Source organism: Adelges cooleyi, unplaced genomic scaffold, assembly GCF_023614345.1.
Source record: "Adelges cooleyi isolate 19-005CV unplaced genomic scaffold, UGA_ACOO_1.1 ACOO_flye_CR_arks_rails_tigmint_CR_PRNA_651, whole genome shotgun sequence".
NCBI lineage: Eukaryota > Metazoa > Arthropoda > Insecta > Hemiptera > Adelgidae > Adelges > Adelges cooleyi.
Genome location: NW_026096352.1, coordinates 3,821,103 through 3,882,050, shown reverse-complemented (window position 1 = coordinate 3,882,050; position 60,948 = coordinate 3,821,103). Strand labels below are relative to the sequence as shown.

The following is a 60,948-nucleotide window of genomic DNA, read 5'->3' as shown; positions in this document are numbered from 1 at the left end:
TCGATTGTGAAATGAAAATTAGTTTTACTCAATAGTAAAAACAAATACACCCGAGTCCAATATGTAGAGCATAATAATATTTTATATTGTGCATTCATACCATACCTACCTATTAAGTAATAAATTGCAATTTGTATTAAGTGTTGGTACCTACCCTCAATATTTTTATACGTCTGTACAAAGCTAGTATTACCTTACGTGTGCGGTACAAGTTACAACAATATTTAATATTGTTATCTGTTCAAAATTTCCCATCGCGTTCAAACGATTCCCATATTTCAATCGACCTATTATTATTATTATTTATTACAGTTTGCCATTCTATAGAGTTTAGTAGTTAAAATCGTATTTATAGCATAGTACGCGATCGGTAAACGGGATTTTACTATCATCAAAACAATAATGCTTAGCGAATAGCGGTTGTCTGTTGATTGGAGATTATTTAGGTAGACCAGTTGGAATAAATGGTATAGAGTAAACGGTGACGGGTAACATTAATTCAGTTACAGTCTTCGCCGAGCGTGTTTATTGTCGTGACAGTTCCCGTTAACCGCCAAATGTGACGTTGAAAATATTTCTCCCTTAAAGAAAACACGTGAGTTCTCAAATCGGGTTTCAGATATTAAAATTTTCGTATATAGGTACATTTATACAATATACACTGCCACCGCGATGGCACCAAATTCGCCTTGTTTCAATTACCATCTGGACAACCATGCTGTTTATTTGCAACAGCAGAATTCATGCAGCCAACAAATAAATAGCAGTCACCAGCGTAGTCCGTATGGCTCATGGATGTCAGTTTTGGCAGAAAATCATTTGAAATTGGTGAAAGAGAAATTCGCCGCCGTCAATAGTTATTATTTTAAAGAGAACTATGTCGAGCCGGTCGACAACTTCTCTTCAAATTTGAGCGCCGTTGGCGTAGAAGCTGCTGGACAAAATAAATGGTTGAGAGAAATGCGATGGTTCGCCCGTTTGCGATTAGAGTCAATGCGCCAGGCAATGGTTCAACAAATAATGAACAAGAAGGTAGAAATATGGCAGAAGAAGAAGACTGAAATGTTACGTAATAAGAAGCACAATGTTTCGTTCAAGCCTAAGTTTCAACGCAGTGAAATCTTAATCAAGAAAGAAAACTACAAACTCATTCTGGAGCAAATCCAGAAACATTCTCAAACCGAGCAAACTGTCACAGTAAACCCTGAACAACGTTGCAGAGAAATCTGTTATAATGCAACTATGAAGAAAGCTATATCACTGTTCGAAAACGTGAGTAATGAAGTAAAAAATAAACAATTTCAATTATCAATTGACACTTATAAATCGTTAGAGTCTAGGATAAATATTCTAAAAAATGTTCAAGTTATTGAAGAATCGTCTTTAATAGCTACTTACAGCCTATTAAATGATCTCACATTGTTTAATAATAATGTGGTAAAAACAAATCAAACAAAAACGGAAGTAACTTCCACCAAAATTGACAATAAAAGAAATCCGTTAAGAAAGTTTTCTATTAATATTCCCGATAAGAGCGTTATAAAAAATGTGAAACGACAGTTTGTTGCTTTAGTCAAAAACAATGATGCATTAATAAAAAATTTAATTGTAATAGAAAATGTACCATTTGCAACTGATCCAACTACAAAATTACAACGACATAATATAATTAAGGTCATCAACACTCTAGTCAATACTATTTCATCTTCTTCGCCTGCTCACCTGACAGAAAAGTATACCAAGTTGAATGCATTACTAAGTGGAAGGTTCATATGTGTGGCTAACACAAATGTTATGGTTGGCCAAAATAAAGAAGCACAACTGTTTTGTATGGATACTTTGGCAAAAAAATTCATCAGTCATGCGGAGGAGGTATTAAGTGTTAAAGCGCAGGCCGCTTTTGAAATGGCAGCTGTAGCTGTTAAACTTTGGTCTAATCACTCAGATTTTGGCAAAATTCTTTTCTCAAAAATTAAACAAAAATGCCCAATATTGGTACCATTTTGTTGCCGTGCAATGAAAATCGCTAATTTCGAACAGTTAAACTATCAATTACTTGGGTACAAAGTTGATTTGGCCGGAAATATTGAAAATCAAGAAAAATATCTGAAGCGTATGACTGGCATAATACGACTGTACGCAGCTCTAATAATTTCTTCATTGAGGTGTGACCAACCAGTACTAGGTCTAGCCCATGCATGGACTCTAGTAGCGGGTGTATTAAACAAAAATCCGATAGTTGACATTACACCTACACTATTAGTTGAATTTTTACAAATCGCTGGATTTGCAATGCACCAAACATACAAAAACCAGTTTATGAAATTGTTACAGTATATGAACAACAACTACATAAACAAAATCCAACTTATTACACCTCCTGGCTGCGGCGGTCCTGTTACTCGCTTAAAAAACATGGTAATGAAATGTTTAGAGTCTAGATCTATTTCTGAACCAATTGGTCTGCTACCTTCAGAGTTTTGGTAAGTTTGGTTCATATGTAACTAATTTATTTTGATACTAACAGTTTTTTATAAAAAAAAAAAAAAAAAATAATAAAAAAAAGTTGTTTTAAAATTATTTATTTGTAAATTGTTGCTCAGATTTATTATTGTTGTATAGTAAAAACTTATTTTTTGAGATGAAATTATTGTATGCTTTTTTGATATAGCGCTAAATTATTTATATATTTATTATAATTATTGTTTGATTTTTAACTTATTTTTTGTCATGTTTGATTTTTTAAATTTTAAAATTATTTATTGATTTATTTATGATTGATTCATTCATTTATTTAACTGTTATAAATTTATTGTTTATTGCATAGTAATTATTCATGTGATTATAGCTTATACCTATTCATTTTTAAACATTTGTTTTTGAATTATCTATCACTATTATTTTATAAATTTTAAAACAAAACTTAACTTTGAAAATCAAAAAGAATTATGAAAAGTTATAATGTTAACATAACTAAAAACAACGGGTAATATTTATAATGTTACAACAGAATATTTATATAAATATATTGATTTAAAGTTTAGCCATGTATATTTTTATTATTAATTTCTATTATTATTTTCTATTAATTTACTTAAGATCTATTATTCACCTATTAGTGCAAAATACATAACTCATAATGATATAGGCAGGCCAGTAGTGTAACTGGAGACAAAAGCGTCCATGTGCAAGACATTTTTTTAGCGCCCTATATTACATGTTAACTTTTATAGTAAAGTGTAAACCGTAAAATACCGTATGCCCTAAAATAGAATGTGTCTGGAAGCAGCTGCCCCCCTGCACCGATGTCCGATAGTAGTTAGGCCACAGAGACAGCCTACATGAGTTACAACTACAAAATTATTAAATGTGATTGAATGAAATTTTGTATAAAAAAAGGAAATAAGGTATAACTTTATTTTTATAAGTACTTAGTAATATTAAAATTAATTTAGGTTAAATAAATTTAGAATAGTACAATTTTTCAATAATTTAAAAGAAATTCATACGAGTAAGATCATTTGATATATATAAAGATATAGCCACATTAAAATTAATGAAATTCATTTGGAGTTAGGATATAAGTTAAGTAAATAAAACTTTACAAAATAATTAAATAAGTATTCAAACAAATAGATAAATTTAAAACATGTTGTTTGTTATTCATATCATTTACCTATGATACTGGCTGTTAAAAGATCGTTTTAATTACCAAATAGTGAAACTTTTCACAAGTCACAACAAACTTGGTTATTTGAGTCCTTAGCTGATAATGGTACATTAGCATGAAGATGATGAATAATTGTCTTATGATCGTTAAAGCAACCTGTACTGAAAGAATCTAAGGTATACGACTCGAAAATTCCCTTCTGGTTATTCTGTGTTTTGATGATTGGTATGTTATCATCGGTAATGTGATTGACTTCTGTGATAACACCGTTTTATCACTACCAAATGTAAATATCACGATTCACGTGTTTCATTATTGAGTATTGAATACTAAATAGTGGGTACTGAGTAGTTACTAGTTACTACTCATTCGAGGCATATTCAGTATTCACCTGCACTGTAATTACCTATTTAATTACCAGGAAATTGGTTCAAATAATTATAGTTTACAATGCCTAAAGTAAAGAAAGAAAAAGGGCCAAGCGAATATGGCAAACAAGGTAAAATCTAACTTGTTTTTATTATTATATAGTGAATGAGTCAAAAGAAAAATATGTTTTATACCTAATTGCATTATTTAATAAATGTTTAGGAATTATGTTTAAAAAAGACTTCGGACAACACATATTGAAAAATCCGTTGATTGTTCAAGGAATGGTAGACAAGTCAGGTTTATTACCTACTGATACTGTACTTGAGATAGGTCCTGGAACTGGAAATTTAACTATCAAGTTATTGGAACGTGTCAAAACAGTTATTTCTTGTGAAATTGATGTTCGGTATGATATTTGTCACTTAATAATTAGCTAAACTTACTAGATTTCAATGGTTATTTGTTTTTTAATGACAATATTTATTTGTATGTGTATTCTACAGGTTAGGTATTAATGGGTTTGTACATTTTGGTCACTTTTGTTGATTATAATCCGCTATCATACTATTATGTGCTGTTTTATCACTTAGTCAAAAGAAATTAATACTAATTCTACCCAAAAAAAAAAAATCGAAAATAGGAGTAGTTTGGTTGAATATAGGGAATTGCTCTCACTCTTACCTCTTACCAAAAAAATATTAAGATGCCTCTAGATTAGCATTTATTACGACACATTGTATAGGTAATTTTTCTCTAAAACTTAACATTATGCTAACATTTGTAAGTGGTTAATAAAATTATAACAACCTTGAAAGAATATCTTACCACTCGACTAATGAGGGTTTAACAGCCTGTTTTGACCATTTTTCGTAATTTTTTATTAACGAATATAAATCACTTTACAGTGATAAGAAATAAAAAGTCTGCTCACTCTAATTGAAGGTTTAATAAAAATAAATATAGAGGAACATATTTTTTTTGTTAAAAGAGCTTTGCAAGTTTAAATTTGGTAGAACACAACAATGTGAGATTAACATTTTTGCATTTTCTCAAAGCTTATGGAAAACTTCATACAGTCTTAGGTATTTCAAATATAAATATATTAGAAACTAATAGTCATGTGAATTAATATCCAAAAATAATGTAATCTTGAACAATCAACTATAATTTACTTATACTGACCGTTATTTTTTATAGTTTAGTGGCAGAGTTGAAAAAACGTGTTATGAACACTCCTTATCAAAATAAATTGCAAATACGTGTTGGAGATGTACTCAAATCTGAATTGCCGTTTTTCAATGTTTGTGTTGCTAACATACCGTATCAAATATCTTCACCTCTGGTCTTCAAATTACTTTTACATAGGTAATAAATTTAGTACCTCTTAACAATTTTATAAAATACATATAGTCTAAAATTTAGTCTAGTAAAATTTGAATTAATTATTAACCTTCATGTGCTCGCGCCTCCTAAAGTTACACTGCTGCTCGCTGCACCGCCGTCCTTATTTTTTTATCATTTTCGTGAGTTATTCTTTATTTAAGGTGGATGTTTCGAAATATTTAGAGTCAATTACCTCTAACACAACATTAGAACATAAAAAATGTTGACCAAAAATGTTTATTTCAAAAATAATAGAAATATCCTTCATCCACTCGCATGGACGGCAAATTGGCCGTCCTTTTAAATTTTCGAGAAAAATTTTCTTCAGAGCATCAAGGGAGTGGTAAAAGGTTCTTGTAATTTCTATTGACACTTGCCTTTCCTATATGGCTCCTTTTTCATAATATAAATCCAGATCGTAAGTATAAAAAATACAGGCAAAAATTCTCGTTTTCGCTCGCGTGGACGGCAAGTTGGCCGTCATACTGACACTACTGAGTTTGTGGCTATACTGAACTGCTGGAGTGGACTGGTTTGACCAAGTTCGATCATATTCTATCGGAGAGATGTATAACTAGAGAATACATACCCTTCTTACCGTTTCCTTGGCACTTTGCACAATAATATTTGAAAAAATTTATAAGGACGGCCAGTTTGCCGTCCGCGCGAGCGCATGAAGGTTAATTAATAATTTTAAATAACTATTATTTGTATGTAGGCCATTTTTTCGATGTGCTGTTTTAATGTTTCAAAGAGAATTTGCATACCGATTAGTTGCAAAACCTGGAGATAAATTGTACTGTCGACTATCAATTAATACACAATTATTGGCTAGGGTTGATCTTCTTATGAAAGTATGTAAAATAATGTTGTAAAGTTTTAACTTTAATATTAATTTTGATTATGTTATTATTATTTTAGGTTGGTAAAAATAATTTTAGACCTCCGCCAAAAGTGGAATCAAATGTTGTACGAATTGAACCTCGTAATCCTCCGCCGCCAATCAACTTTAAAGAATGGGACGGCTTAACTAGGATAGCATTTTCCAGAAAAAACAAGACTCTAGGAGCGATTTTTAAACAAAATGCTGTTGCTGTGACTTTAGAGAAAAACTACAGAATTTATTGTTCCTTGAAAAATATGGTTAGTTTATTTTAGTCTTGTTTTTATCTTGAGACCGGTTAGGGTAGATAGCAAAAAAACAGCTTGCGTACTTATGTCCCGCCTAGTGTATACGTGAATTGGAAGGATTTCTTATAAAAGAGCGCTATAGTAAAAAAAACACAGTTTTATCTAATATTTGTATATTAAATATTTGATAAGTATAAAGAAATATGTAATACTGAATTTTCAAAATTATAAATTTTTCAGTTCTTTCTTATGGAAAAAATAACTAGCTGGCTATAGTTCATCAAAGTGTCATGAATACTACTGTCATAATAAAAATATAAAACATATTTAATAGGAAATAAAATAAATTATTTTTTATTTTAGGAAATACCAACAGATTTTGATATTAAACAAAAGTTAGATGAAGTTTTGAACACTAATGATTTTTGTGAAAAAAGAGCAAGGAAAATGGACATTGATGAGTTTATAGAGTAAGTACAACTCTTATTTTATCTTAAAAAAAATATTTTTTTTTTGGAATTATATTTAAATATAATTTGTGTATTTTAGATTGCTTCTTGCATTCAACAAGGAAGGAATACATTTTCAGTAACAATAAGTTAAGATAAATTTTGTTAAGTTAAATAAAATATATATAATTTCTTAAATATGTTGAATAAAGATGACTTGTACATTTGCATTTCATTGAAATTTATGACAATATTGTGTAGTAAAACATTAAGTGTATTACTATGCAAATTAAAAGTAAAATGAAATATTTTATGTAGGAAAACAAAAAATTAATTAACTTTTGTAGTAATTAAAAAATGATGTGTTTAATATTAAATTAAAAAAGAGGCATATCTGATATGTACTGAAAAATATTCCCTTCATTTCTGATGTCAACTATAGAAATAATTAGCTTTTTTTTTGGTTGATATTTAGGAATTACTAGTTTGACAGCACAGTTAGTGAATAGATATTTCCATTTGATTTCAGTCTTTTGTGTTGAACTCATACTCAGGAAATCTTCTACCTAGTAGTTAAAGTTAATTTTAATTAACATAATTGAACGAATCGTACTGCCGCTTATCATATTAATTATGGGAAAATGTAACAACTTACTGATCCTAGTAATTTTGTTGCAGTATGATCGCTTACTTGACAATTTTCTAAAGTACCAGAGGAGTCTGTTAATGACATTCGGATGTTTAACACACATCGAAGGTCTTCTACACCGTGCCCCACTGGCATATTAGAAATACATTCAAAATTTAAACATGTTTTGAAATCATTGTTTACTCGTGAGCCACATAAATTACTGTTTAATTTAATTAAGGTACAGCTTTAGTATTCTATTAGCTAAATTAAATTATTTTCCCATTTTGTTTTACCATTTTGTATAGACAAAAGAGGTTAATCCATCGATATCAAATTTGCTTATAACTGCATATACAAGAGCGGTGAATTCTTGCATACCTTGTATATTGCACGTTTTCTTGATATTTTTGCAAGACATTATGTTCACTATAGTCTCCACTATTTTTATAAATAATTAATGTTATACAGATTTTTATGTGTTCTTGAACCAACGTTAATTTTAGATTTTTATGTGATATCTATTTTGTTTTCGTTGCAAATCTGATGCTTTGGGCAAGTTTTATTGCCAATGTTAAACACTAGAATTTGCCGTTCAACAAAATAACATGGATAATTATCACTGAAAAACCTGCAAGGAATATTAATGTTAAGTTTGATATTGCTAATATTACCATCAGGAACTACAAATGTAGTATTAATAGTTGTTATTGGACCGATCGAACATAATTCAGAAAAATTTCTGAGAGCCTCTGCCTCTTTTGTGCATGGGTTTTCGGTAATTATTGTCTTGCCAGTCACTATGGCTATCATATTTTCTTTAAATTCACTCCAGTCCAGACGCACATCAGCTAAAAATAGAACTATAAGAAAAAAATAATTACCAATATTTGTTTTAATAAATGTTTTATATAAAAAATTAAAAAAACAGCGAGGTTAGAGAATAGTGGAATCTGGAAGGTCACAAGTTTTTAGAAATAATTATAACTGACAGTGGTCATCGATAAAATTACTATGAAATAAAAGCTTCGATGCGAAAATCTAGATGGTAAAAATAATTAAGTATAAATAGGTGTATTACCAATGCATATGCTTATAATCGCTGAATTTAATTTTTTTTTTTGTTTCACTTCTAAAAAAAAAAGCTTTGACTAACATTTTTTAATTTTTATTAAATTTAAAAATATGAGATAAAGAAAAAGTTTCTACCCCTTCTGCAAGTAAGTGCTAACGATATTTTTTTGGTTCACAGTTTTCACTGCATATTGGTATTGTACCTCAAGAAAATACTCTACAAATTTGGAAGTAATTCGACTATTTTTTTAAAAAGTTACAGTTAAATTTGGAGTTGAAAAAACACCTTCCTTTCCACTTATAACTAATACATTCTGAGCTCCGCATCGAGGCTAAAGATCGAAGTTAACTGCAATTCTATATTAAAACCAAAGCATAGCCATTTATTATTTGGTAAATAACAAAAAAAAAAAAATGTTTAAAAAGAGAAATTTGTTAAAACAATAATTAACTAGTCTCCCTGGGAATCCATTGGCTAGCACTTTTCACCAGTTCGTCGTTCCAAATCAGCAAAATTAAAGATGAGTGCGTTTTGTCCATTACTGTGATTTCTCTCAAATTACATTCCACGCCAGTTTTGCTCTTTATACATTTAGCATTGTTCACCTTAAACATAAAGACCATTTTTAACTATTAAGGTAATTGAGTAGTAGTTAATAGTATGTGCAATGTAGCTTGTAGGAACAGTACATTATAGGTAGTCTTTACAGTAGGTATACAGTGAATAAATTTGCAACGGATTTATACTTACTTGTCTTACTGCTACCATTAGACAGCAGTATTTTCCGCACAAAATCTTGCCATGGGAATGAATGTCGGCAATAACTAAACAGCTATTAGGCGAGCGCGTGGGCAGTCTCAAAAGATATTGATACAGTTTGCAATCGTTTTGGTCATGTTTAGATATTTGAGATCCATTTTGATAGAGCGTTAAACCTAAACAGCTAGAAAACATACCAAAAGGAAGATACCGCCATTCTCTAAAACTTTATCGTAGCTACAGACTGGGTATTACCTACCCTGCGGTGTTACGAGGGAAATCACTTGCATCGGTTCTTAGCTAAATATATCCTGACTAGAGATGTTTAGGTACTAAACTATTAAACGGTTTTTGTGAAAAAGTTATCAATTCAAAAATATAGAATTTTTAGGAATATCAAAAACGTGTCTATTTTTTATTTAAGTTTGGTTTTAATTTATTTGATTTTATATTCATAGTGGGGTATTGTATTTACACTATTTACATATCTTGCGGTTACTTCCACTTGAATAGATTGACTGGTTTCGTAAAACTTGCACATTGCATCCTCAAGGCTGTGCAAGTACTTATTCCGAAACGTTGACAGACTAGTCAATCAGCAATCTATTCAAGTGGGAGTGTAAATAGTGTACATTTTCAAATTTATTTTTTTAATTTTAATACTAAAATCATACTTAATGCTATAACTGTATTTTATAGGCGTATAATTTTCCAACAATCATTTGAGAGAAACTAGCAAAATGCTGTAGGTATGCTTTTGATTACAATACTGTCCATAAGTACGATGCCGTTATTTTCTTTTAATGCATTTTATTATTTTGACGATATTTTTTTGTATTTACGATAACTAAGTTTAAGTTTAAAAAAGATTTCAAACAAAAATTCATGGCTTCACCTACCTATTTAAAATATTATGGGCATATTTTAATCACTCACCTTGTTACTGATGGTGTAAATTGATTAATTGCACCTTCGTTTTTTCTAAAAGAAATTTTTGCATTAACTATGTCAACTAAAAAAAACATAAGACCTATTACAATAATTTTTTTATAAAAAAAAACAGTTTGATTGATTAATCTAGTAAAGTTTAGAAAATTATTCACAGGGTTCTCGAGTCCATCTCTATCTATTTTATTTATAATTTATTAGTGTAACTATGTACATGCTTATTGTTATACAATTCATTATGAGTGACAAAGGTAATGAACTAAATGACTAAATGACTTATATAAAAGTACCTACCGACATCTCCGATTTTGAATGTCGCATTTATTTTATTAATGTATTCAAAAGAACCCCACGCAGTCACATTTAGGAAACCTTCAGGAGAATCTCGCAAGGTAAATGTAAAAACGTACCAAGTTGTATTATCTATAAAGAAAAATTAAAATAATTAAGTTAATGAAAAACTTTAATAAATTGCACGTGTTTTTTCCTGTTACATGACGTTGCTTCTCATTTGTGTAGGTAGGTACACCGGCTGATAGGAGACAATAAGTACCTATTTTAGGACTATTTAAATTTGTTTTTAACAACTTCCTAAAGCGAATAATAAAAGGTGTAAGTTTTGTCATTTGCAAGCTGCTGTTTGTATCTAATTCATTTATTATTAGAGGGGGGGGGGGTGTGTTAAATTTATTGATATGAATAATGGCTTAATAAAATTGTTGATTAGTTATATAAAGTTGAAACCATTTAAAACTAGTCTAAAAAAATGACTTAAGTACTGATTATGAGTTAAGTTGGCTCACCTTTTTTGGAAATTACAAGCCTCGGATTCTGTTTTGCAATAATAATACCAATTAGGATAAAATTGGTTGTTCCTACGCTAATTGAATTTATTTTAAGTCGCATGATACCAGTAGCCATATTAGCTAAAATAAAATGATGTACACTATATTATTATAGAACTAAAAATGTAAATAATAGTTTTAGAAGATGCTTAGACTTATAAGTTATAACCCTTCATATTATTAGAGTCGGATAATCACAAAACATTATTCTAGTAGAGACATACTAGGTGTTATTTTAAACTTTTCTTAAATTTTGAATTTTTCATTTGTTATTGTTAAAAGTTCTATAACTAATAAGTACATAACAAAAATTAATTAAATAAAACTGTAACAGAATTTATAGAACAATAACTTACGTTAAATTCGCACAGATGCACTTAAAATTAAACGTCAAATAAATTATTAGAATTAGTGTAATACTATATAACATTATAGCTATAATTTTATTTAAAATTTATTTATTATAGGTATAATATGGTATATACATTATGGTATGTCAGGTTACTCTCAAAATGAGTTACTAAAACCATGGTAGTGATAACATTAAAAGTCTTTTAATTATAACTTATACCTTATATTGTATCAGTTGGTGTCTAATTGTACTTATTAAATTTGTATTATAACATTCTATATTTCTATTTCATATCGGATATAGGACGAGACTATTTTGCTTAATTTTTGTTCAAAGTAAACTGACAAACTGTATAGTTTATTGGTTAAGTTATGCAGTTTTACAAAGAGTTCAGTTAACAACACTTGAAGCAATTAATTTTTTTAAAGTGGTTTTTTTAATCTTAAATGTCTAATTTATTGGTAATATAGTAACTATAATTAACGAAAAATCCACAATGTCTACAGCCGCTATTTCAGTAGGTACGTAGAATATTGTTATTGTAATTCAGAGCATTGTTATTTATGTATGTCTTTACTGAATTTTAACTTTTGACCCTTTGTGTAACTACTTTAACTCTTTCATGCACAAGAGATTTCAAAATGTCTATACCCAAGATGCACGGATACTTAAATTTTAAATTTAAATTTTTTTTATCGTTGATTTGTACTTACATATGCTTTTCTTGAATGTTGCATAAAATGTAATATAATTTTTTATCGCTACAATTTGAGAACGAGTAGCTAAGAGTTAAGACGAAGGAGACAGTGTGTTTGTTCTCACTGTCTATGGAGACGACTGACTTAAGAAAGAACTTCCATCCCCTTTTAGGACGACCGAACTTGAGCCTTTTATGTCTACTCCCGATCAAAATAAGCCATACGATGATTCATAAAAGTAATAAAAAATAATAATAATCGATACACAGTGTTAAGGAAAAATAAGTTTTGTGCATACCGTTTTTCTTATGTAACTTCCCACTAATACTTGGTGTTATTGTCGACAACGGTTTACTTATAAAGTATAAATTTATGAGGTTAAGCGTTTAAAGTGTCAGAAACACGAAACATTTAAAGGTGCTAAAGAAACATTATAAGCACTCCCCCCTCCGCTTTGCCTATAACACACATAATAAAGTGGTTTGTAATCACTATTATCAAATGTCAAATAATATTAAAATTATACAAATTTAACAACAATTAATTATTTATAGGCGTTTAATAAGCAAAAAGTACAAGGACGTATTTGAATAATATTAAAAATTATTATTGTATTATTTTCATAGTTTTTAATTTTTTAAATTAAGATATAGTATTAAATTATAAAAAGCAAGACAAAGGAAATTAGTATACCTATGTAACGTTAATGATATTTAATTAAAGTGCCTTCATATTCTTGTTTTCTTCTAAAAATTAATAGTTTCATCGCCATATCGGCCAATTAGAGGCCACATTTCTTTTTTAATAAAATGCGGTGTACTGACTAGTTAATATGATTATGTGGTTCTTCAATATCGTGAAAAGCTCTTGTACCGAATTTTATTGCCGCGATCACCGGGAAATTCATGTTAATCCAAACAGATATCCTTAAAAGATAGTTTAGAATAGGTCTGCATGCCCACGCTAACCATTGCTTGGTAAGAAGCGTGTTGTGTATTAATTCTTGAACATTGTAAAGCCATCTACTTTTATAGCTGGTCAACGGTTTTGTTGGTAGATAACATAATTCTCTCGTATATCTCATGATTGCTTTTAAGTCGATTATTGGCAAAACTGGTTTAAAACCTTCGATCATTGCTTCAACTATACAATCAAAATCCTTGGGTGGTAGCGATAGACTAGGTGTGTACACGTCACTCAATACTACTGCACAAAGGTCCCGTACTTCTTCCAGAGTGCCTTGGCAAAGGTTGAATCTAAACCGATAGTAGGAACTAGGAAATTATTAAAGCAAAAAATAAAGAGTAGTATTATCATTACCTACTTACTTGTCATCAATGCCTAAAAAGTATCCAAGAGTTCGCCATAAGTGCACGATGGCCATTTCATCGTTTTCTGTGCAGGAAAAACCCAGTTCTTTTTTCTTTAACAAAATCAAGCCCATAAAAATGAATTGCGATATTGCCATGTCTGTTTGTGTTACCCTTTTACCGAGTCCGCATTTGTTAGATGCTTGGCTAGCGGCGCAATGAAGTCCGTGGACTACAGATATCGATTTTTGACATCTATAAACGGGCACGACTTATTTAAAGGTATATTTAATATTTATAACGTATTTAAGTCAATAGATAACTTTACTTAAATAATATTCTTGGTCACTTAAATTTTCAATCTTGTTTTATAAAAAACAGGGTTTATTTTCCACTAACTAGATCTTATTCCTAATTATACATTACATTAAAAACAAACTGTTTTTTCTTTCTAAAATAGTATAGTTACGTATACTTTTAAGTTTTAACCAATCTTTATATGAGACAACAGTAAGTTAAGTAGCTATAGTTTCAATTTGTATATAGAATTTTGTTGCTACTTCAGGAGTTAATAAAAACGATTGTTTACCTATTTAATTATGTTAATAATCTTATTGTAAATTAATACTAAAAACTATGGTTAGGTACTAAGTAAAATCTGAAAATATACGGTTACTGCAATTTTCATGTTAACTTAAGGAACTTAACTTGACTTAAGCTTAACTTAAGGATCTTGAATGGATTTTTTAGTACTTACTTTGATTTCATATCTTTCACGTCATAAGTGTACCAGTTTAAAACATGTTGAAGTGTATCTGTATATCGTTTATATGCCTTAAAAGGGGTATTTGATTTGTTTGTGAGCACCACTACATCAATAACCGTAGGTATTGATGCCACCAATATTAAACCAATGACATTAACTATGAACGCTGTATAAATATTCGACAAGTAACATTTTTGTCCACTATAAAAACAACAAAATAGCGTAATAATTGGGTTTGTTTTCTAAACATTTTGTTGTGATTTTCTATCAATTTATTTGTAATTTAAAGACGATATTCAAACTAAGTATTATTATTACTTTATTATACTATCAATAATATGACTGATGTTTATTGTTTACGTAACCGAACAATATATACAAGCTAAGTTAGGTAACTGAAAGCTATCGTCCGTAAACGTGTAATGGATTCTATAAAAAAGGTATCGAAATTGGTTAAGTCGTTTTGGCTTGTTTGTGTGACACCCAGCAATTTACAATATTTCATCAGGTATACAAAAATATTGACTAGAAAAAGTTTATTATTTAATATAAGATGCCATTATAATTTAAATAAATAATTGATTTTTGAGAAAAGCTTTTAGAATTTGCTACATCAGTAAAGGAGTTATTTGAATTCAACTAAAAACTCGCATGGCGCCTATGAATGAAAGTAGATATGTTTTGGTCTATTTCAGATTCATTATTAATTTTCACAACTTAGGCCGTCTGTGGTCGAATTCTAGTCGCAGACACTGCCGCCTTAATCTACTCGTCAACTTCATCCCGCATATATGTATGGCACATATAAGTAAATTATTTGTTTTTAAACTTTATAAAATCACACTAGTTGCTATCACTTTACATGTAAATTCAGAAACATGCGAAAGATCCTTATTTACTAAGAAAATTAATATTTACCCCAAAGCATATATTATTATGTCACAATATCGTTTTAGTGCGTTACCAACTTTTTTTAAATATTGAAAAAAATGATAAATCCAAATTTACCAAGTTTAAAATGATAATTGCACCTATGTTACCTCAAACAAATACAATACATATTTTAAGAAACGAAATTTATTATTTAGGGAGACTTCATGTGACAATTTTTTTAACAATAGAATTAAACTTCAAGCTTTGCCGCTTATGCTTTAAGTGGACGCCAGTGCCCAGTCGCCAAACCACGTCAAAATTACAGAAATATAGAAGGAATAAAAATGATTTTGTTCTGTCTATCTAGTATTTTACTGTCTAATTTGTATACTTTAGTCATTGAATTTTAATTCATTTTAGTCTTAATGTTACCTTATAAACAATTCTTCGTCAAACCATTCAGGTAAATGTCTGGCTCGAGTTTTGTCAACCATGATATCACAACCTTCTTCCAAAATGAATTTTAATCTTTTTCTTGCTGCAGATATGTTCAACTTGTTTTTTTCTTCTTTAAACACTGTTGAATTACATTTTCTTTAGTTGGACATCGTAATTTACTTTTAATTTATTATAGCGTTGATGCGAAGCTGAGATATAAATAGTGTAAAATGATAGTAGTCAAAATTGAAAAGGTAGCCAAGTTAGTAAAAATTAGTTTCTATAAAGTTACCTAATAGTGGAAAAAGATCAGAGTATATTGGGCAATATTAGGTGATTCATTTGACGTAATATCGACTTGCAGTATTATTATGAACCAAATGAAACCATTTGTTTTAACCCCACAAAAATCAATTTCCTTTAAAGATCTCCTAATTATTTATTTTAAAAACTATGCAGAATGCGTTTTACTCGTTTCACGGAGGATTTACTTAAAAACACAAAAATGGAAATTGAAATGTTGAAAATAATAAAGTATGTAGACTTTGAAAATGCCAATGTTTTTGTTATTTTTATGTTAAATATTAAGGTGAATATTAGGTTTTGGTAAAAAAAATTGTTTTGTTATTTTTTGGTTTCAATAAAGTATAAACCATCATGATGGACAATAGATTTTCCAAAAACAAGTTATATTTTTAAAGGTATTAATAAATATACACTTTTTTTAGCATCAGATTAAATTTTATTTGGAAAATATTCTAACGCCCTCTTATAAGTATCTGTTGCAAGTGTAACAGAATATAAAATAATGCATTTACATAATACCTACATTTATCATACTCGTGACGAATGGTCATTTATGAATTTTACATAAAAAAATATATGATAACTTACTTGTAAATTAATAAGTGTCAATTTGAAAAATAAGAACTGCGAAAACAATTTGGCGTCTATCTAATTTTATTTGGTAAGTACTAAGCGAGCAACTACTAGGTAAGTCGTTCCCTATTATAAACGTACATATAAAACGATAACACTGCTAGACATGTTTTATCGACAGATCAAAGGTTTAGTAGATAAATCATTTCTTTATTATATTTGTATAGTAATAAAACAAGTTTACGGACCATGTCTTCGTTATATTATACTTAACATAAATTTGTACTATCAAAGCGTATTTATTTTTGCAGATATTGCAGTTATGAAAAATATCAATTGTAAATAATAATAATTGATAGTGGACGCTAGCTACAAGTAGAATACCTTTTACATTTTTTGTGATCGCCGTAATATTATTTTCATACATAAAAGTGTTTGGGCTTGTTTTTAAAATTTAGAAATAATACGGTACGGTAAATATCGAATTCTTACAAACGCGGAACGCCACATCGGCACTTACTCTAACTATATCATGCTCAAGGTACACTAAATAAGATAAATTACAGATAAACTACAATGCCTACACAAACCGGTTATATTGCATTGTGACTTGTGAGGAACTGCTGAAAATGTTTATTATAATCGATAGCACAATATCAACATTATTATATGTATTTCATTTTAAAACAGATTTGGTGATTTTTATAGGTTGAACATTTTAGTGTAGTGGAATTATTCACTGTGAACAATATTGAATAGGTACTTGTATTTACTTTTTATACATAGTAAGACGAATAACACACCCTAATAACACTAGGAAGTTCTTGGGTACATCCCAAGTATCTATGGTTATTTCACATACGTGAAGTAGTCCTATTGGCTTCTTATTTGAATTATTTTTCTCCTTATTTGTATGCCATTATCTTTACAACTCTCGGTGCCAATGAATATTGAGCATATATTTTACAGACTACATTAATATCATATCACAATTTTACTAGGTTTATTGAAATAGATATTTCAATACACGGTGGGGTTGGGGCATAGTAGAGACAGGGGAGGTTAGAGGCAGCGCCGGCGCTAGGTTTTACGGGATCGGGGCCAATCATTCTGAGAAGTACCCTAAAATGCAAAATCCTGTGAGCAGAACCCTTGATTAGAAAATGCCTAACCTATACATCTATAAAGTAAATTTGTCTATTATAATTAATTTCAAAAATAATAAAATAATGACATAATTTAATTTAGTCTCAAAAAGAAAAAAACAAGCCGGAACTTATTTATTTAAAAATTGTGAATCAACAAATTAAAATGACTGCTTTATTGATTACGTTGTAAAAATTACAATGGGTCAGGAGATCGAAGAGTTAATATATTTTTTTTCTAACTTTTTTGGAAGCAAATTCATTTATTATTTCTTCATAGTACAGTTGTTCTGAGAGTTCTTTTTCGATACAAATTGTAGCCAGACATGTGAGCCGTTGTTGGGACACAGTACTGCGTAAATAGGTTTTATGAATTTCAGTTTTGAAAAAGTTCTCTCCGCTCCAGCTGATGTTAGTGGAATAGTCAACAATATTTTCAAAATTATGCTTAAATTAGGAAAGGCATTTGTTTTTTTTTACTTCAAAAAGTACTTGAAGCAGATGTCAATTTTCATCTATTGGACGGAAAATGATATAATAATAAATATATTATATATATATATTAATAAAAAAATAATATAATTAAAATATAAGAATTTTAATATTATATAATTACAAATGTGCTACTAAATCTAGATATAGTTAGTATATGCTCAAAAAGTTAAAAATATGCAAAATAAGTTTGCAGATTTGAAATCTAGACTTTGTGAATCGAATTTATGTCATACTTAAATATTATTCTGATTGTGCTAAAAAAATATGCATAGTCATAAACATTATAACACCCGAGCTCTACTCATAACTGTTTGGTAGTCAGTGGTAAAATTACGGAATAAATAAGTTGTATTTTGCATAAAAAATCACTTACACATAAACGCTTTAATGCGAAACTGTAGATGGTAGAATAACAAAGGTCTATTAAAGCTTAAATGTGATCGAAAAAATGTTTGAGTATTAAGGATGATACGATTAGGGTTGGTCGTCTGTCTATAGTACATTTTTCGGTTATTTCCCATTACCCATCTCTATCGTAATTAACAACATTCTTATAAAACAAAAAAATCATAATGTGTATTATTTTTAAACCTCAACGTGTATGCTCGTTTGTTACCATTTTCCACTATAATAGATTTTGAACCGATTGTGATTACATAAGCTGTGAATTCCGGGAGCGATTTTAGCTAGGTTTAACAATCAAGGAATTAAGTATAGTTACACAAATACAAAAAAAACTCTTATTTTTTAATTTAGGGAACTACAACATAATAAAATATGTTGTAGTTAAAAAATTGTCAAATTCAGTCGTGAATCTGGAAATCAAATTCAGAGGAAATCCATCATCATTTCATTCATACTCTTCTCTTGGATTCGTTACTAAATTCTAGCTCTATTAGACTAATTGTATTACTCTTTATATACTTACATATGAAATATAATTATTTTTGACACCCTAAATAACTATTAAATAACATTTTTTTATTTTATTTTAAGCGTCAGTAAATTGTTTCCAGTAATTTGGATCTTCAAACATTTTCCCTAGCGCTCTTAGTTTTAACCACCATAAATCTGCTGTTTCGTCCGGCCTACTAAAATAAAAACAAATAAAAACGTATTTTATTTATAAGTGATTATATATATATAAATAGAAATTATTTTACACTTATTTACCTTGTTGGAAAATCATTTTTTATGTCATCGAGTAAGGTAAACTTATAACTGCTCTTTTTTAGGCCAATCATCACTGCTGAACCGGGTGACATAACTTTCCCTGAACATTGACTTTGTAAATTTCTTATCCACTCACAGGCCATTTGGCCTAACTTTAAAGCAAACGATCGATCAAATGGACTAGGCACTCCGCCGGTTGCAATATTCCCTTAAATATCAGTTAAAAACAATAATAATTATTACTGAATTATTATTTACTGACTATAAATTAAAATATATTAACCTAGAGTTATTGCCCTAGTAGTAAACCAATCCTTTCCTTCTTCACTCAACACTCTACTGATTAGGTCTGTCGTGTAGTTTTCGTTTGCTAATTGACTTCTATTAGCACCATAATAATAGCTTTTTTTTAAAATAGGTAAAATTGATAAGCACTTTTGTTTTTTTTGCACCTGAGTACTAGTCCTCTAGTTATTTTTTTGGTAGAAAACTTTTCCGCTAAAATTTTAATACAGTGTAATATGTCTAATAGGTTGAATTTTTCTTCCTTGATATATGATGCGTCGGCTCCACATGATAGTGCTACGAAAAAAATCGTATTCTATTTTTTTAATGATTAATATTTAACAAAAATTACCTGCCATGGTAGTTAAGTAGCCACAGTTACCTCCCAGTACCTCAACAACAAATACTCGAGGTCTATGCCCTTCTGCAGATTGTCTGATTATGTCGCATAACTGCAAAAGAAATACAAAATAAGGTACTTGTAAGTTATCTCGAATACAATTAATGAGTAGTACCTAATTAATAAGTGCTTTTATATTATCAAACTCAGCAGTTATCATCATGGCTAAAAGTCACTTTATGTTTTCTACATAACATGTCTAGCAATAATTAATGAATACTTATGATTACTTATGGTGGGAAACAAAATGTCTTTCTTCGAGATCAAAAAATGTTGTATAATTATATAAGTATGTTGCAGAAGATTCCAAATTATCTAAAAATAATATTTTTTACACCCCTAAATAAGTTTAATTTAACACGTGTGTGCGTTTCACACAAGAAAAAAAGGTTGAATATATGACAACCAACAATTTTACAGTTGACTCTACCGAACTTTACTTGACTCTAACTGAAGTTGGTAAACAAATTTTAAGTTGACTTCGCTAAATTTTTAGTCGAAAATACTCTGTACTTAGTCAACTATTTACAAACATTTTGTAGTCCCTATTTTTGTCAGTACATAAATATTTTTAAGTACGCCTTATTAAACTATTAATAAGACACGTTGACGTTGGTGGCAAATTGCAGTGTAGATATTATATTACTGTGATTGAGAAAACGTGTTTACGACTTTTAGAAAGAACAGTATAATTTAAGAACAGTGATAAATACAATTTTAGACTGAAAGATCAAACAAATAAAGGATTTAGCGTGACGCAAAAAATATTAACTAGTTTTCGGGTGATCCTTAGCCTAAAAAACATTATCATATTAAATGTATTGTACAACCAAGTGAATCAATAAAAATCATCACTTTTCTCACTAAGAAATAATATTGTATACTATATATTATTGAATATTATTAACTTATGTTTATATATTTTTATTTCTTATTAAAATTTTTATATGAATACATATTTTATATTATGTTATACATTATTTTATGCACGCTATGGTTTGTTGGTTATGAAAATTACTTCGTGAACATAAAGTATTATTCCTTTACAGAGCATTTTAATATACAATTACCTGACCTAAGAAAATATCGGTGGTGGCGTAATGCATATAACAATCCTATTTACATTAAAAATAATTTTATGAATTTTAATAATTTATTTTAGCTTTGATGCGAAGCTGAGATGATGTTTTAATAACATCTTGATTTTATTAAAATTATTTAAACAGTTAAGGTGAATTTAAAAGGGCTAAATTTAGAATATTTCATAAGTCATAACTTCTAGGTAAACAAGAATAATTGCAGTAAAAATGGACGATGATATAAGGATTCCAAGAGTAACAAAAACACAATGTAATCGTGCAAACGCTCAGCCGCAATCAACTGACTTATCTGAATTCTACCACGTTAACTATTTTTTACCTTTTTTGGATTATCTTATATCAGAATTAAATTCACATTTTCATGAAAATAATGATTCAGATATTTCTAATTTGAAATTATTCATTCCTAAATATTTTTTTGCCTATGAAACTCCAGACGATAAAATACTGAATGCGGCTCAGACATATGAAGCAGATTTACCTCGTAGCATTGAAGCACTATGCGGAGAGTTAAATTTATAGAAAGAATTTTGGAAAATAAGTCAGAAAATGTTGATTCTTCAACGGAAGCTTTTAAATAGATGTTCCCTAACATCAAATTCCTTTTAACAATTCTTAGTGTCATACGTATCACAACAGCAAGTGCTAAAAAGTCATTCAGTTCTTTTAAAAGGATTAAAACTTACCTACCATCGACAATGGGCCAGGAAAGACTTAACGGCTTAGCAATGTTACTTATAAATAAATATATTCAAGTAAAACCAGAAGAAGTACTAGACATGTTTGCTAAAAAAAACATAAACGAAGACTTCAATTCGATCTATAATAGACTATAAAGTATGAGAATCTATAAACATATTTTTTCTTATTAATGACCACATGTATAATAACTTACCTAGGTATAAATTATTATTTTGGTGTGTGATATTATGTAATCAACATTATATTAAATATATTACCAATATTGTTTAAAAAAGATGGCATGTATTATTAATTATAATTCAAATTATACAATTTATATGTGCCCCTCCTATCAAAATATCCAAGATCCGCCCTTGTCAGCACACCTATATTTATCCCCTCGAATGCACGTCAACTCTTGCAGTTTTTAACAATATGCTGGCTTTACTGTATAATTTAAAATCAAACATAATGATGCGTATAGATGTTTCATTGTAAAGCTGGCTAGTAAAACTATTGTAATCTGAAACATGTTTATAATATTATACGTATACCTTAATAACTTGATTTAGAGCTGTGTCTGCTCCTAACGAAAAATCAGTCCCAGGTAAATTATTACTATAAGTAACTGGTATGACTACAATTGGTATACAAAATGCGTCATACTTCGATCGGTTTTCATACATTGCTATTGCTGTATGTAGAGCCTGCAGATTGACAAAAAATATAAAATAATATTATGATGTCTATATTCAAGTAGAAATAATTAGTATTTACAGAAAGAAATAAAATATTTAAATAAGCCCTTAACCACAAAAATAATACTCTATATCGTGTTGGGCGTGATGTAGCTATGTTGTAAATAGGAACAATTTGTTAAAACTGGGACTTGAGTCCATTACAAAATCTTTTTTATAAATTCATAAAAACACTTGTTCATGATGATAATTTCCGGTATGGCTACGTTGTATAGCTATACGTTGTATAGGTTGTGTAGGTATATACAACGATGTATAAGGATATATATGATATATATCCTTAGGTAGGATAGGTAGATAGGTGTTTGCCCGTAATCGGTCTCAGTCTGTTGTATGCACTGATGATGGTAACATTGCTGCCGAAATACGTAAAGTGTTATTAAAACACTACAGAGTATTATTTTTCTGGTAACGGGTTTATTTAAATATTTCATCATTGTATTTCTTGAGTATATAAAATCATAAGTAATGCTTAAGTTTTTTTTAGAGTATTTATAATATTTGCCTAATTTTGTTTTAACTTATTATGATGGCAATGCTGCTATCATGAGATGTTTAATTAATAATTAATATAATATAAACAAATTATTTACATTTATCAATTATAAAAAGTATGATTTACTGAATTATAGTCTATATAAAATATATGAAGGCTATAGGATTAAAATAAGATTAAATTATTATGGAAATATAATCACTTCATGTCCTCCAGCAAGAATACATGAACCTATTTTGAAGAGTGCCATTTTCTCCGCCATTATTTCCAACATACGGTCGTCTGGTATTATTCTAGTTATTCCCAATTTAACACCTCCGCGGTCTAACCATCCAATTACACTGGCCCAAAATAACTCAACAACCTATTATTTTTCGCATTGTTTAAAAATATATGTTTGTTATACATACTTGTATAATATTATCAGTTACCTCTCCTTCGATAAATCCTTCGATACCAAATTTGGATCCAAATACTCGATTACCAGACGCTATTGTGTTGCGGACTATGGAATAGGTCAATGCGTTAATTCCGTTACTAGAACCTCCTACGTTCAATATGAGAGTGATTTTTCCCTGTAAAAATATCGTAACTGTTAGAGTTTAGCATAAGTGTGCCTAACAATTTTACATACATTGGCATTTTCTTGACAGAAAGATATTCCTATTATATTTTTGTACGTATCGAGATTTTGTTTGAATCCTCTAAGTGCATAACATCATTAAATTAATTATGTAAACTATTAATTAGAGTAAATAAAGTATAATATTATCTATAATCTATTGATGAAGATAAAAAAAGCTTCTGATTCATTTTCAGCTCTTATGTCCTAAAACAGTCCTAGAAATTAACAAAATTTAGGTTTAATAATATTATTGGATAAAGACCTCCTAATAAATATTCGAAAACAATTTCGACTCGATCCGACCATTTTTCTCAACTCAATGGTAATACATGAAACAACATCAATTTTTTTTGTTTTGGCTGATAATAAGGGTGAAGGAGAGACATTTTTTTACATTTATCCTCATAAGTATAAAGACCAATCACATACGTTTTGTGGTCGATAAGGAATTACTCGAAGAAATCGGTCTAGTTCTAAAATTATTGTAAAATGTAATATACTTTTCAGTTTTAGTTCAAAGCTAAAATATTAAGTATACGAAGTGAACAATTTACCAATCATTTTATTGCACATTATAGCACATTTTATTTAAAATGTCAATTACTTTGAAAACAACCCAAAATTAACTACAATTTTAAATAAAGTTAAACATTTTTAATTTTTGTCTAAAAGGAAAAGCGTGGGACCTCCTTTTATATTGTAAGTTCTTTTGTAATTTAAATTTGGTTCAATATTTGTGTGTGATATAAACATTTCATAATGAATTTGGACTTTGTTGAACAGGGCCCACGCTTTTCTTTTTAGTCAAAAATTGAATATGTTTAACATTATATAAAACTGTAGTTAATTTTCGGTTGTTTTCAAAGTAATTGATATTTTAAATAAAATGTCATATAATTGATTGGTAAATTGTTCTTGTAGTAAAATGTTTTTTTAATTTTTAGTTAACTTTTTTACAATTTTTTAAAAAATTTGTTTTTAAAAAGTTTTTTTTAATTTATTTATTTAATTTTTTAATTTTTAGTCCTATTGTAGATACTTAATAATTGATCAATTCACTAAATTCATTTTGGACGATTTAAAAAAAAACATGAAATTTTAGTGAAATGACCCACATTTTGTAGTTTGTACCTACCTCCCATTTGTGACCTGTATGTTCGGGTCTCATTATTATTAAAGGATATTGTGTTGTCAATTGTCATCCAAAATGAGTGTCTGGGTAAAATTTCAGCCTTCTACGATATCAGGAAGTGGGCTAAATTCATTTTAGGAGATTTGAAAAAACATGAAATTATAGTGAAATGACCCCCACATATGACCCTGTGTAGGGCGACCTAGATGTCCGAGTCCCAATATGATTACAGGATATTGTATTGTCGCCCAAGATGAGTATCTGTGCCAAGTTTCAGCCCTCTACGACATCGGGAAGTGGGTTAAATTAATTTTGCAAGATTGGAAAAATACCAGTACAAACGTACGTACGTACTTGTTAGCGAGTTAAAGAATAGCATGTAAAAATAACGTTGAAAACATTAAAATATGGAAAATTCGAATAAGAATGTCGATATAAATATATAACGAAAAATGTAATTTAATGTAATTTACGATAATTGTGCAAAATATTAAGGGTACCACAATAAACTAAGGTCTAGGATAAATTTAATATTATTCCTATTTTCTTACCGACCACGGAGCTCTAAAGCAGTTTTAAAATCCTTTCGTTCAATTGCCTTGCCTACTTCTAACGTATTCTCAACGCATTCCATTAATGATAGCTTGACAATTTTATTAGATCTAAGACACACAACTACTGATTCTGAAGTATTTGTGGCTTCCAATATGTAAAATACAGCATGTGCGCCCATTCGCGTAGCCTTAATAATTAAAACATTGAAACGTACTTAAATGTATCTAACTAAATAGAAATTATACCAAAACTCGATCAAATGCCGAAGGATTTCCTCCTCTTTGCACGTGTCCCAAAACGGTCACTTTGGCATCCTGTTGTAGTCGATCTACTAAAACCGTCTTAACGTCTTCCGAAGTTATAGCATTACCCTTTTCATCAATTGCTCCTTCGGAAACTATAATTATGTTCAGTCTTTTACCCAAATTCCTTGCCTATAGACAATGAAACCAAATTTACTCTTTATATCACACACCTAGTTTAAAACTTTTATAACTCGAAAAGAAAGTTTTTTCAGAAGTATCGAAAACTATTGTTATGTCATGTTATGTGATAAAACAAAAAATACCTAAATGCCATTTATTGAAGAGTAGTAAAGAAATGATAAATAGTTTATGCAGCTTTGTTTGTAGAATCTGGTTTGATAAACGATCAACTAAAATAACTTACTTACTGAGTATATATTTTTGATTAAGGGGTGCGAACTACAGTTAATCCAATTATTGTTAAAAGATAATTCTTAAACGCTAATCAATTTTAACGCTTACAATTTCAATATATAAGGAAATTGCCTAACTAGGATTTATCCAATTTGTATAAAAAGTCTGTTTAATTGATTTCCTTTTGTTGAATTCATGATATAAAGTGGCTTAAAATTATAAAAAATTACACTAAAAACATTTTTTCCGATACTGTTATTATCATTTGATTTTCAATCAAACAATCAACCTACATAACACTTAACCGGAAAATACTAAGTTAGCATCTCCGGTTGTTAGGGAAAAATGTGTTTTAATGTTGTATTTGATAACTAAATTTTAAAAGTGCGTATTATGTTTTATGTCTCAATTGTTTTTTTAAATTAGGGTACTTTTACCAATTTTTGAATTATTTATAAAATAAAATTACTGCGATGCTTCTAAGTACGGAATGTATGCCATTCCGTACTTAGAAGACAAATGAATTTCAAACTTTTACTTACCTCGTTTACGGAATTACAAAGTCTTTCTGGCCAATCCATAGTTTGTGGCCATTCTCTGATGAACAAGTAGTCAGCTTCACACATTAGTGCGCTTTTAATAGCCAAATATCTAAAATATAAACACGTTTCCGAACAGATTTAGTTCTAGTAGATATGGATTTCTAAAATGATGAGAGAATGAGAGAATATAGTACTGACTTATATTTAATGACTAGAGAATATAGTATACACATATATGCCGGGTTACGCAATCGTCCATAAAAGGTTTAATGAACGGTTAGACATTAATAGGTTTCTATTAAACTAATATCTGAATCAGCATAAAATATTATAATAGTCACATTTATTAATCTGTGAGCTTTACCCACAAGTTCGGCCCATAACTTCCATAATGAAAGTCCTTTTGTGGGACGAAGCGGTGGATGTAATGGCGTCCACGGCTTCGAGGATCCGGTGCAGAGCTGTATCAGCACCGATGGTCATATCGGTGCCGGAAAAATCGTTATCGATGGATCCTACTATACCGACTAAATTCAAATGGCTATATTTCACTGATGACTCTTGGCTGATTTCATCTAAAGGCATTTCGATAACAAACAAATGATTGCGCAATAATATAATATGGTACTGTAGGTACTTTTTTCGCGTAGTTCCTTGATAATATTTGGCCATTCCTGTCGAAAAATATGAGCACCTGTTAAAGAACCGTCGCCTCCGATTACTACCAAATTGGAGATACCCAGAGTTATCATGTTTTTCACCGCCTTTAGTCTTCCTTCTTTTGTTTTGAATTCCATGCATCTTTTAGTGCCGATCGAAGTTCCACCCTGTGATTACACCGAGTAACATAAGTCACGGCAATATCAAATGTGTTATGTTAATTTATCAATCCCTGAAATATTTTTTCATACCGTACCTGTCCAAGTATGAATGACACGTCATACCACGTAGCTTTTTGTATTAGCTCTTCGCCTTTGATTAGTCCAGAATATCCTTCTTTCACAAGATAAACATTAATTCCGAACTGTAAACATACTCTTACAACAGCTCTGACGGCGGCGTTCATTCCTACAAGTTATACATTAAAAAAGAATCGCCGCTGTGATAAATTATATTTAATTTATTGTCAGCAATGCTGTACCTTGTGAATCACCCCCACTAGTCAAAACGGCTAATGCTTTGTCAATGTAATTCTTTCGAGGATACATTTTAAAAATGTCTTTTAACTTATTCAACGACCTGTAAATCAAATCAAGTACTCCAATAAAGTTGATTTAACACATACTAATGTAAGTTGTATGAACGAATCATACTTACGACATGATTAAACTTAAACTTTTAATTAAATCTTGAATGAAATTTAGGTAGAATTTTTAACTGAAGTTTGTGTGGTATTTGTTTAAAATCATTAACTACAGCTTTTGTTTATTAAAAAATAAATTTTGACCAGTCATTTTTATTTTATTATTTCAAATGTTATTTTGTAAGAAATTTCATTCAGTTTTTTAGGTATTACTTAAGACATACGAAAGGTTATATTTGTGTGCTTTTTCGAACGGATATAGTAGTGGGATTTTTTTTAATTGTAATTTTCATGGAATATACTACTATTGTGTAATCATAACCAGTTATTACCTCTAATCTGGTGGTATGGGCTTTTCGGCACTGGGTGCTCGTTATAACCGTACGTACATTTATCCAGCTATCTTCACGCGGACTATACAATTTTTTTTATAAATATTTAGTATGGAATTATTATAAGTACAAATGAATATTTTAAAAACTTCTATGGTTTTATTTACGAAGGAGAACAAATTTTAAAGTATACTTTGTATAGACAGAACACATAATTTATTTTTTAAATATTTAATTATCCTAAAAGAGTATATCAACTATCGTTAAAATAAATATCCTTATAATACATTTTTTTGATCTTAAAATATGTTATCGTATAAAATTATATTCTTAAGCTACGTATCCGTAAAAAACCAAGATATACGAGTATAATTTAACCACAAAAAAAGCATCATTGTTAAACCAGCAGTATTGTATCCTTAATATTCTTTTAAATCTATAATTTTATATCATTAAAGACAAAATATATATTTTGAATTTTAATACAAAAAAATGTCTCAAAAATATTCTTTTAAAAATCCTTTAAATGTTATCCAGCCATAGATATATTTAAAATCCTATTAAATATGTTTTGATTGTCCAATGATGTATGAATTTATATGAATTCACCATCAAACCAGGGTTTTAGAATACCTAATTAGTAGTTAGTATTCTAAAACTCAATTCATATTTTTTTTCTACCCATAAAATAGTTAAAAAATTCATACTAATCCTATACAAAATATTTACATTGAAAAAGTTTTAATAAATGGTTATTTTATAATAAGGTATGCCGGCTTTAAATTTCTTTAATCCCCTTTTCTACACAAACATTTGTTTTGCCCTTAGTAATTAAATTAGTTAAAACAACTTACCGAGTTGGTTTGCCAAAATGTCCTAGCCCATAATTCGAGCTTTTAAAACTTCTAAAGCTTTATAAAATCTTACATTACATGATTTTTATAAGATTTTATCAGTTTTTTGTTTATATAATATCATTTTATTCAATTGCGCAGTTTTTGGTCTAATGACTGTTGTTGAGTGATTATTGACTTCTAGTTCTCAAGGTTATTTACCTATATTACTTACCTATTGTTTTTTTATAATTCATGAATAATAATACTATTGTCTGATAATTACCCTTCTACATCCTTATCAATGTTCAAGTATTATATAAGTATTATTAACATTTAAAAAATGATTAAATTTATAATTGTATAAACTCGTCCATCAATTGCCTTTGTTCCGAGGCTTAATATTCAGTAATAAAAAAAAAAAAAGACTGCCATGTAACTGTAAAACGACATGAAATACCCCTAATTTTATTTGTTTAATTTGAAAGAAGAGTTATAACACATTAACTTATCTTTTTTTTTTTTTACAATGTCCTTGTTCCTATGGTAAAATGTATACACAAGAGTAAAGAAAACGTATATACTCTTAATGACGTAAACTTCTTGAACAGCAAAGGTCGGAGTTGAGATAGTAAGGACGGACTACCTAGAACATTTTTTATTTTTATTATTAGAATCGATTGAGAGACTTGCAAAATTATTATTCGAACATCACTCAATAAATAACTACTATGTGAAGTGCCAAAGACCTTTATTAAAAGTTTTATCCAACTAATCATTTTTAAAAAATTTTTGCATCCAACACACAATTTTGTATAGTTAAATATAAGTATAAATATAATAACTATCATACTTATATCATGATTCATGAATTTTACCTAAGCATATAGTGACAAATTTACTTAGCTAATAATAAATATAATTTTATACTTTTCGAAGTTATATGTGTAATGATTATAAATTTTATACGTGGATTTTGTTATACCAGTTCTTGCACATATACTCGTAACTACAACTCTGTCTAAGACTAGAGTAAGCATCGTCGATACACACGATATAATGGTGACGATAAAGTATAAGTATTTGTTTTAAGTTTTGTTATATTGTTTTTGGATATGTCAGTTGACTGATGGACACATACACGTGGTCGAATGGCACGCGTTCAACCACGGTCAATGCCATCGGATGGGGCAGACGTTGCACGTTTGCCACACCGCGCACTAGCCACTATTCAGATATTGTCAGTTTGCTAGTTTGTGCTCCGTCAGTAGCGTGCTCGGTAGATTTGCAGCCGGTTGTGGAAAACGACTCGACTACAAGTAAGCATTATTATTATTAACGTAAAGTAAGTTACAATTAGATTGAACTATACTGTGTGTATTTTATTTTTCGGGGCCACCTAAAAGGAATTCTCTTACAATAGAAAATAATTTATAACCAAATTGAAGTGACCAGTGAAAAATATGCATACTGGACTACCTAGATATGATTTGTTACTGTTAAAATTCAAAATTATCTACAGTTATTGTAGTATACTTATTAGGCGGTTTAATTTGCCATGTGAAATTCACAAATCACAATCATTACTAAAAATAGAGAGTTGTAAATATATTATACATACAATATTGAGGTAGGCTAAACAGTATAAATGTTTTATTTCACTGTCCGAGTTAGGCAATGCAAAAAAAACTTATAATTTTATTATAAAACTATGCTGTTTTATGCATTTAATATAAACAATTTTGTTTACACTTGTTTAAGTTTTGACTAGTAAAAGTATATTTTCACTTTAAAAGTATGTACTAATAATTATTGCTGTATGATTTTTTTCAACACAGTGCGAAATTAAGAAAGTATTTTTTTTAAATTAATTAGTAAAAGTTTAATTTGTTCTACATCTATTTTAACATCAATGCCAAAACGATAATTTATAGTACTTGCCTTACGAATCGAGCCGTTATTTCATTTATTAGTGGATATTCCACCATTCATCATTGATTACAGTGATATAGACAATAATAACAAAAACTTGTTTAGTTTGAAATTACATTACACTGTACACATTTTCTATATTTGACTTATAGAAAATGTTTATAAATTGTATTTTATTTCTTACTGTCTTCGGTGTCGGTCCTTATCAATAAATCCTAATATTTTAAAAATATTTACCGATAATATTATTGTTGATGGTAACATTATTATATAGGTAGCGTAGTGTTAAAAGTAAGCATACAAATTGCATACACAGCATCAGCATTTGGTGACCTGCTAAAAAAATAAAAGGGTCATTCCATGCCAAATCACCTGATGTGTGTGCGAGTGGATTTTCTAATTGCCTCAAACTTATATATCCTATGCAAATAGTTCCATAAAATCGAAAAAGTGAAGAAAAAAATTTAAAAAAAATGTTTGGCCTTAGGCGATGCTATTATTTTGTAAATTTATTGTAAAAACACCTTAAGTTCACGACCACGGTACTTAATGAATATTTATGATATCAAAATGTAATTTTTACTGAATTATTGTAATTTAAGTGTTTTTTCACATAATCTCCTTAAACTATTTTTTTCTAAATTTTAAAATAGCTAAAAATTGAAAAACAATTTCAATATTTTATAAATTTTATTAAATTGTTATGCTTACTCAAGTTCAAAATTATATATTTTTTTTTATTCTGACACACCTAACTACACTCTTTTTGATTCATAATATTTTTTGGAAAAATATAGGATGGAAGGTGAAGTGCGTTTGGGTAATACATGCAAATACAAGTATTTATACACTTAACCCTTCCTCCCGTCCTAAAAATTGAATTCTCTGAACTCAGTCAATATTGAATTTAGAGAAAAGTGTTCGAACATAATAATTATTTTCATATCCAGTTTTAATAAGCGGAATTTCCTTTTAAGAATAATGTAGGTACAAAATTTTCTTTTTAATTATATGTATTTGAATGTCCTTGATTCCATGAAAAAAACAATTTTTAATTTACTTGTTCGAAATATTCCGTATTACCTTTAACTTCAAAAATACTCTATACATACTTCTTACTGCTACATAATATACTTTAAAATCTAGTCACAAATCAAAAAATGAAAAAAACTGATGAAAAATACCAAAATAATAAAATTATGTTTGCATTACTGCACTGATAACAACTATTGTTTACCTAGAGTAGATTCTATCAAAGTCCTTGGTATTATTTTTACAAGTTCTCTCTTTTTTTCAACACATATTCAAGCCATGTTACAGAAAGCATCACGGCTTCTCGGTTTTATAATTAGAAACACACAAGATTTTAGTAACATTTTGTCATTAAAAACTCTATACTTTTCTCTAGTTCACCCAATTATGGAATATGGTTCAATTTTATAGAATCCGTATCAATTGTTTGAGTCGTACATACTTAGATGTGATTTTTATTCATTAATCTTAAATGGATCAATCAGCGATAGTTTCCTTCTTGGCCTAATTGGTGTATCAGTTCCTTCATTTAATTCCAGAACCCGGCAAACATTTGCTATAGCAAAACACAGGTCACTATATGACTTTTTTTATCCATTATCAGAGCTTTGGTCTCTTGCAACCATCTAGATAATATCATGGACATTTTTTATTCCTGTCAGGCAAGGTTGCGAACCGTTACAGTACTGTTTTAATTATCTGTATTGTATTAATTGTCAATATGCTAACGGTTTTATCACCTATTGTTATTTATAGTTTAATATTATGGTTACTTAATTTAATTACTTATAATTATTGTAATTATTAAGTCTTATGTGTCAAATGTGTATTATAATATATAACTGTACTCAAATCCATCGGGCGTGTGTTTTAAGAAATAAATAAATATGACTTATAAGCACGTATAGGTTTTTTAATAATTTGATTTCTGTGTTTTTATTTATATTAAATCTATATTTGTCGTCGCAATACATCCGAGAACATATTTATCAAGAATAATTATAATTTTATAATTGGTTAGGTAGTTGACTTATTGTTCAGTTTTACTATATTTGAAAATCAAATGATTGTGAATTGTATTTAAAACTACATAAAATGATCACAGCAATTGCCTTGTTGCATTTTAACAGAAACAAGGTCTTTTAGCAATGAATCTTTTTGGATACACTTAAAATATAAACAGAAACATGGTCTTTTTGCAATGTATTTTTTTGGATACATATTTTTAATATACGATTAAAATAACGAAATTGAACCAATATAATTAAAATATTAGAACTATTATATTAATAAGACATATCTGAATCGATTAACGTAAAATTGAATGGTATCGTGGAGTTAAGTCTATTTTCTCATCGACTTAAAATCGAGTATTTATCAACGATATCAATGACACAAAATCATACGATACCTTATACGATAAATTGCAGGAAAACTAATCACAAAGTGGTTGTTATTTTTCTATCATAATTTTTTATATATTAAACAATGTGTACAATCAACGAAAAATATTTAACATCGTTATCTAAGTAAACGTTTACAACGATGTATTCAAAAAGATACAGCGCTAAGTTAAGGGTTTTTGATTTTTACCTTTATTTGTTATTTTTGTTCAATAATATATACTACATATTATAAGCTCCAATACTTGTGGTTTTCAGTGTCCAACAACTCGACAAGTGAGAAACACAAGAAAGTGGTAAAAGAACAGCTATTGTTGCTTTTAGAAAAAGGATGTAACGTGGAGGTGGACAAAAACCGAATTACCGAATTACCAGAATGGTTTGATGAAGAACTTTTCCTCAGGTAAAGTATACACTATACAGTGGCATACAATTTGCGGTTACTGCGGCTGCTAAACATCTGAACAAGTCTATATCTTATTCGTTATCATTATCTCTGTAGTTTTATTTTTAAACGACTTCTTCCAATCCACTAGTAGTCATAATTCCAGTAACTGCCGCATTAAAAAATTCCGTAAACAAATTTGTTATATTGTAATACATAGGTAATTGTTTTGTTTTAGGTGTTGGCTTACTATTGATTGTTTAAATTGTACTAGTGATTATTAAAGTACTTAGCCTAAATTTATATGGTTAACTATATTCTAAAATTGATAAGCAAATATTTTAATATCTATGCTAAACTGAGAAAGTTAGTCGTTCTATGACGTGTTTTAATATTTGTGTGTCTTGAATCACGTTTTAATCATTTGACAAAGATGTCATCTTTAAGACGAGACAAATATTACTTAATTACATTCATATTTAATATTGCACACAATAACTGTCGACATTTTTAATTGGTATTCATCATGTATCGACCTGCATTTTTTGAAAATGATTTTATCACTTTCAATCATGATAAATCTTCGGATCTATTGCTTAGATTTTAATATTTTATTAATTTTTTAATGTTTATAACAGAAGTCATTAGGGCCTCCGACAAGTGCAAAATGAATTTCGGTATTCTATAAATAGTTATTCCAAAGAAAATGATGAGTTTTAAACAATTTTTTCACATTTTTAGTTTTTTTTTAGTTAAACAATATTTTTATCTGAATTATAGTCAACATATCTATGATCAAAGACCACCTTTATGCTTACACATGAGCGTGTTTATAACTGCTGTGGGTGGTTTGTTTCAGAGGACAAAAATGTATCAGTGCGAATTTTTACACTACGTTCTTGGCGGGTTTTATCGGCTTGGTATCGGTGTTATCTATACCCACTATTCTGGAAGTACTGGTACACACTAATAAATCGTCCGAACCGTACACGGCTTACAGGAGGTACTCGGACACCATCAGGCACGTGTTAGGTTGGTACAAATACGACCTGAAAGACATGGAATCCAAGTAAGTACGATCATATTCGCTTAAGCACAACCAGATCAATAATTTTGATAACTCTCACTGAAAGGGTTTTATTAGATAAATGCGAATCGACAATCTTCTTATAAAGGTTACTAAATTAGATACTAACTTTACGGATACGATATAATTGATGTATACGGTATACTTAATAATATACTGACAATGAGTAACGTTTAGTAATGACCGTAGTTAACATTTTTTCTAAGTATGATTCTTTAAGCGTTTCCTAGGTGCGTTCACAAAGTGTTGAGAATTAGCTTTAGTAACTGTACAACTTAGTGCTATTTAATATTGTATTTACATTAGGTCTCAAAAGGCGTTGTCCATCGTTAGCGGGTTACACTGTGCCGCCGCCAAGTCGTCCTCGAAATTCGGGCTTCGGATAACCCAAAAGGACATGGCTCTAACGCAATTCGGTTTCATGGGACTGATATTGCTGAAGAAAAAAGAATTGGCTATTGTGTGTACCGACGAAGACGAAATGGGCATCGTACATATGTGGAGGACTTTGGGTCATCTACTGGGAATCCATGAAGAGTAAGTGACAGTTTACTTACAAAGCACAAATTTTAAATACGTTTTAAAAACTTTACTCATTTAAACCTCTAATCGAGTTACTATATCCTTCCATTTCAATAGCTTTTTAATTGTTTATTATAACTACGTATTTATAGCCCTCCTCGAAATCCCTAAGTTTTCTATGGTGGGAGTAGATTGTAAAAGGGAAACTTTATTACTAGTTCGTATTTTTTTTAGCTTAGTTTTCAGACATAAGGTTTGAAAATAAAAGAAAAGGTATCCAGAATTTACTTATGACGTATTTAACCAAATTATAATAAAACGTTTACAATACACAATACTGTTTTTATTACAATGATTTTATTTAATATTTTATCATATTTTCCGTCTACAGGTTCTCATCGAAAATTGGGTTTTAAGAATAATTTTATCGCTCTGAATGATAATAATATTTTTCTATTTTCAAACTATTTTGTATCGTTTTGATAACTTGTTTTAGACTGCTATACATTTCAGGTATAACTTGTGCCGAGGTAGTTTGGAAGAGGTGCGCAGTCTTTGTGCCGCTGTAATGACCGATGTTTACGTGCCTTGCTTGAAAAATCCCCCCAGCCAATTTAATCACATGGTCGGTGCCCTTTTAGATGGCATGAAACCCTTGTCGTTCCTGATCGACTTGGAAGCGTTCATGAAATTCATTAGTCGGATTTACGGGCTTCCGGAACAACGGCTGACCAACTCGCACAGTCGGTGGATATTCAACATACAAATGTTCATAAGCGGAGTGTTGCTCACCAAATGGTGGTTGGCCTGGTTGTTCCGACCGATCATGAACTACCAGCTCAGGATATCCGTGTGGCTCAACGACAATTTCCCCCTGGCTGCTGCCCTGAAATTCGGCACTAAAGTGTTTTTCAAGGTGCCCTATTTAACCTCGGAAGCGAAAAATCATTTTAATTAAATGACATATAATATGATAAACGTATATACTACTTGACAGTATTTTAGTATCAAGAAAAATTGTTGTAAACATTTTCAAAGTATGGTTCGCTTGATTGTGTCTAGAGTTTAATTATGTAGTCAACGATCAGTTAATATAAACACTATTCAAAATCTTGTTTAATCATTATACATATTATATAAATGTAAGAGCACAATATATTAACGTAAACAAAAAATCATAAGTATTTGATTGCCCGACGTGACATTTTATAGTAATGTTTACCAATATTTTATTAATATTGTTATAAATATATTTTGTTGTAACTATTTACGAAAAAAAACGTTTTTTTACGTTCTCATACAAATCAGAAATGATTGACGTTACCATTTATGTTTTAATTTGTACATAATAACATTACGCTTTTAGATTATACGTATGAGATTATATTATGTACCAAGTACTCGGTTCTTACCCATGTCATATATAGTATAAATATGTGCAATGCGTGAACTGCATTTTTAGATATTAACTTTATCGATCGTCAATTGCGATTATTTTATCTAATAATTGTTTTTACATAAATAAATAATTTGTGTTTAATGTTGTGTGTTGTACGTCAGTGTAAACTGTTATAATTCTTTAATTGACAACTTAAGTCCAAAACTTAAAAAAAGTTCAGTACATTTTTGCTTTTATACTAAGTAATATTAAGACTTCAAACTCAATGTTGTACTTTAATCTGTAGCTGTAGGGATTTTTTTAAGGGTTAAAAATGTTTATAAGAAACTATAAAAATGTTATTACAACAAAAAACGCAAAATCAATTTTACAGTACCTAAATAAAAAATGAAAGTGGATATTATACTTGTAGCATATAATTAAAACTTTTTTTTTTTGCTTGGTACTATGGTGATGCCACTTAACTGGGCGACCGGTTTCATTGATAATTGTTTAAGTACATTGTTATTGATTTGTTTTTAAATGACAATGGTAAGTGATAATCAAATGGTTCATGGTCGTACGTTAACACTCCTAGTATCCAAGAGCTTAACAATTGTGTCATCCGACGTACGACTCATTTAAGTTAGAACGCTTTGCCCTACCTATTGACTATTGCATTGTTTTTTATCTGTAGCTTATATTAATTTATTATTTCTTAAGTAGTGTTATCATGGGTAATTGATTGTGGTTTGCGAGTTAGATTTTACCTAATCTGATGACTGATTTCATCTTGTCTATCTAGAAAATATTCTGTACCTACATACGAATAATAAATATTGTTAAAGACTGACCAGAAAAAAACATCGACCGGCTTAAAATGGTTGTATGACGCAACCTCGACGAAACCTTGTAACGGCGCTCTTAAATGTAATTAGGTAGGTACTTACATATAATTAAATTGTTTACCGGTTTGTAAAAACACAGTTTTTTTTTTTATTATTACCATACGTACAATATTGTCAATAAGTAAGGCGCAGCGCTTACATATTAAGGGGAAAAAAACTATTAAATATATATAAAATATCGCAGCTAAATCATTGAACAAAAACTTCCTCAATATTTTGGTTTATTTATTTTATTTTTTTTAATTTCCATATTAATTAGAGACTATTAGTTTCCATGCTAACAAAGAAAAAACAATAATTAGTTTGCTTAACGTAATTTTTATTTATAAGAGTCTTAATGTCCGTAAAATGCGATACAGTAATATTTTACACGAGACACGCGATAAGCATTTACACAAATTATAAAAATAAATACGACACGAGACGAATTGCTTAATACCTATCAAATCTATATAATGTTGTTATACTAATAGTGTAATAGATAATATGCCAGTACCAGAACGTTACATAATGTTAAATGTGAATTGTGAAATATTGTATAACACCAACCAAAATCTAGGCAAAGGGAGTATGAAATAAAAACAAATTTATCGATGACAGAAGTAAAAGAAGCCAGCACAGTGCAGTGTGGAATTATTTCAGTCGACAGTGATAAAATTACTTTTAAATAAACGCCTCGATGCAAAACTGTAGTCTATAGATGGCAAAATGTATTAAATACAAATTTTTTTATTGACAATAAATATACTTATAATGGTGTAATTATATTTTTGGAGATTGAACAATGAAAAATGAGATTGCAGATTTAATACCTTTTTACGATTATTGTAACAATGTATATCATCATCATAAGTTGAGAATAATCTACTTAAAGTATTGACTAGTCGATTAAAAATTAATAATATTACAAAAAAAAAAAAAACGATTAGAATATGATTAGGTATGAATTTTGTTCAATTAAAATGTTTAACGTGGACGGGCAATGAGCATTTGAGTACAATTATTTAAAAAATTCAAAAAACCAAAAATAAAATTGTATAAAAGCATTGAACCGAATGATGTTTTTTGAAAAGTTATATTTATCTCAAGATTTCCAATCTTCAACCAATTTAAAAAAGAATAAAATCGTAATTAATAAATGTAATAGTTCTTATTAGGTATCTAATTTACTTTTATATTATGATTTTTATTATACGCATATATCAATATTTTATTATATGTAGATATTTGTCTGTAGCATGCACCTCAGAACTAGATGAGCAAGTCGATTTTGGCGATTTTCATGTTATTATAGTTTTGCATGTGGCTTCTGATTTGGATCAATACTTACCAACAAATCCGTTATAAATTTTACTTTAATATATAATTTATTAGGGTTATAAGGGCTAAGTCTAACCTATGTTTGTAGGATTCTATTCCGTTTTTATGCTCTCTTGGAATATTTGCATTATGTCACTTACATTTGTCTGGTTCTGAGGTACAGTCGTACAGATATAAGAAACAACTAAAACGAAAATGTGGTAAAAATATAAAATTATTAACAAGTGAAAAAAACAAAAATAGATTTTTCATTAATAAGATTTATAAGGTAAATTTAATGATAGCACAGTGGGTCGGAGAGATGAATAGTTTTTTGGAATTATTATCACTTGTTTTTTAATTATGATTTAATTAGATAATTGTAAAATAAATCGGTTAAAATGTAGTTTAGATTAAATGTTTGTCTTGATTATATTTATACCGGTTTTGACGTTTTGTATTATATAAAATATTGTTTTAAAGTACTACCGATTTTAATTAAAATTGTTAATAATTGAAAATAATAGTCGTAGTGTATTTTGTTGTAGCCGAGGATTTTGCTTTTAATAAAGCACTTACACATACAATTATATTTTGAATAGGTCTGTTTTTCCTAATGATTCGTTTCGTTGTTATTAATGGGCTATGGCAAATCAATGACATAATGAAAATTTTTATCAGACAGCTGATGACTGTTAAAATTGTTCCACGTCATAGCAACCTAAAAATTGTTTTCACTTTTTTTTCGGTGTTCTCGAACACCGTCTGTAGTCAGTTTGACTACACATTTTTAAGAAAATTGAATATATTATAGCGTCACTATAAAGCTATCTGAAGTTTAATTTTTAGACCATAATATGTCCTAATACTACACCTAAAAAAGCGAACTAAGAGAAAAGTTTCTACCCTTCCTGGGAAAATGATTTGTTTAATTTATTCATCGATTATAAAAACGAATTTCATATCTTTAGATTTCTAATCTATAGACTTGCTACGTGAAGAAATCACGACTTTAGCAAATATCATGAGTACAGCACAAAAAAAAAAAAAAAAAACATATAGTTGTAAAAACAATAACTTCTTAACTCCGTGTCGAAGCTAATAATTAATAATAACAGAAAACCACTTTAAAACGCATAATTTACAGCCTGGACAGCAAACGAATTATTTTGGAGTATATTATTAATTTTTTTTTTTTTTTAAAGATAATGGTCCCCAACTTTTATCATTGTCTATATACTCATTCATCCACCCCTATAATATTATGTAGCGATCAAAATACATAAACATGCTGATTAATGCTATTGTAATGTATAAAGATTTAGCAAAATACCATAGGTGAAGTTTAAAAATACAATTTGGAGCTGGTTTTAGTTGAAAATGTTACCTATGAATAGATTTGTACTTATACAGTGGGGCCATAGTAAAATTGAGTATAATTTAAATAAAAACTCATTTATCTTACAATGATGTGTTTTAAATAATAATTTTTATTATTTTTTTTTTTTATTTGAAGAAATATTCAAATACATTTTTAATTGAACGAAATTATAAATTTAATTATATTTATCCTTCTTTGTTTAAGCTATAATGTACCATCCGTACAAAAAGCTTCACTTGCAAACGGCCCAACAAATTTTAAAACATTTAAAAATAAAATAGGCGAAAAGCAAAAGCTCAACATTAATCTAAAATCAAAAGACGATCCTGATAAAATAGCCAAACATTTTATAACAATACAAGAATCTATATCAATAGCTTCTGGTAAGGCAAATACAAATAACAATAAATCTCATTATATGGATCCCCCCTTTTTATTAAACGTTTAATAGCTGAAAAATGTCGTATATGACACTAATCATGATATCCTAATGAAAAACACGTTTAATAGCCTAGTATATAGGTAAAAAAGGAACTTTTAAAATACAGGTCACAACTATTTCGAAAAAATATGACATCTCTTTCTCCCAACTATGGTTCACTTTGGAGAACAACCAAAAATATCATTCAAAGTAAGGAAATTATTCCATCAATAAATTGTCCCAATAATTCTATGGCGATATCTGAAGACGAAAAAGCGGTCCTTTTTGGTAATCACCTCACAAATATATTTCAGCTTCATGATGACCTAAATCCAAATCCTGGACAACTAGAAATTATGTACAATTTACTAAACAGTCCTCTCCCCAATTTCAGCTTCATGATGACCTAAATCCAAATCCTGGACAACTAGAAATTATGTACAATTTACTAAACAGTCCTCTCCCCATGTTACTACCAATCACTCCTGCCGAAATCAAAAATCGAAGTACCAAACTACCAACAAACAGATCCTCGGATATGACTTAATAGCAAACAAAATTTGAAAACAACTGTCACATACTTTCTCAATATAATGCGACATTAAAACTACCACACATTTCTCTAATACTGGACATTTTCTATATAAATAATGATACCCAAACCAAACAACCCTAAACATTCAGCCAACTATCCTACATTCAGACCTATCAGTCTTCTACCATCATGTGGTAAATTATTTGAGAAACTTTTTCTAAAATAAATTTCTTTGATTATTTTTGAAAAATGCTCATCTATAAAGCTATTGTAGTTCCCATATGGTCTATTGGCATCCAAATCTTATAAGAAAATATCAACAGGCAACTAATTAATAATTTTATAAGAATTATTGTGCTTGGAATCGTGTCTTTAGCTTTTTGAAGATCAACATTTTCTGGTTTTAGGAGATGTTATCTCTATTTCCGTAAAGTCACTTTTAACCACCTAATTGCTGTAAACAATTTAAAAAAAGTGTTACTACACATTTTTTTTTTAATAAATGTAAATGTAAATAATCGGTATTTGATACATGAAGTAAGACGGTCCAATTCATTAACAATTTAATGGGCGTCTGGCAGAAGCCAGAAGGGCATAATGTTAAAATTATTTTAAGACTTTACTGTAAACGCCAAAAATAAAGGTATCCTAATACTCCGCCGTTTATTGTCAGCACAATTGCTGTACCCTGCTGACATCTAGCGGTAGTTTTGGATACTGAAACCAGTATACACTATACAGCGGAGTTTGTCACATCACATATTATTTTACCTTCTATAAAATAAACAGTTTCGAATAAAAAAAAACCCTTTATACAGCCACACGCATTCAATTAGCTTTGTAACGATTTCAGCGAATGCAGTCAACTGTTTTTGGTAATTTTCATTTTTCTGGACCGTTCTTTTGAATTCAGTCGATCGTTCCTTTGGCATTGTCCTCCGTACTGCGTCGGCCCTTTAGCGACGGCACGCACACACCGGTCACTGCAATACCGCAGTCGCGCGAACAGCGCCACCGGCGGCAACTGGCACGGCGCGCTGCCGCCAGTGACTAACGTGTACGAAACGATATTAACAACAACAACACACTGTAAACGCACAATAGAGAACAGTATCTCCGCAGCAATGGTGATGTCCGTACCCGTCTGTGGCATTGGCGCACGTTCACCGTACCGGTTTTGTGTGTTTCATCACACTTTCTACCGGACTCGCTTTCTAAACAACACATCGCAGACGTGTGGGGCGGCAAACGCACTATGAGCGCGGTGCCGAGAACCGCTGAATTCCACTGCGGTGATGGAACGCGTCCGCACGCGTAATACCTAACCGGTCCTCTCGCCGTTACCTGTTGTTCAGCCGTTATCAAAACGTTTGCCCCCCGACCGTTGGGTTCGAGAACGTTTTTTTTTGTTTCACCGAGACGACGGTCCGCGTTTGGACCCGATGGAGTGCACCGGTGAGTAAATTATTACCTACGTGACCGGTACAATAGCACCATGAAGATGTTCAAAGTAATTTGATTTCCTTTTTTTTCCACCCAAAAGCAGTAAACGTGATGACGTCGCCCGACGAAACCGAAACGGCCAAACAGCGGGTAAGGACGATTTTGGAAGAAGGCTGTAACGTGCCTGTAGAAAGAAAACGGCCCAGGGACCTACCCGAATGGTTTGACGAGCAGTTGTTCGTCAGGTAAAAATACAATTAATAATCGATTTTAAATCACTCCAGTTTACTCTCTGACACTATTTAGCACCAAACGTTAAAAAAGAAATTATCGTTGTACCGCAGTCGGTATCTTGTGGCTGAGGCAACTGGCGATAATTTTAGACATCACTGGACGTCACGCCCAGCCCGGGTCCTTGAGCGATAAACGGTTAAGCAATCTTTTCGCCTACTTCTATATACATTTTTTCTTACTCTTGTTTACGACAGCTTCTTGAGGCCACAGGTGTTTGCATTTTATTGCGTAACCATCGAGAATAATAATTTTAATAAGTATACTTAATGATATTTATGGTTTCCACTGGCGCTGTGTTAGGTTCCGTTTTTACTTTTTTCGCGACAGTATTGATATTTGCCAAGTCATTATTTAGACAATGTGACGTTATGTAAAAATCTTAAATAATGTATGCCAAAAAAAAGAATGTCGATAAGTGATAACCGATGAGTGATAACGTTGGATACCAGTTGTTATCGACCGCGGATACCTTTATAAACGAGGACCGGCCGCCATTACACTCCTTGGCTAGTGCCCGACTTTTACTGCCTTCGTCGTGCATTAGACGGGAGACAGGAGACTGCTGTTGACTATTTTTTAGTGTTTTAATGATGTACTGACCTGTTTTCCTGGACCTCAATACGTTGGTTGTCGGTAGTGTGACAATGCATAAAATTATGCCATTTTTAACACACCGTGCCGCGGCACTGTCGTATAGATAATACAAATTAGCCATTCTGTATAATATTAACGAGTACCTACCTACAACTTAATCTTAATCGATTTTAGAGTGGACGCCATTTATCACTTCTCTGGTTGAGGATATCCCTTGTTATATTCCAATTACAAAGGATTAAGGTTCATTTTTGCGGGTTTTCTGTTTATTAAAAAGTATAATAAATATTAAATTTTACTTAGTTTAGGCTATTTAAATGAGCTATCGGCGTAAACACAACCAACGTCGTTCGTTTTATTTCAAGTGTATCGATCATATTAAAAAATCACAATATTATTGGAGTATTTTGATAAAATGTATGAGCATTAATCAATTTGTGTAAACGGACCCAAAACTCTAAGTTTTTAGGCTACATTAACCAACATTGTTATTTCGTAATTGCGCCAAGATCATAATATTATGATTGTAAATAATAATAAAAAATGATCTCCATTAAAATATATGTTAACGGTTATAATACCAGTACCTACAGAATTTTATTTTTATTACTAAGACCATACCGGTCTTCGTTTTATTCATTTACCATAATCAAACTAAGATAGAATTTATCTGACCTTCACTTGCACCTGTAACTATAAAAAACAAAATAAAAATAATTATTATTGTACTCCTTTTCTTCTTCTGTCGTAATGTCTGTTTATTTTCAAACGGACCGTGCGTTTCCCCAGTCGCCGTTCCTGTATCTGTACAATATTATGTATAACATATAATATCTGTACTCGACTAGTGATAGTTTACATTTAAAAAGCAAGAAGTCCTCATTATTTGACCAGTAACCTTTTATATTTAAGTTGAAGGGTAATTATGTATATAGGTAGAACATTTTTTACATTCACAAGCTTAATGTGTTATTAAATGAAAAGGTTCTTATTAAGGCTCATTAATACATTTAATCAATAATATTAATTTATACATTTATCTACGAGGCAGCGCTTATTTAAATAAAAATCCGAAAATCGTGCAAAAATAGTGGTATGTAGACTTGCCCTATTTGCGTAATGCCAGTTTTTCGTTTTGATTAAGCAGTATATAGTTTTCGGCATAGGTTTTCAAGTAGCTATGGTCTTCAGAAACATTTTCTTGACCCCTGCCAATGGTGGTGGTTTTTGATTGTGACTAGAGTCAGCTATTTAGGTTTTTTGTTTTATATACGCCATGGTTAGTACAATATTATACTCTGTGTTAGTGTCTATTTTGTATCTAAATAAATACTGTGAAGCGGTATACGTTTAAAGAACAGACTATGATATTGTGAACAGCTGACCATAATTGGGATACCATTTAGAAATTTTCATATAGTCCTTCCCACTCGCATACAGTGCTACAGTACTAATGAACCGAGTGTTTTTTATTGTGCCATACAGCCTTTCTCTTCATACGATGGTTCACGAACAGCTGCGAGTCAGTTTACATATCTCCTAATATTTGAACTGATGGTAAACATTCTATCTTGTACTTAATTTACCGGGCTGCCGTGAAACTTACGTTGATCTTGCGCAACAGAGAATAGTTTTACCGTTTGAGAAAGTGTTTAAGCGATTATTTATTATCAATGCCTGAAATTAACCTATTACACGCTGTTGCCTAGAATACTCGTAATGATATTCGATGTGTGTATACTGTATTCACTATTTCTTAACATACAAACAATAATCAGTGCAGTCTTAGTTAATATAAAAGGATGCTACACCGCTTATATATGTTAAGCGGTTTGATATTGCTATATTTTTCCAGTATCTCAGTTTAAAACTAAAACTTTAGTGTCCATTTATTTGCTCAGTAATAAATTAATATAAAAAAAGTTGACGTGATTAAAATAGATTAAAATAGGTTTTGTCAATTTTCCTTTTATTTATAATTGGCGTACATTGGATTTATGACGTATGAATAATAAGTTTCAACTTTCAATTTATTATTTTTTAATTTATTTGTAAAATCGGGCGCATAAAATTGATCTTATTACATAATAACAAATAAATAAATAAATAAATAATAACAATTAACGATAATTCGTATGTAAATGTTAGGCAAGTAAATAGTAAAATATAGATTATGGGTTTAATTATAAATATTATAGAGTACCTACTATAGTTAATATTTTACTGTAAGAATTGGTATTTTCCATATTCATTCTCAGAACCGTGAACAATTTGTACACTTTTTAAAGCATATATTATAAAAAATTAATCAAATTATTTATGTAGCTATTAATTTATAAATTATTGAAAAAACTCAAATTTTGGTATTTTAATGACCTTTGGTCTGAATTAGCTTTCGAAAGAATTGAATAACAGCTTGTTAAATAACCGCTGAAAGTAATTGACATTTTAATTAAATAGTAACATCAAATCAGTGACCTCGTAATTTAACTAGGTAAGGTTAGCTACTGTAGTGGGACTCATTTCAACCTCAAAACAATACTATGTTCATCGTCCGCGGTTAGAAATGATATGATAGAATTTCGTGTTTTACTTATAAAGTAATTTGTTCAATGGACAATAGTATAATTCAAATGAGGCGTTTAATTAATTATTATTAAAGCTAATAATTAAAAAATAATATTGTTTTTTTAATTGACCAAGAATTACCATGCCGCTGATTGATCATACAAATTAAAAACAATCACGAATATCAATAGATAATTTCACCAACTAAAACATTAAATAGTCATTAGACACCAATAATTAATTTATTGTACTTACTGTTATATGTTGTTACTATATTATTGTGCTATTTATGCGTCTTTTGAATTAAATTTGGTTGTACAAATTATAACAGAAATTTGTTGTTCGCAGAGCTCAAAAACATTTTTTCGCCAACTTCTACTCGATGTTCGTAGGCAAACTGATAGGTCTGATTTTAGTGTTGACCGTACCAACAATTCTGGACGTGCTCGTACTCACAAACAAATCTTCAGATTCGTATAGCGCCTTCAGAAGATACTTGGACACCATCAGGCACATGGTCCGGTGGTACGGATACGACGTTGGAGATCTGAAATCCAAGTAAGCTATTGCCCGTGACATCGATTCAAATTATCAATGTGATCTTGTTTGTCTATTATTTTGAAGTATTACTATAATTCTAAATACTTTTAGTTTTAAAACCTTTTAAGATATTTATTTTACCTTTAATAAATGGATGTATGCCATGCCAATCTATATACATTTAAAAATGTTTCTTTATATGGCGTAACTGCCAAACTTTCCTTAATGACTTTTCTCTAATAGCTGATATTATTTCTAACAGCATCGCTACTTTTGTATCTACTCATCAGTAGGTTACAGGTATTGAAAGATGAACTATTCCATACTTCCATATCGTAATATACCTAAATGATACTTGATAGGTATTACGGATTATCATCAAAAGTAAAGTCTGAACACCGTTATAAAATTATTATCCTACGCATGCTTGTTGCAGATCTCAAAAATCCGTGAATACAGTGCACAGTTTCCACTGCACTGCCAGTAGATTGTCCGAAAAAACCGGCCTGGGAGTGCGAGTATCGCAAAAAGACATGGCTCTCACCCAATTCGGGTTCATGGGCCTGATGGTGCTCAGGAAGAAGGAATTAGCCATTGTAGGCTCAGAAGAAGACGAATTTGCTATTGTCCACTTTTGGCGAACCATCGGCTATATGCTTGGCATCCAAGACAAGTGAGTTACATATGTTTTTCACCGCAGTTTGGGATGGGGAACTGATTTTAGATGCTCGCTTTGTGTGTGTACTAAAGACTTGGTTTTTGTTCGATACAGGTACAACCTGTGCCAGGGCACGTTGGAAGAGGTTCGCGGCGTATGTGCCGTGGTGCTGGACGACGTGTACGCCCCCGGACTTAAGCAGCCGCCCAAAGGGTTTCAACGAATGCTGGAATCGCTGTTAGACGGCCTGAAGCCGGTGTCGCCTGTGTTGGACGTGCACGCTTTCATGAGGTACACCAAGGACCTCTGCGGCGTGTCCAAAGGCGTCGACGAACCTCCTTTGCGCACTTGGTTCAGCCGGTGCATGTACAACATCCAGGTGTTCACGCACGAGGTGCTTCTGGCCAAAAGATGGCTGGCTTGGGTGTTCCGGCCATTGTTAAATTACAATATGCGATTTTCCGTTTGGGTCAACGTTAAGTTCCCATTTGGGGCAGCTATTAAATACGGTACCAAAGTATTCGTTAGGGTCCAGCCAGAGCGGCCGGCCACCTACTCGTAAAGGTCAAACCCGCAGGCAAGTCCGACGTTCGTTGGACCTAACCAGAGTGCAAAACAGAGACTGAAGACGACATTTCGAATTGTTGTCAAACAACAGAGTTTTTTTTTTTTTTAGAAATGTTGGAGTCGAATAATTTTTATTTTCTTCTCTTTTTAACGATCTCGTATGAACGTTTACGAGACATACGATATATTTTATACTGTATACTTGAACTTCTTCTGTACTTGAACACCTTATTCTTGTATCCAGACTAGCACACCTTACAAACAACAGTATTTAAAATAATGTAATTATTATTATTATTATATAACTTATATTCAAATGTTAACATTATTTGAATATTTACGGTGGATATGTTCACCAAAAATTTACTTGTAGTTTGTGTTTGTCAAAAATCGCATAATTATTTGAAAATTTTCAATATCTTTGTAAAATGAAGACTACAGTATTTACTTTGAACTCTATTGATTTTCCAAATAACGATTGTGTTATAAAATTTTATTAAACAAGTTTTATTAAAAATTATACTGTTATAAACGCGTACTTATAACATAATGTGTACCTACTTGACATTTGTATACCTACTCGACTATTTTGTTTTTATTGAATATTTAATATTATATAACATAACATTATGTTTTTAATCTTTTGTTTTTTACTCAAAAATATCCTAAATCTTTTAATACCAAGGTGTGGATTTGGACAGAAAATATTATTTATGTGGTCTCTTTTACATAACACAAACGTTAACTGGGCTGTTTTATTGTAATACATTATAAGACTTTCGAATTTCCTACTATGTACTCAATATAGTTCTCTGGAAAAGAGTGTTGTATAATATTATGCAACTAAATCAGTGAATTTAATAAAATATACATATTTTATCAAGGTTCAAGCCGTAAAACAATCTACTTTCAACCTAGTTCCAACCTAGTCCATGACATTTATTCCATCATTACTTAAGGAATTTAAATAATTAGCAAAATATGTCTGACAACTGAGTAGTTCATATTATAGACATTACTGTCGTAATTTTTAATTAATATTATGCATGGTCGCAATTTAGGTAAATTGAGTATCAGAATAATTATAAAATTTGTATTTTATTTTGCTTGAACAAATAAATACCCGTTTATAGAACAAGTACATAAAATAATTCATGGTTAATAGAAGTAATCATTTTTTTATGTACGTTTCTGTTTCGACTTTTTTTTTATGAAAATAGTTGTATCCAATTATAAGACATTACCTACATCGTGCATAGTACACTAGTTTTATTAATTTTTACTAACAATTATTTGTACCTTGAAATACATTTTTAAAATATAGGTACTTCAAATATGACAATGAAATTGAATCATTAATTATTACTATAATAAATTAACATAGCTAGTAGGCCGTTGTCATAAATATTTTCTAAGGAGAGGAATGAAGACAATTTTTCCAAACTTACCTTTAGTACTTAATAGTATAATAAACATTTAAAATGTATGTTTCTTTCAACATTAAAAAAAAATGGAATGAGGGTGATTGCCTCTTCAACTATTTTCAAATACTCAAATGTAGACACTTAGGAGGACGCCACACATACAAGTGTAACGGTGTAAAAACAAGGATTCCATTCACAGTACTTTACAAATTTATTTTCCCTAACGCCACTTAAAAGATTTTTTTTAATTCCATAAGTATTTCTATTATAGTACTAACAATAAAATGAAAATACCGATTTTTTAAAGTCAATTTAAACTAACATTTTGGTTATTATTAATAAATGTTTAGTGGCCTACATTAATAGCTAGCGTAAGCAATTTTCGCAAAACCTTAACCTTAAATTTAAATTTGTTAACATATAAATTCAATCAGGAGAAAGGGATTACATTTTTTTTCAACTTTTATAACGCATGTAGGCCTTATTTTTGCACAAAAACGTTTGGATTCTTCATAACAATAATTACAAGGTGACACAATTTTCAAGTTAATTTTAGTTAATTAATAACGTCTATGTAAAAAATTGAAATTTTTTAAGTTTTCATTAATTTTTACAATAACATTAAAAACGAAAATAAAAAAATTAAAATGTACTTCGATTAACAATAAATACATCAAGCACTACGTATTGAAAAATCTACATCTGTTTTCAAAACTACTGTTTCAGAGTACAGTCAAAATTAGAATAAGTTCCTTAATTTTGTAAAAATCATTGAAAATATTTCAGGCTCCTTCTTTTCGAAATGCAAATAAAACATTTTATAGCTACATTTTTAGTAATGTTGATCTTAGAAAGCAGAGGGCTGTGATTTTGAAAACACTAAATAATATTTATGAAGGCTGTGATAATCTGATGAAAAAATTTAATACTTTAAAAATTCTCTTTAAAATGTTGTTATATAGAGGTAGCCATTCAAATTTTAGATTTAATTTGTTTTTTGCAAAAAATTTATTTTAAAACTAATGCCAAAATTAAAAGATCTGTGTACCTACTAAAATGAATTCAATGATTTCTAGAGTTTCGTTTCTCCATTTGTTTTGGAACTATAAAACTCCTTATAGAATATTTAACAATAATAATTATGATGTTCTAATTATTTATGTTTTAAGATTTTTATATTTTTGGTTAATTAATAACACAGCGGTCACGTTAATTAATTAATTCTAATACTGCTGAAAATTGGGTTTTTTCCAGTCGATACATTTTGTAAAACGTAGTTAAAAAATTACAAATATAAAAAATAAAAATCACCTGCTCTCTTAACTCTTTGAAGCATAGAAGGACGAAAAATAACCAACTAAAATAAAATATACATTTATGGCATAGCAGGACGAAAAATAACCCACCATTTTAAATGTAGATTTTTTATTGCTTTTAATAAACCATGTTTTGTTATCTCTATCGTTTAATATTTTACACCCTTGTTTATGACTAATTTAGTTATCCGGTGTCATTCGTATCGATAGGAAATGTATCACACAAACACATCTTAAAACTGACCATACTAATATTCGTCACCCCTTATTTCTGCCAATAAATCAGATACCAAATTATCAATTACTAAAAGTCCCTGAATTAGAAAACAATATCATCGAAAATACATTGGAACCCAATATAAATGAGAATGAAGCATCAAATAATTTTGAATTTACTGCTCCAATAGGCAATATGGTCAAAAAATAATGTTATTTTACAGGAAGCTCTTCCCGAATTTACGTCCGCCGACGGTCCAACTAGTTTGATTAATACTGAAGATAACCACATTCCGTTTTCAACATTTCAATTATTATTTTCAAATGAAATACTAGATTTACTTGTGTACCAAACAAATTTGTATGCACACCAATTAAAAATGAAAACTGGACAAAATTATACTCCTACTGATAAACAAGAAGTTATGGAACAAGAAATTATTTCCTAAGTATAAATATTTTAATGAGTATAAAACGTTTGCCATGATATAGAGACTACTGGTCTATATCTTTAGACTTACATGAATACATAAGTTCTCTTGATCGTTTAGGTTGGCTCTTCTCATCTTTACACTTAAATGGAAACTTGGTTATGTCAAAGAGGGGCCAAAAGGTTTTGATAAATTGTATAGAGTTAAACCTTTTTTAAAAAAAATTCGAGAAAATTTTCAAAAATATTACTATCCACACAAAATAATTGCAGTTGACGAGTCTATGATTAAATTCAAAGGGCGATCATCTTTAAAGCAAAAAAAAACAATAAAAAGAGGCTATAAGGTATTGTCGTTAGCTGATAAACATGGTTATCTTCGGAATTTCGATTTGTACACTGGTAAAATAAAAGACTCTTTTGAAACAAATCTTGGAGGACGAGTCGTTAAATATTTAACAAATCCATTACAGCATAAAAATCATAATTTGTACATCGATAATTTTTTTACAAGTGTACCACTTTTGGCATATCTGAAATCAAAAGGTTTTTTTTACTGTGGAAAATATTTACTAAAGTTAAAGTTAGATAAAAACATGAATATGGGTGACATTGATTGAAACATGAGCGACCAGTATGACATTTCAATTGTCAAATGAAAAGACAAACGAGGAGTTACTTTGTTGTCCAACTTCCATAATCCAACTGATGTGACTGAGGTCAAAAGAAAATCTAAAGATGGAACCACATCAATAATTTTTTGTCCCAAGGTACTTAATGACTATAATATGAACATGAACTACGTCGATAAATTTGACCAATATAAAAAGATGCATCACCTATATAGAAAAAGTCGCAAGTGATGGCATCGCATATGCTTCTTTTTTTACATGCTTTTCTTTAGCTCGCTAACACGTACGTACGTACGTTTGTACGGGTATTTTTCAAATATTGAAAAATTAATTTAACCCACTTTCCGATGTCGTATAGGGCTGAAACTTGGCACAGACACTCATCTTAGATGGCAATACAATATCCTGTAATCATATTGGGACTCGGACATCCAGGTCGCACTACACAGGGTCAAATGTGGGGGTCATTTCACTAAAATTTCATTTTTTTCCAAATCTTCCAAAATTAATTTAGTATTCTATTCAGCAATGATTAAATACCTTTAATAGGACTGAAAAGTAATAAAAATTAAATAAATAAATAAAAAAAAACTTTTTTAAAAACATGCTTTTCTAAAAAAAAAAATAAAAAAAAAGTAAACTAAAAAATAAAAAATAATTTTATTACAAGAACAATTTACCCATCAATTGTAGCATATTTTATTTAAAATGTCAATTACTTTGAAAACAACCGAAAATTAACTACAATTTTAAATAATGTTAAACATCTTTAATTTTTTACTAAAAAGAAAAGCGTGGGCCCTATTCAACAAAGCCCCTAATAAATTATATTGGAAGTTCTTTTGTAATTTAAATTTGGTTTAATATTTGTGTATGATACATAGATTTCATAATTACTTAACTCAATGAATTTGGAATGATTTTTTTACAAAAGCATGTTTTTAAAAAAGTTTTTTTTTATTTATTTATTTTGACGCAGCTATTGTTAATTCTCATATAATATACACAAAAACTACAGGTGAAAAAATTACATTAAAAAATTTTCGCCGGAAATCTCAAAAAGCCTTGTTTCAAAAACGTTTGTTTAAAAACGCCGGCGGAGTTCCTGATCACCATCACCCATTTCTATAAAAAGAGATTCTATATCACCTCGCATCATCCATACGCAAGGATCAATCTGCACATCATCCGGTCCTGACCTGTCCAGTCGACGAGAAGAAGACGCGGTCATTGCAGCACTAAAGAAAAATAAGTTTGCACAGATTGGAAATGCACGATATGTGATGTGCCACTTTACATTTCTAAGTCAAGAAACTGTTTCAATAATTACCACTCATGTTGAAATGTAAATTTTTAAATCTGTATAATATTTGAAGTATAAATTTTAAAAAGTTTTGATTTATTTTGTTTTATTTCAGCGCAAAAGGATCAAAGCAACATATTTGATAATCATGCACGGCGAGACATTTTTTAACCCACCTCTTTTTTATAAATAAAAAATCATTTTTTTAATTTTTAATTTTTCAATATTTATTCATAAGTAATAAAAAGTATTTTATTATAAAAAAAGTTTTAATAAAATAAAAAATAAAGTTTGTGTGTAACTAGGGTTTTTTTATTTATTAAAATCTCGTGCCTCAAAGAGTTAATGATGATACGGTCATGGCATTTCATGACCATACTGTAGTACAGTATGGAGTTTAAGCTTTTGGGTAAGTAAAATAAATTAAACAGCTATCTGAACAGTGAGCTCTCTCTTAGTACTTTTAAAATTTAAATATCCATCAAAATTCTACTAATTTATGATAATTATCATTAAATTATGTTCTACAAAATTGTATAAGTAATAAGTACTTAATTTAGTTTATAACGTATCGGTTTTTGCACTCGACTCGTTTACCTTCCCTATCTGTAAGGGGTAAGTGGGATGAAGTTTTGAGGAAAATAAATGACGGCGTTTAGGGTATAACGATCATATAATATTAAACATACTACATTGGTGTTTCATGTCTTGGAACGGGAAACATTGGGGAATTTAGTTTTTTGGGTAACACACAGTGTGCCCTAAAAGCCCAAGGTTTTCGACCGTAACCGACGTGTACGATCGACCGCCTCGGACCGCTGCACCATCTGGCGAGTCCCGGACCCGTTACTCGCCCGGAAATGACATCCGAGACCGCTAGTACGCGTTACATTATTAACTATTTCAGTAAATACCTATTCCTAACTCAAAACCGGTAACCCAAGATTTCTTTTCATTCTAGATTTTAAAAGTTTATAACTTAATACTTATCTTAAGCTATTAGTTTTATCAGATGATTAAAACTGAAATTTCATGTCATTGTCTTTCTCTTCAACAACATCTAGGAATTTAGACTCGGGGAGAGCTGAGCCCCCTTACCACCACCCATTAATACGCAACTGTAATCTTAATTTTTATTTAAAAAGTAATATGTTCAACTAAAGTAATTTACGATGACGTACAGAACTTCTCCTCTTGGTTAAGTTCTGTTATTTACATACATAAATATTTATATTTAATAGCTATAGGTTTGGTTTGTGACGCAGAACACTAAAGGCGTCTTATGTCTAGTTCTGTGTCCAACAATAGCAAAGCTTCGAGACAGTACAAATAAAGTTATTATTAATTGTCAAACTATCTATTTGTATGTTATTTAAATGTTACCCAATGTGCATCAAACACATACTTATGTGTGTCATAACGGTCATACATGTTTTATACAGTTTTGTTACGTCTTCATTTTTTTATGGCTTTAATGTTTTCAATTACAAGCTTTTAATTATATTTTTTGAACAAAAGTGTACTCAAAGTATGATTAATTATAAATACTTAATAGTTGAAGCCACTATTATTCTAAAAGGGCAACTAGGGATCGAAATTATGTAAGTAGGAAGTTCTTATAACTTGTACTAAATAAACGGCTTTAATTAGATAATCAATTGTAGTCGTTATTATGATAATTTTATTGTGTAATTTGTTAAATAAGAACATGTTTGGTATATACTTTTTATTGGAAAATATTATTGTCTACCTAGAATACAGTATTTATTAATTTTGTGGAGCTAGTGCAGTAAACTTTATGTACTTGCTGTAGATAATATAGAATTTATTAAATAACAGTGTTGTTATTAATACTTCATAGTACCTAAAAATTATTAGTATTCATAGTATTAAGTATCTTATAACCATGCTAGGCAAACTTCATATAATTTTATTTAGTACTTTATAGTCATTAGTCAGTCCAACAGATGTCGTGTGTGTATTTTATTTGAGTGTGTTTATTCATTAAAAGTTAGAACTTACATTGTTTAACGCCTATTTTTTATGATGAATTTCTAAATTTTAAATACTTAAAATAGTGGGTACCAAACAAATTTGTTGGGGTTTTTTTCTGTATTTTATATTATATAGTATAATTTTGCATTTAAGTTCTACATTTATAATTTAAATGTATGTATGTATATAGATCTTATATATCAACTGATCCGACCGCGTAAAACAGATCAATATATTTAGACATTAGACACTACCCTGCAGATCTCGTTATTATTTCGGTGTAATATCGTAATCGGATTTTCAATAATTGGATTTCTCATAGTGGAACGATAAAACCGATAGATCACGTTTTCGAGTTTTTATTAATACGTGTGCGCGTTAACTCTTTCCTGCACGAGGGTTTCAATATTTGTATACCTATGCTGCACGAACGCAATTTTTTTTCATTTATTTAACTTTTTTTAAATGTAACTAAAATATTATTTTTGTTTTAATTATGAATCTGCTTTAAAAAAAAAAAACATTTAATATCCATGAAGTTATTGAAGGTTGGGCAACATATATCCCACCATGCAGCATGGGTTGTACTTTTTTGACAATAAAATTAATGGACATCATAGATATAATAATCAGAAAACATTTTATTTAAAATAAATTGTTAAATATTAACGAAATTAAAAAATGTATACAAATACAGTAAAAAAATTTTTTTTATATGTCATACTAAGTTATAAGACTTCCACGTTGAATACATTCTATTGGGGAGGTCGATACCTGAAATCACATAAATAAATTGTTAGTTGATCTTATTATTATTTTAATGTTTTGAAAACTTACACTTCTGGTGTATTGTGGTAAAGTGCAAAACAGTTTTTTGTTTTCCCCATGCACAATGGAACGTCACATATTGAACACATGTGCGGATCTCGTTCTTTTTTGTACTGCATCTGGCACACCTCCTTCTAGTTCCTCTTTGTGGTTGATGGGCAGCTTGTTCATAACGAATAAAATTTGGTACGCTCGGTTTATTGTTTTTTTTTTCTACTGGACTTCTTTTTAAGATGTTTTGAGATGCTCATTTCTCCACCAAAGTTTTTGATACCAAATGTTTGGAAATTTCACGGCGAAAATCTTTCATAGTAATATTTGTGTTGGTTGCCCTTTTATATATAACATGTGAGTTTACAACTGCGGCATCAATAAAATGAAAAAATAACCGATGCCACCACTTATGAGCTTTTCTGTCGATTTGGCATGACTTTTTATTTTGATCGAACTTGTCAACACAGTTCATTTGTTTATTATATTCACTTAAGACTTTTGGACATGATACCATTTTTACTGAACCATCCTTTGACCTTTTGTGCACCTCAGTAGTGTCCTCAGGGTTATGAAAATTTGATAAAAGACTGACTATTATTTTATCACGCCACTCATTTAAATTAAAATTCATTTTTAAAATAAAAATCAACAGTATATGTTGCATAAAATATAAATGGTTAGTTGTAATTTAACTACATATAATTTACATCAGTAAAAGTAAATAAATAAAACAAATGACAAATATAGGTGATTCTTACTATCAATGCTGCACGGTGGGTTAAAAACTGGACGCTGACGTTTTACGTCATTACGGACCAACTGCCGATCGTAAAATAACTATACCCACATAAAATAAAACTATACAGTATTAATAATAATATGACAAAAAATAGTCTAAATTTATAGATTTTATAAAGAAATATGTACATATATAAAAAAAAAGTTTCCACGGGTGCCATTGAAAAAAAAAAAAAAAATGGCTGAAAATAGGACAAGACGATTCGATTTTATCGTTGTTTTGACTAAAATCATTAAACAGTAGACTAATAAATGTATAAATGTCGATAACTTGTCATACAAAGTAAAAGAAACACAGAAAGCAAAATATTTAGAGGTGGGTTATTTTTTGTACCACCGTGACGGAAATGTAGTTTTAGTGGTGGGATACATGTTGCCCCACCGTGCCGGAAAGAGTACCAATAATTAATATTACTTAAATTATCAAGTATGTTGGCCATTTCATTGTTTATTAGTCGGTCACGTGTGTTTATGCTCTATGATTGTTGTAGGCGGGTTTGGCGCGAATCTTGATCTGTATTGAAAAATCAAAATTCGCGCCAAACGTTCTACAACAATCATAGAGCATAAACAAATGAGGCCGACTAATAAACAATGAATGGGCCAACATACTTGATAATTTAAGTAATATTAATTACCGGTAATGATCTTAGAAGACGGTTAATTTAAATATATTTCGAAATTTCCCCAACCTAATATTCGATAGATTTTAGCAGTATTTCTTTATTATAATGTATCTATCTAAAATTAAAAAGCAAACGCAGAGTTAAGAAAACAATAGTAATTTTTTAACCGCGAGAATTCATTACATCAATTGTACCTACTGAAATTTGTTAGTGTCATTTTATATAATGACACGCAATGCTATATTTTTCCAATACTCAATAGACAAGTTCATGTAATGCAGTTTTCTGTAGAATATAAAGGATAATATTAAAAAGTGTAGTACTGTTCGTTTTGCCATAAGTTTTAAAATAACTGAATATGTAGGTGTCAATACTAGTATTGTTCGACAGCAACAGCCATAGGTGCACGATAAACACGGTGTGTATTATATGACGCCTCTGGTCCATGATTACTGACCATACCTGCAACTCTTGGATCATCATTTATTGTTTTCGGTTAGAAGCGTTTCCAGCACCGCCTTCTAATCGCACGTGTACATCGTTTAAAATAACCATATTATTATAACACTGTTATTATTTTTATTAGCCGGATAATGTATGCGTTTCATTATAGTATTATATTTTTTCCTTTCATCGTACCTACCTCGTTTGATGAACCTAATATCAAATTAACATTGGCGGTCAGCGGCGGTGAGAGGAGAAGTCGATTAAATCCGACTAGGAATTCACGGCTGACCTAAGCGTCCATATAGTTTTCATACATATCTCACAGCTTTTGTTATTTGAAACGTACTAGGTCCCACCCAACTCCTAGCCGACAATAAAGGGGTAAAATACTACTGCGGCGTGTACTTTACTAAAGTTGGAATGTGTAACAGTGTAAAATAAAGGTCCTCGAGTGAATTACGTTATAGAGCTACCAGATTGTGTATTTCTTATATTATTTTATTCATGGTATTTCTCAAAATATATTTTTTACTTACAGAAACACAGTAGATATAAAGTTTATTCCTTATAGCCTCTAAATAGTTTTTAGCCTTTCTATTATATCCAAAATAATACCTAGGTAAAATGGGCCACAAGTCACAACGTTGGTTTGTTTCAGCCTAAATCATTATTGTTCAATGTTATTATGAAAAGTTTAACACGATTAAAACATCAATAACTATAAACTTTTACCTAAGGGTATATTTTTTAAATTTTAAATGAGCACATGATTTTTAAGCTGTATGTGGAAGCTCCCCTTGATTGTATTACTCTTGGTATTAAATGTATAAATATTAATAATTGTTTAATTTTACATTAGTTATAAGTGTAGGAAAGCTAAACTGCTTACTTGCGATTTGAATAAAAAATATACCAAGATAGCCATTTTATAGAGTAGGTTTTACTGAACATTTTAATTAGTCGATAACTAATTTTTAAGAAATACTTCGGAGTTATCATTTAAATTACAGTAGATCTCTTCTCTGCCCCATACTCTTAAATCCCAATAACTTAGGAGTTAAGATGTATTTATTCTAAAACGGTTATTGACTAATACAAATTTAAAAAAACGCTTTGATTTTTTTAAAATTGATTAATTTCTTATTAATAAAAAAATATATCATATTTTCAAATATATAAAAAAGGCAAGGCAAGTGCTCGGTGGATAGGAAATGATAAAAATTGAACGGTAGGGTAACGTAATACGTTGGATGATTATATTCCGCCACCAGTGCGGCACGTTAGGTGTTAAAATGAAAGCCTGCTCTTGGGACGGGCATTGCACGTACTTAATAAATCTTCTCGTCACGTCTTGTATTAATATACCATTCTGGGCATAACTAAATTCAATAATAATAATAATAATAATAAGGATAACGGCGATAATAATACACTACTAGTTCGAAAGGCGCGACCAATTATTAATTCATCAACGCTGTCACGGTTCTTATTCAAGTTTGGCTGGCACGTACTAAACCGAATTAGTTTCGTGCTTTTCTAACAAGTGTTATAAATATAATATTGTGTTATCATAAAGTTGGAATCTACGAAAGTATATCTAACAGCAATCTTCCAGAACAACAAAAATTAAGGTAACAATTATTAAATTAACTTTATTCCAAAACGTATCGGCAAAAGATCTAATAAAAAATAGAGCTTACTATATAGATTAAACAAATGTAACGGAAGACATTCGAGTAATTACATTTGTACAATAATTTTATTTCAGATTAAAACACAACCTGAACTTAACATTTCTAACATTTGATAACGTCTTAACATTTCTTTTAAATTGAAGTTTACTATTTACAAATGGATCAATGTTGTACTTATTAGCTGATTTTAACATGTGATAAATTCAGTTCAACATTGAATTAGTGGAAGCAGAAATGGGGTAGATTAAATCAGTATTTCTTAGGTTGCATCTATATATTTAAAAACTAATCATTGATAATAGTTTAGAACTATCTAAACAATTAGTATTATCAATAAATTTATACAAAAATATTAAATATAACTTTTTACGTCATATTTCTAGAAGTGTGTCTAAATTTGAACAATTAAGTAAACACTAAACATACAGAAGATAAGTGTGGGGTTTTGTTAATATTACAGGTTAGTAAGTAATCCCAAGTCCTTAATAGAATCAACGATAGACAGCACATTTTAGTGACTTATTTTGGAATTTCAAGCCAGTATATTATGTTCCAGGCATGCTACTTGCATTATCACAATAATGTACACGGTAACATGCCAGATAAAGTTCATAAAAGAATTATGTACTGAAAACTTTGTCAGAAAACTTCTTAGATTTATTATAAAAAAAATTCTATGAGATATTTAGTGGTTTTCAGGAAATGGTTTAATAACCATAAGTAAATGGTTTAATTTATTTTTTCACCTTTGATATTGCAGCATATTAATGATCCTAAATGACACATTTGTTGACTTGAATGCACTCTAAATGGTCAATGTTTGAGATATGCCAAAAATAATAATTATTTCACCACTTCCAGTGAAATGACCTTTACAAGAATTATAATTATTATAAGTATAACGTCCTCTTATTTTTATTAACCCGTTTTTTTTTACTACGACGATCTGAGCATGCTTTTTTTTAGAAGCTACATTAGATATGACGATAAAATATATTTCTATACTACTTATTCTATTTCTCAAATAAATTCACTTATGACATAATTGCATTATTATGTTTAAATAATACATTTTAAGTCTATAAACTCAACATTACTTTTGAGCTTTTAAAAAAAACTTTTTGACATACTATTTTATAGGGTGATATTTTTTAAAAATATTTCTGTTTTTAGTATTAGAATAAATTAGTATAATATTTTAGCAATTT

General features: G+C 29.8%; 7 protein-coding genes across 12 annotated transcripts; 4 read left to right on the top strand and 3 right to left on the bottom strand.

Moving 5' to 3' along the window:
• The first annotated feature begins 393 nt into the window (after positions 1–393).
• Positions 394–2,893, top strand: LOC126844407 (mRNA export factor Gle1-like). Its single transcript, XM_050582584.1, has one exon. The coding sequence runs from the start codon at positions 673–675 to the stop codon at positions 2,485–2,487; it is 1,815 nt and encodes a 604-aa protein (XP_050438541.1). The 5' UTR covers positions 394–672; the 3' UTR covers positions 2,488–2,893.
• A 1,057-nt stretch (positions 2,894–3,950) lies between these two features.
• LOC126844501 (probable dimethyladenosine transferase) lies at positions 3,951–7,235 on the top strand. Its single transcript, XM_050582753.1, has 7 exons — positions 3,951–4,169; positions 4,262–4,448; positions 5,240–5,407; positions 6,144–6,279; positions 6,347–6,568; positions 6,920–7,026; positions 7,106–7,235. Exons 1-7 carry the CDS (start codon positions 4,121–4,123, stop codon positions 7,146–7,148), a joined length of 912 nt encoding a protein of 303 aa, XP_050438710.1. The 5' UTR covers positions 3,951–4,120; the 3' UTR covers positions 7,149–7,235.
• On the bottom strand, positions 7,186–13,097 carry LOC126844499 (meiosis-specific with OB domain-containing protein). Of its 2 annotated transcripts, XM_050582748.1 has the most exons (12): positions 13,004–13,097; positions 12,609–12,768; positions 12,326–12,508; positions 11,219–11,341; positions 10,710–10,838; positions 10,404–10,479; positions 9,459–9,651; positions 9,160–9,313; positions 8,308–8,496; positions 7,930–8,074; positions 7,661–7,856; positions 7,186–7,571 (listed from the first exon to the last, which is right to left on the bottom strand). In XM_050582748.1, the coding sequence occupies exons 4-12, from the start codon at positions 11,334–11,336 to the stop codon at positions 7,383–7,385; spliced, it is 1,389 nt and encodes a 462-aa protein (XP_050438705.1). In that variant the 5' UTR covers positions 11,337–11,341; positions 12,326–12,508; positions 12,609–12,768; positions 13,004–13,097; the 3' UTR covers positions 7,186–7,382. The 2 variants fall into 2 exon arrangements, with proteins under 2 accessions (XP_050438705.1, XP_050438704.1); XM_050582747.1 differs by having other exon boundaries at positions 12,326–12,768.
• On the bottom strand, positions 12,853–16,727 carry LOC126844500 (uncharacterized). 4 transcript variants are annotated; one of them, XM_050582749.1, is made up of 5 exons: positions 16,527–16,665; positions 15,692–15,836; positions 14,378–14,587; positions 13,639–13,875; positions 12,858–13,584 (listed from the first exon to the last, which is right to left on the bottom strand). In XM_050582749.1, the coding sequence occupies exons 1-5, from the start codon at positions 16,552–16,554 to the stop codon at positions 13,134–13,136; spliced, it is 1,071 nt and encodes a 356-aa protein (XP_050438706.1). In that variant the 5' UTR covers positions 16,555–16,665; the 3' UTR covers positions 12,858–13,133. The 4 variants fall into 4 exon arrangements, with proteins under 4 accessions (XP_050438709.1, XP_050438706.1, XP_050438708.1 ...); XM_050582751.1 differs by having other exon boundaries at positions 12,860–13,584; positions 16,592–16,724; XM_050582750.1 differs by having other exon boundaries at positions 12,863–13,566; positions 16,527–16,664.
• A 2,444-nt stretch (positions 16,728–19,171) lies between these two features.
• Positions 19,172–27,872, bottom strand: LOC126844424 (ATP-dependent 6-phosphofructokinase-like). The gene is made up of 16 exons (XM_050582612.1): positions 27,764–27,872; positions 27,539–27,690; positions 27,260–27,449; positions 26,987–27,197; positions 26,623–26,731; positions 25,667–25,855; positions 25,418–25,608; positions 23,744–23,813; positions 23,541–23,684; positions 23,312–23,473; positions 22,410–22,562; positions 20,027–20,126; positions 19,842–19,971; positions 19,673–19,770; positions 19,390–19,597; positions 19,172–19,307 (listed from the first exon to the last, which is right to left on the bottom strand). Exons 1-16 carry the CDS (start codon positions 27,828–27,830, stop codon positions 19,208–19,210), a joined length of 2,274 nt encoding a protein of 757 aa, XP_050438569.1. The 5' UTR covers positions 27,831–27,872; the 3' UTR covers positions 19,172–19,207.
• A 2,407-nt stretch (positions 27,873–30,279) lies between these two features.
• Positions 30,280–36,918, top strand: LOC126844445 (uncharacterized). The gene is made up of 5 exons (XM_050582646.1): positions 30,280–30,409; positions 33,716–33,860; positions 34,702–34,911; positions 35,236–35,466; positions 35,965–36,918. Coding segments are annotated over exons 1-5 (1,032 nt in total). The 5' UTR covers positions 30,280–30,408; the 3' UTR covers positions 36,410–36,918.
• Positions 36,919–42,419: 5,501 nt separating this feature from the next.
• LOC126844679 (rubber oxygenase-like) lies at positions 42,420–48,143 on the top strand. 2 transcript variants are annotated; one of them, XM_050583046.1, is made up of 5 exons: positions 42,420–42,828; positions 42,920–43,061; positions 46,621–46,830; positions 47,249–47,485; positions 47,585–48,143. In XM_050583046.1, the coding sequence occupies exons 1-5, from the start codon at positions 42,816–42,818 to the stop codon at positions 48,030–48,032; spliced, it is 1,050 nt and encodes a 349-aa protein (XP_050439003.1). In that variant the 5' UTR covers positions 42,420–42,815; the 3' UTR covers positions 48,033–48,143. The 2 variants fall into 2 exon arrangements, with proteins under 2 accessions (XP_050439003.1, XP_050439002.1); XM_050583045.1 differs by having other exon boundaries at positions 42,422–42,828; positions 42,917–43,061.
• Positions 48,144–60,948: the final 12,805 nt, after the last annotated feature.

Bases quoted from the DNA above. Each gene is read 5' to 3' on its own strand.
- LOC126844424 (XM_050582612.1), bottom strand. From the start codon at position 27,830: ATGTATCCTCGAAAGAATTACATTGACAAAGCATTAGCCGTTTTGACT. The intron at 27,691-27,763 runs GTACAGCATTGC...TATAACTTGTAG, and splicing joins TAGTGGGGGTGATTCACAAG to GAATGAACGCCGCCGTCAGA. The intron at 23,814-25,417 runs GTAAGAAAATAG...TTATGCACTTAG, and splicing joins GCTTTAGAGCTCCGTGGTCG to AGGATTCAAACAAAATCTCG.
- LOC126844679 (XM_050583045.1), top strand. The intron at 43,062-46,620 runs GTAAAAATACAA...TGTTGTTCGCAG, and splicing joins GACGAGCAGTTGTTCGTCAG to AGCTCAAAAACATTTTTTCG. The intron at 47,486-47,584 runs GTGAGTTACATA...TGTTCGATACAG, and splicing joins ATGCTTGGCATCCAAGACAA to GTACAACCTGTGCCAGGGCA.
- LOC126844407 (XM_050582584.1), top strand. From the start codon at position 673: ATGGCACCAAATTCGCCTTGTTTCAATTACCATCTGGACAACCATGCT.
- LOC126844500 (XM_050582749.1), bottom strand. From the start codon at position 16,554: ATGACCATTCGTCACGAGTATGATAAAT. The intron at 15,837-16,526 runs GTAGGTATTATG...GTAATTCAACAG, and splicing joins TCGTCACGAGTATGATAAAT to TGTTTAAAGAAGAAAAAAAC. The intron at 14,588-15,691 runs GTAACATTAAGA...TTGTTTTTATAG, and splicing joins GACGAAGAATTGTTTATAAG to TGGACAAAAATGTTACTTGT.
- LOC126844445 (XM_050582646.1), top strand. The intron at 33,861-34,701 runs GTAAAGTATACA...GGTTTGTTTCAG, and splicing joins GATGAAGAACTTTTCCTCAG to AGGACAAAAATGTATCAGTG. The intron at 35,467-35,964 runs GTAAGTGACAGT...TATACATTTCAG, and splicing joins CTACTGGGAATCCATGAAGA to GTATAACTTGTGCCGAGGTA.
- LOC126844501 (XM_050582753.1), top strand. From the start codon at position 4,121: ATGCCTAAAGTAAAGAAAGAAAAAGGGCCAAGCGAATATGGCAAACAA. The intron at 5,408-6,143 runs GTAATAAATTTA...ATTTGTATGTAG, and splicing joins TTCAAATTACTTTTACATAG to GCCATTTTTTCGATGTGCTG. The intron at 6,569-6,919 runs GTTAGTTTATTT...TTTTTATTTTAG, and splicing joins ATTGTTCCTTGAAAAATATG to GAAATACCAACAGATTTTGA.
- LOC126844499 (XM_050582747.1), bottom strand. From the start codon at position 11,336: ATGGCTACTGGTATCATGCGACTTAAAATAAATTCAATTAGCGTAGGA. The intron at 10,480-10,709 runs GTAGGTACTTTT...TGTTTTTTTTAG, and splicing joins ATTCAAAATCGGAGATGTCG to TTGACATAGTTAATGCAAAA. The intron at 9,652-10,403 runs GTGAGTGATTAA...TATGTTTTCTAG, and splicing joins TTTACACCATCAGTAACAAG to CTGTTTAGGTTTAACGCTCT.